This window comes from Bacillus rossius, chromosome 8 (genome assembly GCF_032445375.1).
Source record: "Bacillus rossius redtenbacheri isolate Brsri chromosome 8, Brsri_v3, whole genome shotgun sequence".
In the NCBI taxonomy this organism is placed as follows: domain Eukaryota; kingdom Metazoa; phylum Arthropoda; class Insecta; order Phasmatodea; family Bacillidae; genus Bacillus; species Bacillus rossius.
In genome coordinates, this window is record NC_086336.1 from 65,177,782 (window position 1) to 65,249,870 (window position 72,089).

At 37.6% G+C, this 72,089-nt stretch overlaps 2 protein-coding genes across 36 annotated transcripts in view; both read right to left on the reverse strand.

Annotated features, from left to right (window-relative positions):
• Positions 1-7,104: 7,104 nt before the first annotated feature.
• LOC134535401 (uncharacterized) lies at positions 7,105-53,068 on the reverse strand. Its single transcript, XM_063374475.1, has 11 exons — positions 52,972-53,068; positions 51,289-51,385; positions 45,239-45,361; positions 44,958-45,059; positions 21,747-21,797; positions 20,994-21,080; positions 19,879-19,953; positions 15,266-15,361; positions 14,966-15,101; positions 14,077-14,220; positions 7,105-13,807 (listed from the first exon to the last, which is right to left on the reverse strand). Exons 1-11 carry the CDS (start codon positions 53,066-53,068, stop codon positions 12,758-12,760), a joined length of 2,058 nt encoding a protein of 685 aa, XP_063230545.1. The 3' UTR covers positions 7,105-12,757.
• Positions 53,069-66,497: 13,429 nt separating this feature from the next.
• The window catches only part of LOC134535104 (uncharacterized), a 305,166-nt gene continuing 299,574 nt past the window's right edge, over positions 66,498-72,089 (reverse strand). For all 35 annotated transcript variants that reach the window (XM_063373992.1, XM_063374003.1, XM_063373999.1 and 32 more), the window contains one exon: positions 66,498-67,895. In XM_063373992.1, the coding sequence (XP_063230062.1) occupies positions 66,543-67,895 (1,353 nt within the window). In that variant the 3' untranslated portion in view covers positions 66,498-66,542. The remainder of the gene's footprint in view (positions 67,896-72,089) is intronic.

The following is a 72,089-nucleotide window of genomic DNA, read 5'->3' on the forward strand; positions in this document are numbered from 1 at the left end:
CAACATCAATGTTCATCAGGCAATTGAGACGATCACTAGTTTAGTACTTAGTAATGAGATTATACTGTACGACCTTTCTCATGGCTTCAGAAATGGCATTAATCAACTCGCATAAACAGCTTTGTTTATCCAAAATAATGTTGAGATGTTGAGAAATTTTAGGGAAAACTAAAAACAGTAGAATTTTGGTCATTTTCTGCAAATTTCACGCTTCACAATATGTTTGTGTCCCTAAATATGGCAACCTATACACTTTTATTTGTTTCATGAACTTGTTTTCCATCCGAGTACATTATAAGTATTTAATTTACTTAATATATATTTTAAAAAATATTTTGCAGAACGGTATTTGAATAAATACAAAGAAAAACATAAATGAGCCTAACTTTTGCCAAAGTTGAATTTTTTAATTTACTATTTTTACTCCAATATATTTTCTTAGAATCTTTTCCTCTAATCCCGAATATCTATCCAGAATCTTTCGAATACTGGAGATTCTGTGGGATTCAGGATTAGACCATTCCATCCCACATCCATGCGACAGATACGTAACTTCAAAAATATGTATGTATGTACCTTTAAAATATAGAATACATTGATGTAATTTTTACGTTTCTTGAATTTTAGAAAACAAATGTAATGTAAGCAGGAAATGTATAATGTGTGAAACATTAGACCCAGGATGTAAATACATAGTCCTTACGGGGAAACTACTGGGACTTCAAACATACCCTCTTTTATCGCATAATCGTTGCACTAGCGTAATAGTTACACCTATATTTTTGGCCGTCAAAATCGGGATAAAAAAACTTCTTGCTTAAACGTTGAATGATGTTTTTGGTCCCGCTATAGGATGCAGACCGCTTTGTGTAGGTATGTTTTCCGTATAAAACGATGTAATTTAAAGTAGAAATGTAATATTTATTCGGAAATTACCACTTACATATTTAATTAACGGAAATACGAAGTTGTCTGACGTGTAAATTTTCTTTTAAAGACATTTTTAAATGTTATTATCTTTATCTGATCGTCTGCGTCACCACGGTGTACCGCTTATGAACATGTAGCCAGCGCTAGTTGGCATCATTCGTGTTTGTTTATGTTGCTTCCCGTATAGAGCGCGCGCGTAGTCGAATATCGATATCTCGCCGCGCTCTCTGTCAACTGCCGAGTTAACTAAATTTGATAGCCCACATTCTTTCGTGGTAGATGTGTACTACGGCAATAGTTACGCGTTAGTTCACGTTGCAGATTCAAGTGGCTTGCGTTCACGTTACAGTTTGCTTTTTCTATTTAAAGTTGAAGAAAGTTTTTTGTTAAATGAATGATTAATATAAATTGTTTGGCGTGCTCTTGTATACTCCACCTTTTTTTTTAAACGTACTTTCCATGAAGGGGTTTTGTTTTTTTGAATAACTTTACCTAACAAAAAAATTTTTTTCCGCGTAATCGTTGCAGCCCTACTTTCCAAACTTGATTTTAGAATAAAATGTGTGACGATCATGCGAGAAAACACAGTTACGTGGTTCTGCTATAATGGGAACATTTGTCAAAACTATTTGACTTTGCAATGAAATGAACTTTTTGTCCTGATTTTTTTTTTTTTTTTAATTTTTTTTTTTTTTAAACCCAAGTGTCTGATGGTTTATTTTGTCTTTATGATAAATCTTTTTGCGTGATTTGTTAGTAAGTCTAAAATTAACTTTTTTTAATCATACATTAGGTGTCTCACTTCCAACAGTTGCTTCAGTAAATGTTCCGACTTCGAAACTAACATCATGTAATAATCGAAAAACAGATTTATGCGGCTGAGAATAAATAATTATTTTGTTGATTTAATAAGGATATTGGGCTGTCAAAGTTTGAATGGTTGCTGAAGCACATGTGAAAAAGGGTAATTTGTAATTGGTCATGTGGCAACAGTGATGGATCTATTGTGGTTCTTCCAGGCTGGTGCAGTGGCGACACTGAACTCTCGTTCCGGAGGACTGAGGTCCGGACATCCCCACGATTCACTGCAGGCAGGTAATGGCTAATGATGCTTTGCTGTGGGTACTGTATAGGGGTGAGCCGATCACCACCTTTGCCGATCATGCCGATGCCAGAAATGTGGTACCGATCATGCCGATTGTTTTGACCGATTAGTGCTTTTTTAAGTTTGTTGTAAAATATGCTCCAAATTACTTAAGTTAAATAATTTTACTTGAAACTACTCATTACTGAATACCCTAAACAAATAGATTACATATATTTATATGACAAACTTTTGATTTAGACACTGATTATTAGTTGTTCCCATAAACTAATCTGGAAATCTATTAATCCCTTTAACAAAATCTATAACACACTGTTGACCAACTAATCACCATCGTCACACAATTCGAAAATGAATGTTTGTTTACATTTTTCCGCTTTTTGGCGCGATTTAATGCTTTCTGCTTGATATTAAGACGCTGTTCCAACTATATGCCAGCACCCCCGGCTGACGTGGTATGGCCACTCACGCAAGGCTGTTCCAAACACCGCCACCGTTCGCCCAATCATCTGCTTGCTTTTGTATTTATCGGGTGTCGCTGTTCCAAGCTTAAGTCAGTGCCCCGAGCGGTGTGCGTAGGCTTTAAAACTTCGCCTGTTTGTCTTATCTATCCAAACATTATGCCGGAAAGGAAAATAAACACCGTAGTTTTACGTATTTTTACAGTATATTTTTGAGTTTATCATTATAACGTGAGCATGTGTAAGCTTTTGTTTGCTTTAGTGCATTTATGACTAATTTTCAGTGGCGGCCATGTTGCGGTGTTGGTTTACCAGTGACGAGACAAGTCTTTTACCCGGTATTTAAATTTCGCTTAAAAACACTGCGATTTCGCGTTTTAATACTAAATTTCTTGTAAAAACACTGTGTTATGGCGATTTCGCGTAAAAAACTGTATTTTACGGTGATTTCGCGTTTATCGTCGTTTAATCGCGAAAAGAACAGGCCCCTATGCATGACTTATTAAATGGTTTGGTGTGCTTTTGTTTACTCTTTTTTAACAAACATACTTTTCATGAATATGTTTATTTTTAAAGAATAACTTTACTTAATTTTTTTTCTGCAGAAAAGATTAAAACACGTAAGTAACGTAAACGTTACTTAAAAATGTCAAGCAACAGTTCTGAAGCAAAAAATATGTACGACAAAACTATTGCGTTTTGGGAACTGACATCGGTCCTGTATGTGTAGAAGCCGTGTCAAGTGTCTGCTGTTCATGTAACATCTGGCTCCTTAATCAGTTCACTGTGTTCATCTGTGCTGCGATATTTTCTTAATTATATCAAAGTACTTCTATACTGTCTAGGTATTTAAAATTGGATAATTTGGGATTATGTGTGAAGTACTACCCGTGATCAAATGGATAAAATAATGTTAGTTGATTCCAGCATCAGAAACTTCTATGATACTAAATACAGTCAAGTCTCATTAATACGAACTCGTTTAATAAGTAGTTCCCGTTTATATGAAGCAATTTTCTGGTCCGGCAAACAGAATAGGCTTTTAAATGGTACAAACTTTGTTTTATAAGAAATATGGTTAATATGTAATTCGAAGTTGGTTTTCGTCCCATACAGAAGTATTTGTACATACAGTAGAACCTCATTTTTACGTACTCGCGATATACGAATTCCCGCGATTAACGTATTTTTTTACATGCACTGTCAATTTCCCTATACTAATAATGCATTCTTTTCCCGCCTTGTGCAAAAGCATTTCCCACTGTTTACGTAGAATTAGTGCTGTATTTCGTGGCAAACCATCGGAAAATTTAGAGAATACAATAAATTCTCAAAATGAATAGCGTGAAGTTTAATTATTAAGCGTTACTGCATGAGTGTATGGTCACCACAGCTTCGTTTGCCATTGTAAACAACTTACTTTTTTTTTGTGCCATGTGCTATTACACACCATACGGCCATGAACCAAATGTATGAATTAATAAGTACTTTTCTTAGCGTTCCCCTTTAATCTTAAATGTATTATGCATGAAAATAAAGGTGAAAACTCACATTTTAAATACACAAAAGATCGGATTACTGTTCCATTATTAAAATACGTTTTAAGCAACGTACGAGTTTCCTATAAATATGGCGTCTTTGTGCATATTCGGCGATGTTCGTTTTACCACATTAGAAACATTCTGAAAAGTCAAATGGCTGCAATGAATATCAAAACAATGCAATGGCAATTTAACTTCTATTGCTCAATTATATTGATGGTGGTAGCTATCGTTTTATAGTATTATTTCTCAAAAAATCTGAAATTAATAAAACTTTAACACGTAATTAATTATAAAGTTCAAAAATCAATTGTGTTACAAAATTTCAGCACCAAGTGGCTATATCAAGATGCTTCAACATTCTCATCTCTTACACAAGAACTTTAAATTTCATGTTTAACTTTCGGAAATAATGAAGAACAGCGATATTGGATATATTTTAGTGGTGCACCGATATGACTTTACCGATTCGATTACCGATTATGAGAGCAATAATCGGCAGATACAGATTTAGTTACCGATTATAATGAACAAATTTTTTTAAGTGTAATAATGCACACAAAAATTTTTATTCCCATGTGAATTTAATAACAAGATTAGGTAAAATTGAGAATACAGTTATAATAACAGTATAAAAATATATAAAATACACTATTAAGTCATTGCAAAGTGTAAATTAAATTAACTTCTATTTATATTTGTTATTGTAAACAACTTGAACTACAGTCTATTAATTGTAATTTACAGTGGGTAAGTTTTTGTTGCGGAAAACTAGCATTATTATCGACCATCACATAAGGTTGCATCAAGGAATTACCGTTTAACAATGTAAACATGTTGCTATATTTTGTTCACTTGAGTTTATAGAAAAATGTTTCCACACTTCACTTTTTTCTCCCTAGTCGCCATATCACTATAATTATATAAAAATGACTCAAAACCAATTCTAGCACATGTGATTTTATTAATGTTGACTGAATGTATAAAATTATAAATACTTTTTCACTTTTCACGTCACATACAAATAACACAACAACGGATAATGTTACCAAAGATGCCCATAACGAGTTTGTAAAACGCAGTGATAAACTCTGAAAGGTATCGGGACCACGATTTTGAACCGCTACTACGACTCGAAAAGATCGATTCTCATAGAATTCACTGCAACTGCTTGTGGTATTTTGATTGCGTGCCATCTATTTTACGTCTCTGGCTATAGGTAATGTACAAGGCCAATAAACAAAAGACAGAACAAAAGACAAAACGTAAATAAACGTGTAGGAAAAATGTATTTTTTATTGTTCGAGGCAATGAGATTTATTAAACTTAACGAAATATCTGTAATCTTGATATGACGGAGTTAGATGAATTTTGTAATATATACAAATATTACCGTATTTCGTCCTAAAATGTGTAAAAAAATATTACACGGTAAAAACCTACTTAATTACGCCGGGACGTAGATAATCGGCAAAGTAATCGTTAAGATAATCGCCGATTACGATTAATCGGTAAGTACCCATAATCTCTGATTACGATTCATCGGTATCCGCATCGGTGCACCACTAATATATTTATAATTTTAATTACGTGAGATAGTGAAGTTCTAGTTAATATATAAAAACGTAACCGTCTCCGACATATTATTTAGTGTGGTATATATTTTCTTATTGTTTCCCATATAGTGAAATGATAAAAAAAATTTGAACATTTCCCTCATTTTGCGTTTTCCTGGTTTTAACATATTTTTTTCCTGGTCCCTTGAAATATGAAAAAATGACGTTCCACTGTATAATTATAATGGTTAATACAAATTTTAATTACTGTCTGAATGCCCAAAACAATTGCGGAACATAGCAAATTTATCGCCCTTTGCCATTGTAAGAAATGAAAATAAAAGTATAAAACACACCGAAAAATCAGAGTTGAACACAGCCTCAGCAGCAATCTCACGCTTGAGCTGAAGTAAAGAAATATTTACATCACGGGCGCGCCTCTAGCGTCGATTTGTGTAAACATGCAACAGATAATGTTTGGTTCTGTGCGTCAATACACTTCCGATATTTAAAATTTTCATGCCTCTGGTGGTGAAATGTGGAACTACGTAATGCAGTCTGCATCTACGTATATTGTTTTTCGTTGCGTGTTGTATGCTTTTTTTTTTATGGTATAACGGAAATACGTACGTCATTGACATTGTCGCTGCCATTGTTTATATTACGTTGCATAGTGATTTATCTGAAACTGCACGAATAACTAATTATTGTCCTTGGTGCGTGGCAGATTTGCATTTATTCACATCAATAAATACGAAATGCAAACAAAACGAGTTAACGTTAGCGGAAAAACTTAAAATCATAAATGAAGTGGACAGCGGCAAGAAAACAAAAACTGAAATCGCGAAAGAATTTGATCTTCCTCTTTCTTCATTGTCGACGATACAAAAAAAATATAAATCCTTTATCATAATATTTATGCGAGTTATTTTTTTTCCACTACGTTGGTTAGGTAATTTATCTCAGTACAAAGTGCAAAATTTTTGGTCCCTTCAGGTTGTATTAATGAGACTTGACTGTAAGTACACATTTGATGTAATCAAAATGTTAAACCTTTAAACACCTATGTCAAGCCATGTTTTTTATCATGTATGTGTAAATAAAGTTTGATTTGTACAGGAAACACATTATCTCTTTTTACTAACCTGATGTTACATTTATTTCGTTATTAACCTGGGAAAGAAATGTTTTTTCGTTGGACTTAGAGCAATTTTTAAGGTATTTTCTGCACAAAATTGAGGTACTTTTGCAATTTTTTTTCCAATTGTTTCATATAATTTCTTGTTTTTTCAAAAATTTTACATAGTTTTCACAAAAGTTTGGTGGTGTTTCTTTAAATATTTCTAAAATGCATGTAGTAAATGTTACATTGCATGTTTAGAACATATGTAATACTGACAAAACTACAAGAAGGAGAGATTTAAGTCTTTTTGAATATATATAGGTTAACATCTGAAAAAATTATATATTTTTTAGTATATGTTCAAGGAAAGAAAGATATAAAGAAATAATTTATTAATTTGAAACTATTTATTCACAATAAATTACACTTTACAAAATGACAGTTATATATTATTTATCAATATTCCAATGCATTATCCACAATAGTTTCCTTATGTTACCACATTTGTCAACAAATATCTAGTAGTGGCCATTAGTCATACAACCCCTCATAATTGTGAGCACTAATTACATGGCCTTTTACAGTTTGCAAATCACAGTAATAGTCTAATAACATAGATGACCCTTACAGTTTGAACACATACAAGATCACAAATAGAAAAGTGTTTTATTTATAAATTGTGACATGCACACCAACACTCTGAGAAGAGATTACAGGGGTGTGCACAGTACAAAAAAAAACAATACACAAGAGACACCACAAAGGTCACAAGACAAAAAAAAATTAATAAATTCAAAAATACATAAAATTAGTGAATTTAGAATACACAGTTAACTTAATTGGTTGCAAGTGCTACTAAAATAATTTACTAATTGGTTAAGCTTGTTACTATTAGGTCTAAACTTTTATAATTGCTTATTAATCTAAAAAATATTTTTTCTCTTGATTGTACAGAAAGTAGACATAAGTCGACATGAGTTGTAATTTAATTTTTATTTGGGTGCCACAACTTCAGGTCAAAGAATTGACATCTACTTAGTTATTTTAATAACATTAAATAAAATGTTTGTACATTTACACAGTGTTACATTTAAAATCTGAATTTATATAAATCATGCACATTGTCAAAAAATTAATTTCTCAGTTGTGTTTAATATTTCCAACCATGCAAACTTTTTTTAAAGTTTAAACAAAAAAAAAACAAGTGGTAACAAGAGAAACCCATTTTTACAGATCACTAGTTATATATCAGAATTCAACTGAAAATATTTTACTGTCTGTTATATGCTTCAATTTAACATCTCTCAAATGTAGTGTGTTGAAGTTGACTCTGCATTCTTATTCTCTGTACAGTCAAACCTCATTATTACAAACCTGAAGGGACCATAATTTTAGCACTTTGTAATAACGAGGGTTTGTATTAACCAAACTATTGGGATATCATGACAAAAAAAATTTAATTAAACTTTAAATTCCTATATTTACAACCATAAAGAAAATTTTATATACTTACACTTAAAGTATTTGGAATTTCTTATCTCCGCCGGGTTTAATGAGTAGAGGAAGTGAAAGAGCATATAATAAAAGTTTTTTCAGATTTTAATAGATACTCCTAAACAAGAAACTTGTCAGTGCCGCATGAATACACAGGTATTGTGATGAAAATTAAAACATTCTATATCTCATAAAGTATTTGGAATTTCTTATCTCCACCAGTTTTAATGAAAAAAGGAAGCGAAAGAGCATATAATAAAAGTATTTTCAGATTTTTAGCAATTTTTTTTTTTTTCGGAAATACCGCTACTCTAAATATTTACCATAATTTGCACGAACTCGCAAAAGCCGATTCAATCTTTTCACGATTTTTTAGTATTGTCGACAACGATGATTGCGGGATGTTAAATTCTCTCACAATTTCAGTTTTCATTCTCTATCCATTGTCTACTTCCTCAATAATTTTAACTTGCAATGTAAGGTCGTTGCATTTACGTTACGTAGTCATATTACAAAACAACTCACACTCAAAATTGAGGTTAATACACACGTGCGTGAACAATGGAAAATATCAGAACTTTTTTCCATAGATTGTTTAAACTTCTACGCATGTACACTTCCGATGACTAAGATTAATAAGGTATAGAGAACTTTCCTTTTCGTTTTCCGTTTACAACATGGCATCTTTTCTAGTTTAGTTACTAACATCGCCACTAGAGTTGAACTTTTCATCTTGTTTTTCGACCATTTTGCGCTGTAGGATACATATATATCTTTGGAGACACGTTTGTTTACATGACGGTTATGATGTGATTTACTTTAGACTTCGGCTGTGAAATTCGTATTAACCGTTTACTTATACACATTAACAGCTACTTGAGGGATCAAAACAACTTCGTAATTCATATTAACCGTATTTCGTATTAATTGTACTGAATAACATAGGAAAGCATACCTTCTTTTCTGGGACTGTGAAAGTACTTCGCATAAACGGGAATTTCGTACTAAGCGGATTCGTATTAATGAGGTTTGACTCTAAAGCCTAATTTGATCACTATGTGTCTTATTGAGAGGTTACATTTTTTAAGATTTTTAATAATTCTTACATCATTCATACGATTTATGTACATATACAGTGGCACCTTTGTTCTAGAGTTATGTCTAAGCTTCTCAAAATGTTCCATTTTTATGGTGAGATTTATCTACACAATTCATTTTTGGACTGTTCATATTTGTCTGTACAGCTGTGGTTAACATTTAGTAATTTCAAAATTTTCATCAGAAATAATCCTTTTGTATACACAGAATTTCTTTCATAAAATTTACAGAGGAACAAAGTAAAAAGCTGCTTCCAATACAATTTTTTGAAATTCAGTGCTGCCAACTGTCTTATTCCTAAATATTTGAGGTGGTCAAACAAAAACGCTGCTGAACATGCACGATGACACCATATTTGTAGGAATTTGGTATGTTAATTTAACACTTCTTTTAACAATGGCACAATGATCCATTGTTTATTTGTGTAAAAATCCCAGTATATAACCATTTTAAAGCAGAATTCATTAAAGTTTTACAGGGGAGAGATAGCAAAAAAATTTTCATGGCTGTATAGGTTCAATGTGGCAAGTGGCACAAAATAAAAGTTGTTTACAAAGTAACTAAGCTGCCGTGACGGCTAAGACATGCAGTAATGTATATAATAAATAAATACAGATTTTCTGATGATTTGCTATTTAAACGTAAATTATGGGAAATTCTTTCACATTAAGCAGGAAACCTATTCATTATAATATTATAGGGAAAATACATTTATCACTGGATTCGTAAATCCCGGCTATGTAAAAATGAGGTTCTACTGTATATCATCCAGGCCAGTGCACCTACGAAATAGCAGAACTGAAAGTAGGCTTCAGCAAATACTTATTTTTTACCCCATTTGAATCATTAAAATATTCAGTAACAAATATTTTACTCCTCTCAGGAGTCCAAAAAAAATTGATGCCAAATACAGAAACATAATAAATGTACTGGAAAAATCCTATTTTTATATAAAATGGAAGAAAATAAAATATCTTGCAAGCATTTTCTGAACCAATATAATTTTAAATTAGAGAACTTGTTAATTAATACAAGTGATTCGTGTAAAAAAAACACATATAAAAAAACCAAACTTCTGTACCGATCCTAAATTCAATTTCATGTTCTTTCCTTGTCTGCTGAGGTTACTGATTTGCAAATGCTGCTTCCATAAAATGAACAAGTTAATTGCTGTGGTTTGCAAAACTATAAAAATTTGCAGCAAAAGCAAACATCTGCAAGACCAGTTCAAAAATGCCCACCGTTATAGTCAAAATGGCTGCAATCCACAAAGTGAGACACCAGCAACAGTCTTATTGCGGTGGAATTGGAGCACCTTTAGCAACAGGCCCGGGTCACAGCTAGGAAATATGGCTGGCTGGTAAACGAAAGAGTTACCGTATTTACTCATGTATAGCGCGCCCTCGTGTATAGCGCGCACCACGATTTTTGCAACAAATTCCAAAGAAAAAAAATTGATTTTTTTTTTCCCATAAATAAATTTTACTAACATTTTGTGGTACCTGATTATTTAAATTGATTTGTGGTGATGCGTCAGGAAAATACTTAAACTCTGCTGTGTAGACGGAAGATAATGAAGCGCTGTATCGTCACAACTGGTACGTGGGTGAGAGGGAGTGAGGGAGGGAGGCATGCCGCGCTACGTTGCTAAGCTGGCACGGAGAACTAGATGACTCACCGGTCGCTCTGGGGCGAGGAATGGAGGAAGCGAAGAAAGCGATCCGGGGAGGGGGGGGGGAACTGGTGACAACATTCTCTCTCTCTCTCTCTCTCTCTCTCTCTCTCTCTCTCTCTCTCTCTCTCTCTCTCTCTCTCTCTCTCTCTCTCTCTCTCTCTCTCTCTCTCTCTCTCTCTTTTACTAGCTTCTGAGCTGGCTTTCTGTAAAGGGGGGAGGTCAAAAAATAAACAAGAGACCATGATGTGCGAGCTTGCCTGCGCACGTGTGTGTGTGTGTTGTGAGCGTGTGTGTGCGAGAGACCAGGTTGTGTGTGTGTGTGTGTGTGTGTGTGTGTGTGTGTGTGCGCGCGTGTGAAAGAGAGGCCTTGTTGCTTGTGCGTGTTTGGGGGCTGGCCAGAAAGGTCACCCGGCAGTTAACGACTTCCACTCCAACCCCGCTTCCCCCCCATTTTTTTTTTCCGTGTATAGCGTGCATCCTTATTTTTTTCCTTTACTTGAGGGGAAAAAAGGGCGCGCTATACACGAGTATATACGGTAACTTCAATTACTGACGTAGTTCCCATACACGATGCCTGGCTGCCAAGTGCACGCGATCACGGCTTACTTGTCAAAATGGAGCGACTCCGCAGTCTTCTCAGTTCCTCCTGCAGTGGGCAGCTTCAACTTGTACATCACAGAGAGTGGGGTCACGGGCATGACCTCCGCCACTCTCGTAGAAGTCCTCTGCGTGGTGCATGCCACAGCTACAGTTGAGGCTCTGTGCGACAGTGGCGCCGTGCAGCGGCATGGAAGCGAAACACACACCAAGATCTGTAGTTTCGGTACGCTGGTAACTGAGTGACAAATTTATCAGTAGACTCAAGATATGAAGAAAAAGGTTTCCCTGCAAACAAAATTAAGCCAAAAGAAATATATAAATATAGTGAAAAATAAACTAAACTAAGTAAACTTACAGATACGCACTGTATTGCTAAACAGTGGTGCACTAACACAGCTGTCTATGTAGATTCTGAATGGCAGTATTCGAGCCAAACAGCAAAGTTGACAGGCAATACTTCCAGGTGGCTCATATGTATTTTCCAGCCACTCATGGCATTAAGAGACTTAATTGTGCCATTATTAAACTAAATGGATGTCAACTGGTGATCCACATCTCACTTTGATGGTGTGGTTTAGACGGCCTTCACTGGACCAATGTGTAAGTGGGTATTAGCAAGCTGGTATCATATTTTGTTCAATAATGTTGCTGCATTTCTTTCCCACGAGATGTAATCAATCAAGGCTGTATTCATGATCGATAGTGGAATCAGTCATGAGCTACATAATTGTTCATTTTCTGATAGTGCACGTGTCGTCACCAAATCTTCTGTTTGTTCCAAGGGTTTACCTTTTTGTTTCACAAGGTTCAGATAATGTTTGGGTTACAAATGGGTCACTTGACTTGTTCAACTGTATTTTTTAGACAGTTTGCATTTTTGTGCTGATGTCTGCATTCTCAACATAACACTTGTCTGAGTTATTGTTAAATGGTTCACTTGTTTGTACCATCTGCATTTTCAAAAGGTTACTAGTTTCAGAAAGTATTTGGTGTTTACTTATTTCCACCATGGTCTTGATTTTAGTTGATTCAATAGATTGTGATTGATGTCTGCTATCCCAATGGACCACATGCTTGTGCTAATGCCTGTGTTCTCAAAGGATCACTTGCTTGTGCTAATGCCTGTGTTCTCAAAGGATCACTTGCTTGTGCTAATTTCTATGTTCTCAAAGGATCATTTACATGTATTCTTGTGCTTATGCCTGTGATCAATTGCCTGTGTTCTCGAAGGATCACTTGCTTGTGCTATTGCCTGAGTTCTTGAAGGATCACTTTCTTGTGCTAATATCTGTTTTTTAAATGGCTCCCTAATCTGCATTTCGGTTTGAGTTTTCAACAGAACACTAATTAGCTCTGTCTGTACCCTCTGTGGGTTTTTTTCTGGTGCTCCAATCTGTTTACTTGTTTGCAAGGAATTTTTCCCCCTTTCTCGCTGTGCTTGCGCTGCCTTCGTTGCGAGTTGCGTGGTGACTTGCGCAGTAGCTTGTACGGCCTGCGGTGTCTGCACGCAGGACAGCTCGGCCGGTACCGACTTCTGGGACTCCAGGGGCAGCCCATCCGCGGGTGCTAGGAGCGGGCATGGATCGGGTACGTAAACGTGGCAAAGACGCATGCTTCCATCCGCTAACTTCACTAGCTGTGGAATAACCCGCCCGCCCACTTCCGCAGACAGGTTGGGTGGGTTGCCCGTAGACAGCGACCGCAAACTGCCAAAATCTTTAACTTGCAGTCCCAGTCGGACAGTTCCGTGTTCCCCGGGCAGCTGGGCACTCGACGGTGGCTCACTTGGCTGCAGTCTCTCTCGTAACCTGGACGATCCACTCTCTTCCTGCGATGTCTGCATCACTGGCATCTCTGGCTGTGTCCCTGGGACTTCAGTCTTCTCTGGTGGCAGCTCCTCGGAGCTCAACAGACCATCTGTCTGCTCCTCACTGCCGCTAGTGGAGTCTACACATGGCTCTAACTGCTGCCGGTCACCCTCAAATTCTGACAAATCCTCTTCGTAATCTATCTCAGTCTTGATCTCGATACTACTACCGGATGGGGACGAGGGGGGTTCTATCTTCACATTGACACTTTCGAAAGGAGCTGTGTCCCCACCCGGCACATGGGCTCTGTCACGACTATTACTCTCTAAATATTTCAAAGACGACACAATACAGTTTAGCTTTCTTAAAGTCTTATCCAGCTGGTCCGTAAGTAGAGAGAACGCAGTCGACAATGCCTGCAACACATAAGGGTATAAAAAGATAAGACTTTACCCACCATTCATTTAACAGTGAAAGAAAAAACTATGTTAATCACGGAAATTCATAAATCCAGGCTACGTAAAAATGAGGTTCTATTGAATTTTTTACTTCACAATGGCGTGAAATAGTTGTGTTTTAGGCAAACAATTTTGAATTTTTGTAAAAAAAAATAAAAAAAGAAAAACCTTTTAAAAAAAACAATTTCATAGTTTCCCACTAATCCCGCCCTTGGGCCCCCCGGTACCTCGGGGGCGACGGCTCGCGCGGCGACCTTGGAGCGCAGGGTGACGTCTGCCACCTCGCACTGCAGCTTGAAGTGGAAGCTCTGCTGCAGCAAGTCCTCGCAGCGACGGCAGATCCTGGCCGGCAGTCCGTCCTTGCTGGACACCTGCGCCGTAGAGTATAAGTAACACCTCTCTTCCATGGACAGCGAGCGGGAAGTTTGTGGTTGTGTATCAGACATGATCACTAGTTTGGAAACCAATCATGTAGAATATGAATCAAGGCAAGAATCATCAGCATCAGAAACATAATTATTGAAATGTCTATTTTTTATCATTTTATAATCTCTAACCCCTTAAAACTGTTATTTGATTTTAACCTAAACAGTTCCTTCATTGAAATGACAAGATTTCAATGTTTCCTAGTATTTAAAATTATCTAATTGTTATTTGTAATTGTGTCAAAAAAAGTTCACATCTGCAACTCAGGTTCCAAAACAAGGAAGAAACACCACTAATAGAAATTACGACACTATGCCAACACACAACAATTTTGCAGCAACACCCCCCAGAGATTCTGCGATAACAATATGCGGTGGCAAAAGAATGTAGAAAAACTTTTTGGGATAATTTATTCTGATATAGAAGAAAACAATTTTATTATTGTTCAGTGAAGGAGACATCCAAAAATAGTGGTCGCATCACTTCAGGTTTATACGGAACAGTGTGCTGTTTCGATTAGTACTCTACTATCTTGTATTGAATTTAAATGTTACTTTGAGACAGGTGTAATTAAGTCTTACAAGAAGCAGAGTAAAACTTTATTTGGCTCTCTCTATTTTCCTTTCCTCCTCCTACAAATCGTTCACAAGGCGAACTGAACACTGTGCTGGACTAGTGATGAGGATGTACCTTCACCCTGGTGACCGTCATGGCCTGGATCGCGAGGACTCTCGGTGCTCCGCTGCGCTGGAACAAGGGCACAAGCCCCTCGTTCTTGACGCAGAGGCGACACAACTGGTTCTGCGGCGTCGATATGGCATCCACTCTGCAACGCAACACACGCCTCGCCGTCAGGCAACTCCCAGTGACACGGGGCGTCAGGACCGTAACTTCTTTATTTCACACGGTCATTTTTAAATAAAATAATTAAAAGAATCATAACTTAATACAAAATAAGTGATATATATATAAAAGTGCAGCAGCACTCACGAATTGTTGAGCGGCTCCTCATCAGCCAACTGGCCGGCGCTGGGCAGGTTGACCACCTCGAACTGACCGGCCACAGCCACATACTCCGGCTCCGCCCTGCAACCCACACCCCTCAGCACTGCGCTCTCTCTCGTACACACACTGGCCCCCAGGCGGGATCAGTCCTCCGTCCCGGCAACAGAGCGGCTCCCCTTCAGACTACTGGCCGGCATTGTGCATTTGCACCGATTACTTTTTCCACCAATTAATGCTGCCAGTCTTAAGGAAAAACTATACAGTAAAACATTTTTGTGCGACCCCGTTTATTGCGACCACCACTCTATTATAACCCAATTTCGAGGAACCGTGAAAAAATTGCCGAAAATCCGAAGAAAATCGGACAGAAAATAAGTTTCTTGTGGTGAGTAGCGTGTTACTGCGTTTTTTTGCAGAGTGCTGTACTGCCGTAGGCAGCGTATATCAAAAAATAGATACCACTTCCTGTCGACCGCTGTCAGCGCTTGACAACACCCATTCTACGTCCTTTGCCGGATAAAAGTTTTTGTGGCAACGTGTTTACGTTTAGCTTTTTGCAAGTGTCTAGTGTGGTACGCAGTTAAGGCAAAGCTACCTGCTGGATTTCTCTTGATTTTGATTACTACCGGTTGATAATTCACAGCGACCAACTGGATGCCCGCCCGCCAGGACTTGTCTTAACTGCCGCAGCGATGTTTATTTTGACAGCTCAAGCAATTATCTTTTCCCGTGGGTTGACAGAAAAGGTCGCTTCACCCAGCATAAAAAAAAAAGGCTACGCCACTTATTCCCCACGCAGGAAACACCCTGGCTGCCGTCTGTCTCGCCCACATTTATCTTTCTTCTAACATTCCACGTCTCACCTCTCGCGCGAGCAATAACGAAGCTACCATGCATTGTGCTGTTTTATGCTTTTTTTGGTGACAGCAGCTTGATTTTATTCAGTATGTTCCTTTTCATAGGACCCTTGCTATTAAAATACATTTATATTTAAGTTTGAAAGCTTGTAAATTCCTTGCCAGAGATGACTGAACTCGAACTTGGTGTGAAAAATGACATATTTTGACCCCTCCCTCACTGTTTTAGTACACCATTCATAAAAGCCCAATTTTACGGGAGAAGGGAGGGTGGAATGAGCATTTTCTCACTGAAGGTTTTTTAAAGGAAGCGAAGTTGGGGTGTTATAAGGGAGGACACTAGATGGTTTGTGTGTCTGGGAGGGATGAGCTAGCCTTGAAGAATGTTACCGAGGGGAGGGAGGGGTGAGCTTCTGCGTCGTGAAGCCGCTGCCGCCAGCCAGCCGGGCGAGCTTAGTGTGCGCCCACTCGCGTTGCAGAACCTACCGCTGCCATATTTTTAAATGAAATGTCCCATTAATTTTTTGTTATTCTTACATGAACATTATTGGAAGTATTAAAGCTGACTCAAAAATACGCTGTGTGTTAAAAGTAACAGATTTTAATGATCTTTCATTTCTTTTTTTTCTTTTTTTTTTTTTCTTCTGATTTCCACATTTTGGTCAAAATGCCCAATTTTTTGACTGTTCCCGAGAATGTATTCGTAAAATCACTGCTTCGTTAAATCTGGGGTTAGTGACATCGGGGTTCTAGTGTATTTAACTACGGCAAGCAGAAAACGTACATGTAAACTAACCAGTAAAAATAAACTGTCTTTTGACATATTTTCTTTAGAGGTGGCCTGTAGGGCGAGGGACTTGTCATGAAGGTTGAAGTGGGTTTAAAGCAAAGCCGTCTAGCATTGTGAGTGACAGCGTCCTGCCATTGTACGGCTGGTTTCTTAGCGAGTAGGGGGGGGGGCCGCGGGGGGGGGGGGGGGGGGGGGGGTTGAAATGAACTTAAATTTTCGGAAAACATCTATTACGACCCTCTATTACGGTTCCTGGGAACTGTGAGGGGTCGTTTCAGAGAGGTTTGACTGTATTTTATTTAACTTTTAAAATAATACATTATCGGTTGTACCCACGTGAAGGGACATCCAACAGTCAATGTACTTCCTAATCATTACATCAATGCTGAGTTACTACACTAATAGTTTCTCTTAGGTTTGTTTAATGATGAAAACAAACTGAATTTTAACTTCACAAAAATTTGTGGGGAAAATAAAAATACTTGTTTCAAAACCTTAAAGAAAGACGATAGTATAAAAAATTACTGATCTAGTTTTGTAATTAATCTTTCTACAATTTGCCGAGGTTTTCCTAGTTTGCAAATGCAAGATACATTTCCAAATCCCCGAGTTATCCAGGTTCTCCCTGTCTGCGGGAACACTGGCTTCACAATGCAGCGATACCAACCATCGCAAGCAATACACACCAGTGCTGCATCAGAAACAAGCATGGCCTGCAAGGAATTCAATAACTTAACAACAAATGGAAATAGCATCTGCTAAATACATCTTAAAATTAGTCCAGCCTAGACTTGATAATTAATTTATACTTAATCTGTGATATATTATGTCAACATGGTGGCCACTCACAGTCACCAAAAATATTCCCTGATTTTTCCCTGATTTCCCTGATTAAAAATTCAAAATTTCCCTGATATTTACAATTACAAAAAAAACATACTTTTAATGAAATAATATAATATTATAGAAAGATTACTCACATTTTAGCACCCTTCTGTATATTCTTCATTATATACATACGGAAGTTCGTTAAATAACGTAATACATTTTAAATATGTCACTTTACATTATAGCGTCCCTTTCAATGACCTGCAGTCTGCGTTTTGTTTTATGTCTAGAGACCGGAAAAATTCGCAAATTCATTTCGCGATAGGCTAAAATACAAATAGTTATACCTCAGTGCTGCCTCTGCTATTGGCTCACTACTCACCTGGATGACTCTGGGCCAATGAGAAACACCCGACCAAAGCTTTATCGAATCTCAGGCTGCTACGTTGGGACGTCTCACAAGACAGCAGCCAATGAGTGGGTGACATTTGGCCGAGAGTACGCAGACTGGAGTTCATCCTACAGGCCATTGTACCCGCGAATTTTTCCTGTCCCTAGTAATGGGGTATTTCAGTGGCGAGCGCTCAAACATTTTTTTACACAACTTTTGATAACTGTTCTTACATTCATTTTTGAAGTGTAACATTTCTAGTTGTGAAATATTCTTAGTCTTAGTACTCTCAACAAGGGATAACAGTACAGTGCAAAATTTACCTTGTGTTTGATTTAAAAATGAAACAATGGATAAATCTTCACTGCATTACAATGAGTACTTCCATCTGTAGCTAAAGCAAATGGTCCACTTACTAAAGATTCAACAGTTTCAATTTAGTTTCACCAGGAATATACTACACTAAGGCAGATGTTTTTGTTCTCGCACAGCTGTGCAATTTTTGAGACCGGAAACATAGGTCTATACAAATTAACCGAATGATCGGCTACTGCTATCGGTAAATTGTGTTCTAACAAAAAACTTGTAAACAATAACTATGCGTTTGTTCCTTTCGTTTCTTCAGATGTAGCGAAAAACGATATAGATGTATTGCTCGCCACGGCTTTAAAATGTTCTGCACGTTTCTTTGATTCAATATGCCGTCTATAGTAATCCCTTCCACCATGTGCAATAGAAAAGTCACACGTGCATACATTAAAAAACGTGTGGCGTTCCAAAACATTTGAAGATAACAAGCATGGCCATTCTTTTGAATAGTTTGATCGAAAGTTCTGAAGAATAAAGTTCTATTTTTTTGTCCCAGATACACATTGTTGTCACACGCTTCATTTCTACAACTGGCACTGAAGAACACAACACTATCGAACAACATAAAAAGGTTTCACGTCTGTAGACACGACAAAAACACTTTGATGAAAAAAATGGCTTTCAAGAAAGTACAGTACAAAAATTATCGTGATGTAAGTAGCTAACAAACGAAAAGTCCGAGAATATGTACTAGTTGTATCGTACAACGGACGTAATTCCGTACCATTTCTATTACAAAACACAAGAATTAATCTACTTATTTCGACAGTACATGCGCGCACATTTATTAGTTCCGTTATCTGCGCAACCATGTGATGTATTCGAACTGCGTTCACGAAACACGCACACCAGAAACGGAATTTTTTTCCGTTACCCAGCAAAACAAAGCCTCGTTTCCGTAATAAACCAGCGATGTTCCGTAATTCGGTGTTAAATCCGTAATAATTACGAAAAATCCGTAATGGTTGGCACAGCTCTGCGAAAATATGCATGACACAAAAAATTCCCGGTTATTAAAAACATTCCCTGACATTTCCCTGATAATTCCCGACCAACGTGATTTCCCTGATAAATCCCGGTTTTCCCGGTGAGTGGCCACCCTGGTCAATCTCTGTTCGTGTGTGACCACCCAAAAGTTTCAAATTTTTATCTAATTTCATTTTTCTTCTTCTTAATCTTTATTGAGATACATACTAATTGTGACTTAAAAATTTGAAGAAAAAATTTTTTTGACTGTCATTAATGAGAAAGCATGGATTTATTTTTTACCATTGTACATTCTTTTCAAGCAAACCCCTAGGCAAAAATCAACACGTCCCTTTGGCACTGCCAACACTAAATATAAAGACAGCGTAGCACTCACTTGACTTGGGCCGGCAGTGGATAGTCGGTCTGCTCCACACCCGGGCAGTCCACGCTCTCCTCAGACTCTGACTCCCTGCAACACAGCACACTGTACCTGCCGACACGCTGTCTGCATGTGTGGCTGAGTCACACTTCTTAACTTAGCAAGTCAGCTTCTTGAAGTTTATAGTACGTGTTGATAGATGTTTAGGCTCTTAAAATTACACTACTTTATTAACTTGTGTATTTCGTTGTGCATTCATCTGGAGGCCACGACTACATTTCACTCCCAGAAAACACTAGAAGGAGCCCATGAGATTCTCTCTCATAACTACCCATAAAGTGCTTCCCAGTATCTGAAATAAATCGATTTTATTTAGATGTAACTTTAATGATTCTAAGGAAATAATAAAACACAGGCTAATATTACTACTGTTAACTTCAGCCAATCTATTGAGACATCTAAAGGTAAAATTACTCCCTATTAAAATAAATTCACAAACTGAGGTTTAGGTCTCCTTAATTCCCAGCAAAAACAGCTGAGGCCTAGTAATCACTGCCAACTTGCCTGCTGTCGGTGAAGAAGCAACTCATTAGGCACTCCATTCTGGTTACAAATTTTTGAAGTACATAATAATGACAAAATAATCACGATAAGTGGCAACATTTGAGCTATGTGACGTGCCCGCCCAGTCAGGGGTGTATTTGTTACACGAGGAGGCGGAATGATATGATCGACCTCACTGGACTTTCTAGCGCGGTATCGCCTCTAAGTGCAAGACTCCAAACTCTTGCAATTCTTGTCATAAATAGGACAACTATAACATTAGATTGCGGAGACAAAAAGGTGTAATGCATGTCCCACGAAAACTTTAAAGAATCTGTACCCGACGTTACGTGCGTATATATCATTCTGAAAACGTGTGTTTTTAACTAAAAATATAATTTGCATCCTTGGGTAGGCAAGAGCCTTAAACGAGAAGGGGGAAGGGAGAGAATCTTCTGGAGATGCACTTCTAATATGGATCAGCTATGTCAGCTCTGTTCAGAGGATGCCAGTAAGATTCATTTTCAGGCTAGCATATCTCTGCAGGTAGGACAAACATGCACACATGTGTGACCACTCCCACTCACTTGTATTGCACTGCTGAAGGCCCTCTCCGCTGTCTATTGGTCGATTCCACATTTCCTGAAGTCTCGTCCGCCTCTGCCAACCTAGGACTGTCCAAACACACATCGCGTGAGATGGCCGAATCTAAACACCCTATAGAACAGGACAATCCCAACATTTGCTTGGAGAGTGTTCCAGAAACAGAGAAACCAAAATCAGGAAGCCGTAGCAGGAGCCAGACCCAAGTCCTCCTGTTCCTAGGCGCAGACCAGTCAAGGAATAAAACAATTAACAAAATCAAATACATATTCTTACTTCTGCTGAGCATATTAAACATGTGCAACTGGTCTGTTTATAGTAGACAGTTAGCCAGTTTACAAAGAAACAGTGAATTGTGTATTTGAACTCTGGTTCCTACTTAGTTTTTAGTTCAGGTAATAGTACATGTTTTTTGAACACAGTTACTTATATAACACAGTATGTGATATTTTAACAGTCAAAATAGTTAATGTAAAAATTATATCACAGAAAGGCAGACACAAAAATAATTAACATTAAAAAAAAACATGGCTGTGATTTAGCGAACTGTGTTGCACACAAAAAAAAAGTATAATTTTCAGTAAGAAATTTAAAATTTTGGTCCTAATGAAACAAGCATGCAGGAAGAGGCAGTTTAAAATGACGTATGCTATGAAGTATATGAATAAGATCGACCAGCAGCACAGTGTCTCAGTTAAGTCCAGCTGTGTCGTGCACAGAGCGCGAGAGCAACTCACACTTTGCACGGAGGAGCGTCGTCGGGGTCCGAGCTCGTAGCCTTCTTGGACCTGCAACAAGCCAGGGGCAACATTACCAACAACTCCAGGGGCCTGCATTTCCTCTGCGTGTGCGAGACTGCACAGAACACTGCGGTAACACTTTCTCTTTCTCTCCTCTTTTCCGGGGAGGGAAGTGTGTCTGCTACATAAGTAACACTATTAAATATTTCCTGTAAGACTTATAAACATAAGATGATACTAGCCTCACCAAAATTCAAGGAACTGAGAAGTAAAAAAAAAAAAATCATCAGCGATCAATGCAACAATACTTACTGAAATCCATCCACTAAGAAGTATATAGAAACATTCACGTCAATAAGTGTAACGAGTATACAAGAATAGTCCAGCTCAAGCTAAAGCAGTGTTCAAAACCAAATTCAGGTGTTAGTTTATTTTTAAAGAGTTTCAAATGACCAAACTTATCAATGCCAAATATGATGAAGGGGGAGACAACAGGCATCATAGACTAATGATAGTACTGACTGCTTCTAGTCTTCACTGTATCACCAATAACCAATAGATGTGTCAGTATGAGCGTATGCACACGACAACACGTTCATTTCTTTACAAATGGCACGTCATCAGACAGGAGTGTTTGGTAAATTACTAAATTTGAAGTTGGATGTAATGCAATTTCTCTTTTTAAATTCAACCATCTGTGTAGATTCCATTACCACAAATATTTGTTGTTAGTTAAAAGCCTTGCATCCTTTTAAATGTTTATTATGGAATTACCTTTTAAGTTACCATGAAAATCATACATTGGAGACCCTCAAGAGACACTGGTGCAATCTGTACAGTGTTTGCCTATCTAATTATGTTTTTAATTGGTAGTAGACACCTACAGGAAGGAGGCTCTTAGGTCTATCTACATCATTGCACATTTTTATGTAAAAACCAGGACAGAATTTATCTTATTTGCGTGTAATCGCTTAGGCTGTTGTCTCAAGCTCTCTGTACAAAGACACACCCGGGCGTTACATACTTCAGCCCAGTTAGCATTCTTAGTACTGGTGATAACCTCTTTAAATTTGCTTAAAAGGTATTATAAAATTTATTAATATTTGCAGTACATTTCTTTATCGTAAATACATGTATCTAAATATACCGGGTAATAAATATTTCATTTATGAATTAACACTTAATGGCGCCCGAGCCGCTCCACTGTTGGAGAATTACGCATCACTACGCTAGCGATACTGTTCAGGTAGCAAGGGTCAGTCTTATCTCCGTCTCTGTCCTACGTGGGACCTCTCTTTCTATTAGGCTCGGGCATTCCCGTGGAAGATAATCTCCGGAGTCCCGTAACAGGATGCCATGTCGCCAAATGTAAAGATATTATTTTACCCTCTACTCTTTAGTATAATTAAATGTAATTATTTGTGAAAGGTGCAACATTTAAAGAATGCAAATTAGGAGCAAATCGCCACGAGGGTAAAATAATATCCTGAAGAAGACAATATTCTGCATTTGTTTAGAAACTGTCGTTAAAATTTCAAAAAATAAATTTCCTAAAACCAGGTAGCCTCTGAGGTTGATTACAATACGCTGTAATGCACTTTCACATAAGCCAGAAGTAATCTATAACAACTTGATCTTTATGTGTGATATCCTATCCTTTAATTTATTTTTTAATGTGGTTCACCACCACTTGCGTGTTACGTGCCATTTAACCTCTAAGCTTCGGTTGGTGTCTAAAAATGTAATGTAATTTTGTATGCAAAAAGTCTCCCAGATAATTGTTTACTACTATGTATGGTTATTAAATGGTTATGTAAAGAACCGCCAGTTTTGTTATGAATAAACAGAGGGTCAGAAATGAAAAATGCCATGTTTTCGTAAGTGACTCTAGGGTGAAACATGGCACGGGAAATATACATTTTTTTAAATGTGTTTTTTTTTTACAATTTTTCCATATCATTGTATCTAAAAACAAATTCATATTAAATACTGTACACATATGATTGATTTGTTCAGTACGTCTCCTGCATTGAGAATACAAGTTTCGAACTAAATCTTCATGGATATATATTTTATACATTACGAAGCAGATGTTAAATTGTTTTTAATACATTATAATCATATATAAGTTTTGCAAATTGTTTAGCAGTCACAAGACCAGGCTATAGTTGTTTGACGCTTCAACAAGGATGTATGAAATGTTCATCTGAAATGATAGGAACACTTTCAAATTGTATGAAGCGTTAAGATTCTAAATATACATGGAAAATCGCATTAGCGACTTGACAACATAGTTCACAGCTAAATTAAATAGTTATATATTTTCATAAATGATTTAGTTATTCAATGCATCCCATAACAAGTATTAAAAGATATCAAATAATTTTATGGCATCATTTATAATGGTATTAAAATATAGCATAGGTTATCTTTCGCTTCTGAATTCATATGATATGGTTACAAGTAATAGAGTTAATTAGTAGACAATGCAGTGTTTTAGAGGCATATCCCATTCAAGGTTTACAGTTTGCCAGTTAAATTAAACAAAAAAAATCATGGTTACAATGCAAGAATTCACGGAAACAAATTATTGACATAGTATACTGAGACAAAAATACCTTTTAATAAAATAGTAAAAACACATTTTTTTTATGGATTGTATCAAATTATTAAAACACATGATTATAATAGAATTGTTGATAATACCAAATTTGTAAATGTAATTAAGTGCACCTGGTCTAAACATGTACATGTACACACCTTTTAGAAAAAAGGTTATGAACACAGGAACAATTCAAACAATACTATTCGATTGAAAAATAAACAAGACACACTGATTCACGGCCATAATAATTTCTAATATCTCAAAATAAAAACTATCACTAACTGTAATTTTCCATATAATAGCTGCTGTAAATTGATCAAACGTGCACAGAAAATTATTGATTTTTATAAATTTGGCATGCTGCAATTCACTTTGTATTGAATAGTACTTATTCTGTGTAGAAATATATTTAATTAAATTCAAATTATAATAAGTAATTTCGGCTGGAAATTATAAATGCCCGACACATATTCAACTGATTCACGACATTTACAAATAACCAATATTGTGTGCGACTCCTATGGAAAGCATACGTCTGTAATAAATTAGGAGACAAAAACATTTTTGCAAATTCATTCCAGCACAAGCTACATTTGAAATACGCCTACATTTTAGTTACGTTTGTTATTGTTTCGCTGTAATCTAGACACACCCTGAAAACCTCTAAGCTAATAAAAAAAATTGCACGGATTAACCGAGAATAACTATATGATTGTTTGAAAATGGAATACACTGAAGCAGTAAATGAAAAACTGGCAAAGGCTTCAGTATACATACATATTAGTATGGAGCAAAGACGACCGGTCATTTAAACAGCGAATTTTTCCGGTCACTAACAAAATCTGTCTATAAAACCTCGAATAGTACATTGCATTAATAATTAAATAAACATAAAATATTTGGAAAAAAGTTTGATGGTAAAGCTAAGCTCAGCAAAATCAAGATACGATATAGAGTATTCGTTGGTCAATGCAAAGGAAAGTGAGTGCCAATAGACGAATAGATGAAACGTTTATAAAAGGTGGTGGTCTATAATAAATTGGTCAGGAGGCGAGCGCTCTGGCCTTTACGCCAATTTCAGCCTCTAGAGGCATACTGAAAATGACAGCTTCCGTTTCATTAGTTTTCGGTAGGCTATCTGCTACGCAAGGTGGATCTCTGACTCGCATACCTCTGGGTATGCTGCAACATGCTATTTCTGGTAGCATGCAATGCATAAAGAAATGTTTCAGTTTAGGAAGCATCACATTCTTCTACAAAACCTCATCTTTTTCAATCCGATCGACAGAAATTTCACCACCTGCATATACAACAAAGTCACAATGGTTGCGCTTGCAAATGTTTAATTGCCCTTGTACCTGGTAGTAATAATGATGTGTTTTACATAGTCTTGGTACATTATCAACCGATTCCATAGGTACATAATTTACGACCCGGTTCCGAAAGTGCTTGCTCCAGTGGTACACTCTTTAATGAAAACAAACATTTCACCTCAATTAAAGTGTCATTGCATACAATACCATCTGGACTTGCACCAAGAAATGGATGTTGTATATCAACAAACAAACTGCACTTTCTAACCGAAACCCCAGTTTGATTTTCGTACATTTCAATAGCTTGCTTCGTGTACCCTGCCGTATTGTACTGAAGGGGTATTAATTTCCTTCTTGTACAAAATAACCTTAACTAAATTGTGGCATGGTGTGCATGGACGTCTGCAAATTACATTTCCAAAGACGGATGCGGTGAGGCGATTCATTCACATTTCGCACCATTTGCTGCTGTTGTACTGGCCAATAGTAGCGTGTTCAATGTGGCCTTGTTGACGAACAGTATTCACTTCTTCTTTCATCTTGGCCAACACTTCCTCCACTTTCTTATCAAATTCAGACTCTGGTAAATCTGGCTGCGCTGCGTTGGGACCATATTCAGCATCTTGTACAATAGAAGTTGCCATTTCCCGCGTTCGGGCAGTTATCTTCTTTTTCTTCTGGAAGCCGTTTAACAAGCGGCGACTTGCTATGCATTTTTGGCGAACGTTGCAAACACGAATACATAATACAAAATTCAGGTGGATAGTTGGGTACGGCTGATATTTTTAAGTTACGTATTTAGGACACATGTCAGGTCACTGAAAACTTACAAGACAGATCTGTCTTTTCTAATTGTGAAAAGATACAATTTTAAACAATTTTGAAAACTTTCAAAAATATGATATTTTTACAAATAAATTATATTTTAAACCAATTTAGCTGAAAAAAGCATTTATATAGAAAATTAGCTAAAATAGCCTTTATGTTGTAAATTAGCATCAAAAACAAAATAGCATCTAAAGCAAGATGCAAATTTTTCCAGCCCCTACTAATCGCTTATCGGTCCACGTGACCCTCGGACGATGGTCCGATTCTCCCTTGTCCGATCACATTCGTCAACTTGAACTTTTTGTCCAAATCTGTGTCATTTGCACGTCCTTTGGTAGCATAGAAGAACAACAAAACACTTTATATATTCGAATTTCCGGTTCCTGTTTGTAAAATGTGCTTTGTTTTAATTCAATATATAATATTTAACTCCCAAAACTTTCATGAGTTAGATAAATACATAAAACTTAGTTGCGTACTAATTATTGATGCATGAAAACAATAAACAAAACAAAAACCAATCAAAAACAATTATTATGGCGCAAATATTTACTGCGCTCTGGTGACTACTTTAGAAATCAGTAGATTCGGACATCGGACCATGCATCGGACATCACAATTGTAGACTGGGCAGTTTTCCGTGTGAGAATGTGACGTCATTCACATTAGGATAAGGACACGGTTAGGACTATTGTATATGGGCCTTTATGAGGAAAAATTAACACCAAGAAAAAAAACTTAAGGTCCACCCGAACGCAAGTTCAGCGTATTACCACGGCAGCGCACCAGCTTGTTCGGCAACCCTAATCAAGTTGGAGAAATGTTAATAGCTTTAAAAAAAATTATAGCCTGCTTGTATTACCGCAAACAATGGTGCATTGTTGTAATAACACGTGGCTTAATTACGATTGAACGATGGACATATTTTTTTTAAATATTTTTTTTAAAATTACTAACTATGTTCTCAACTGGTCACGCATTTACACTGAGTAATTACATTTTGTCCTATCTTACATATCCTTGATAATGGATAAACCAACAACATTATCAGATTTCCGTGAATATAACGTACGTCAAATATGTTCTTGTTCGATTGTGAATCAGATTAATGTTACGTCTAAAATTATTTGGAAGGCCAAGCTTTACTGTGCTTTTTGTGCACTTTTACGAATCAAATACACATAAGTTTTTAATCTGGCATTAAAAAAACAGTGTTGATTATAATCCCGACATTTTGGTAGAGTCTCAGTTCCGTGTAGCAAGACTGTGGTCTGGGACGCGGCAATTTCCCCATATAAATATTGGGTAAATATGTAGAGTAGCTGTATTTGCAAAAAAAATTTTAATACCGAAAATACTTAATTATAATGCTCTTTCACTTCCTCTTTTCATTAAACCAGGCGGCGATAAGAAATTCCAAATACTTCAGGAGATATCGCCGTTTTTATGTTGCAATACAAGACCTGTGCTATCATTCGACCGTCGAAAATTTTTTTATTTTGCCGTGTGTTCGTGAATGCCTAATTAATTAAAATGGTCGATTAGGTCAGGTCAGTTACATTATAAATACTTTCAAACTAAGCGGACATTTAAAATAATATGAATTAATTTTAATGGTTGTTTAGTTTTAAAGTATTTATAATGTAACTGACCTGACCTTTATGTTCTCAACTGGTCACGCATTTACACTGAGTAATTACATTTTGTCCTATCTTACATATCCTTGATAATGGATAAACCAACAACATTATCAGATTTCCGTGAATATAACGTACGTCAAATATGTTCTTGTTCGATTGTGAATCAGATTAATGTTACGTCTAAAATTATTTGGAAGGCCAAGCTTTACTGTGCTTTTTGTGCACTTTTACGAATCAAATACACATAAGTTTTTAATCTGGCATTAAAAAAACAGTGTTGATTATAATCCCGACATTTTGGTAGAGTCTCAGTTCCGTGTAGCAAGACTGTGGTCTGGGACGCGGCAATTTCCCCATATAAATATTGGGTAAATATGTAGAGTAGCTGTATTTGCAAAAAAAAAATTTTAATACCGAAAATACTTAATTATAATGCTCTTTCACTTCCTCTTTTCATTAAACCAGGCGGCGATAAGAAATTCCAAATACTTCAGGAGATATCGCCGTTTTTATGTTGCAATACAAGACCTGTGCTATCATTCGACCGTCGAAAATTTTTTTATTTTGCCGTGTGTTCGTGAATGCCTAATTAATTAAAATGGTCGATTAGGTCAGGTCAGTTACATTATAAATACTTTCAAACTAAGCGGACATTTAAAATAATATGAATTAATTTTAATGGTTGTTTAGTTTTAAAGTATTTATAATGTAACTGACCTGACCTTACAAACCGGGACAAAGGATGAACAGTAGGAATTCACGTAATTTTTTTTTTTTTTTTACATATTACTTGTGCAACAATATCCAAATAATGTTTTATTTGTTAACATTTCAAACGTTAAAAACTCACCTAAGTTAGAGGCGGGTAAACAATGGTGAACGCCGCAAGAAAAAATGTCATACTCTTAAACCAGAAACAATGCTAAAGGCCGCATGAATGCACAGGTATTGTGATGAAATTGAAAAAATTTGATATCCTCTAAAGTATTTGGAATTTCTTATCTCCGTCAGGTTTAATGAAAAGATGAAGTGAAAGAGCATATACCTAATAAAATTATTTTCGAATCTTTAACATTTTTTTTCGCACATACCGCTACTCTACATATTTACCGATATAATGTATGTACATTCTATACGTCTCGGGTTGTAGCTCCTATTGGCTGGTGGCTTCCTATGAAACGAATGCTGTAAAATGTCATCATAAGTTCTTTCAATTTAATTTTCCCAAAATTCCTAGCACATACAAATTCAGCCCCTACGGAACATTCTGCAAAGCGTGTATAAGAAACACAATATTTGGTAAATATGTAGAGTAGCAGTATTTGCGAGAAAAAAAAAATGCTAAAAATCCGAAAATACTTTTATGCTCTTTAACTTCCTCTTTTCATTAAACCTGGCAAAGATAAGAAATTCCAAATACTTTAGGAGATATTGAATTGTTTAATTTTCCTAGTTGGGCGATATTTGTTTAAAAAAAATTTAAATTCCGGAAATACTTTTATTGTATGCTCTTTAACTTCCTCTTTTCATTAAACCTGGCGGAGATAAGAAATTCCAATTACTTTAGGAGATATCAAATTTTTTAATTTTCATTACAACACCTGTGCATTCATGCTGGGTTATGTTGTTTCTTGTTTACGAGTATGAATTTTTTTTTTCGTGGCGTAGGTGAACAACTACATAATTTTCTACTAATGACAAAGGAATTGTACCCGCCTCTAACTTAGGTAAGTTTTTAACGTTTCAAATTTTAATGTTTTATTTGTTATTTGGATATTGTTGCGCAATTAATAAGTAAAAAAAAATTACGTGAGTTCCTACTGTTCATCCTTTGTCCCGGTTTGTTTGGTCAGGTCAGTTACATTATAAATACTTTAAAATTAAACAAACATTAAAATTATTTCACATTTTTAATGGTTGTTTACTTTGAAAGTGTTTATAATGTAACTGACCTGACCTAATCGACCATTTTACTTAATTAGGCATTCAAAACACAAGGGAAAAAAAAAGTTGCGACGGTCGAATGATTGCACAGGTCTTGTATTGCAACATAAAAACGGCGATATCTCCTGAAGTATTTGGAATTTCTTATCGCCGCCTGGTTTAATGAAAAGAGGAAGTGAAAGAGCATTATAATTAAGTATTTTCGGTATTAAAAATTTTTTTTTTGCAAATACAGCTACTCTACATATTTACCATTATATCAATTGTTTATATAAAATTTTGATTGGTAAAAAAACAAATAATGATTAAAATAATGAATACAAACAGTGTGTTATCCAGCAAATCGTATCACTTCATATCATAGATGCATTAAATAAACCACTTACTTTAATTCCTCGCAAACTTGCTGATCGCATCCAGATGCACTTGCTTCTTGGATTTCTTCAGAACCGCAGTCATTTTCTCGTAGTAATCGTTGTATAGCTCTGTATTTCTTCATTGCTTTGGAACGTTTAGTCCTCTTACTTTTGAGATAACGTCTGCCGTATCGTATTTTTTGCGGCGCCATCGCAACAGCAAAAATCACTACTGTATATAAGTTAAATTAGTTTCACTAAGCTAATGCATTCAACATATTAAACTACTGACCACTACTCCTGACAACTCGTTTAAACTGCTGTGGGGAAAGGAAGAAGGACCGCTGGTCTAGAAGCAGGTGGAGAGGATTGTCACAGACAGGACAGGTACTTGGCAACGACTGGCCAAGTCCCCGTGCTCTTTCCGGGAAGAGGGAAAGACGAGCCAGACAGTGCGGCACCACTAGAGTGGAGGGTTGCATTCAATATATATTAAATTCCAGGGGATACATTTCTCCCGTAGAGGCTCACAACTTTAATACACTGAAAGTCACCTTTTTTGTTATTTTAGATGAAAGTATATTCAGATATGTATTTCGTAATTGTATTTTTGGTAAATATGTAGTTGGGCGGTATTTGCGAAAAAAAATGTAAAAAATCCGAAAATACTTTTATTCTATGCTCTTTAACTTCCTCTTTTCATTAAAAGCGGCGGAGGTAAGAAATTCCAAATACTTTAGGAGATATCGAATTTTTAAATTTCATCATATGTAGTTGAGCTGTATTTGCGAAAAAAAATGTTAAAAATCCGAAAATACCTTTATTAGACGCTCTTCAACTTCCTCTTTTCATTAAAAGCGGTGGAGATCAGAAATTCCAAATACTTTAGGAGATATCAAATTTTTAAATTTAATCACAATTATACCAGTGCATTAATGTGGCATTCCGCATTGTTTCTTGTTTACGAGCATCTATTTTTTAATTGGATAATGATGTCACGTGATTGATCGTGATTGGCCAGAACTCAAATGAACCAATACGTGATTATTTAGTTCATTTATTGTTTTAAAACGGTGTTTAATTACCGCCTCCAACTTAGGCAAGTTTTTAACGTTTCTAATTTTAAAGTTTTATTTTTTATTGTTGCGCAAGTAATAAGTAACAAAAAATTTTTACGTGAGTTGTTACTGTTCATCCTTTGTCCTGGTTTGTTAGGTCAGGTCAGTTACATTATAAATACTTTAAAACTAAAGAACCATTGAAATAATTTAATATTATTTTTAATGTACGCTTAGTTTCAAAGTATTTATAATGTAACTGACCTGACCTAATCGACCATTTTCATTAATTAGGCATTCACAAACACACGGCAAAATAAAAAAAATGGCGACGGTCAAATGATAAACACATGTCTTGTATGCAAAATAAGAACGGCGATATCTCCTAAAGTATTTGGAATTTCTTATCTCCACCGCTTTTAATGAAAAGATGAAGTTGAAGAGCATTTAATAAAGGCATTTTCGGACTTTTAACATTTTTTTTCGCAAATACCGCTCAACTACATATGATGAAATTTAAAAATTCGATATCTCCTAAAGTATTTAGAATTTCTTACCTCAGCCGCTTTTAATGAAAAGAGGAAGTTGAAGAGCGTCTAATAAAGGTATTTTCGGATTTTTAACATTTAGTTTCGCAAATACTGCTCAACTACATATTTACCGTATTTTTTTATGTTTAAAACAAATGTTTTTGGATCTATAAAAAATTTAAATTTTCTCATATTCTGACTCAAGCACATGAATAACTTATTATTTTTTAAAAAATTGAAATACAGCACTCAATAGTATGCATAATGAACTCCTAAATTACCAAAAAATAATAAATTACGTTGATCGGCTACTGAAATAATGTCTACAAGAAATGTCATATATTTTAACTTTGAGTGCCAGCTATGAGAAAACAATAAGTTATAGCGAAAATTTGTTTTGCACAGAATCTTGTATGTATGCCAACATAAAGACAAAATAATATGCTATAAATAAATTTGGGCCTAACACCCTTAATAATAACATGTTTACCATGTTGGACCGAAAAAAAACTGTAAATATGTAGTGTACCGGTATTTGCGGGGGGAAAAATGTTAAAAATCCGAAAATACTTTTAATATATGCTCTTTAACTTCCTCCTTTCATTAAACCCGGCAGAGATAAGCAATTCCAAATACTTCAGGAGATATCACCGTTCTTAATACAAGACCTGTTATTATTATTACTTATTAACCTGCAATTGGGCTTTCACCCGGTGGCAAGAACTCCCACTCACTCCCCTCCCCCCCCCTCCATCAGCTTTCTCCTCAGCTCCCTCCCATCCCTGACCTCCACCATTTCCTCCCCCAGCCCATTCCACTCCCTCCCCGTCCTCACCAGGAAGGTGTTCCGCCCTCTCTCTGTCCGCCTCCACACCCTCTGGAGCTTACATCTGTGGTCTCTTCGTCCTCTGTACTCCCCTCTATGTACTTTGCTTCCCAATTGCCCCCATCCCCCTTCCCCCTTCAGCACCTTGAACAACCTGACCAACCTTTCCACTCTTCTTCTCCTCTGTAACGTTTCCCACCCCAACTCCTTAATCATTTCCGTTGGGCTATGCAGTTTCCCATCCTGCCCCTCCCTCCTTCTCCACATTCCCATCACCCACCTAGCCGCTCTGCGCTGCACCCCTTCCAGCTCCTTCACCTCAGTCACCAGGTAGGGGTCCCAGACCGCCGCCGCATACTCCAACATTGGCCTGACCAATGTGGAGTATGCCTTCTCCTTTGTCCTCCTCCCAGCTCCCTGCAGGGTCCTACCAAGCAACCCCAGCGCCTGCCTTCCCCTCCTGACCACCCCCTCTATGTGCTCCGCCCATCCTAGGTCATTTTTCAGTGTCACCCCCAGGTACTTATATCCTGCTGCCTCTCTTATCTCCTGCCCCTTCCAGTAATATACATTTCGTGTGACTTTCCTCCTCTTTGTAAATCTGACAACTTTTGTCTTACCAACATTCAAGGACATTCCATTTTTCTCCGTCCATTGCTCCAACCTTATCAAGTCCTCTGCTAAACATCCCCCTTCCCCCACAACCTCATACACTACACAGTCATCTGCAAATAGCCTCCATCTGGCTTTCATGCCCTCCCCCAGATCGTTTATCATAATTGTGAACAACAGAGGCCCCAGCACACTCCCCTGTGGCACCCCCGACGTCACTTCCCCCTCCTCGGAGCTTTCCTCACCCACTCTCACTCTTTGTCTCCTATTCCTCAGGAAATCACCCACCCAGTTTACCACCCTTCCATCCCTCACCAGCAACTCAACCTTTTCCATTAACCTCCTATGGGGGACCTTATCAAACGCCTTTTCAAAATCTATAAAGATTGCATCTATCTGCTTCCCCCCGTCCACCGCTTCCACCAGGTCTTCCAACAGCCCAGCCATCTGGGTCTCGCATGAGAACCCCATCCTGAATCCATGCTGCCTGTTATCCACCCACCCCAGATCTTCCATTTCCCCCTTTACGTACCTTCCTACCAACCTCTCCATCACTTTTCCTACACAGGACGTCAAACTGACCGGCCTGTAACTTCCTGGCTCCGCCTTATCATTTCCCCCCTTGTAGATGGGAACTACCACTGCCTCCTTCCATTCCATTGGTAGTTTCCCCTCCTCCAGAGACTGCTTGAAAACCTCCAACAGGTACTTCCCAATCTCTCTATCACCCAACTTCAAATGACTATTCCCTATACCATCTGGCCCAGCTGCCTTTCTCCCTTTCAACCTCCTGATCACCTTAATTACATCTGTCAGTCGCAGCTCAAAGGCCTTCCTGCCCATTAAACTGTCGTCCTCTTTACCCTTCCATGCCTCCCTCTTTGTAAATACTGCCAGATATTGCTCCTGCAGTAAGTCTGCCTTTTCCCTGTCCTCTGTATATTCCTGCCCCCCTCCTCCTCTGAGAACCCCTATTCCCTCCTCACCCTTCACTCTTCTTATGTATCTGTAGAGCTCCGTCCCATTTACCGTCCCCCCTTCCCCCATCAGCTGTTCCATGTAAGCATCCCTTGCTTCCCGCGATTTCCTCCCTAGTTCCTTCCCAAGCGCCTTCATTTCCGCCTCTATCTCCTCTCCCCCAAGCTTCCTTGCCCTCGCATGCAGCCTCCTACATTTCCTTTTCAACACTTTCAACTCCCTTCCATAGTAGGGAGGGTCACCTCCTTGGCCTACCCTCCTCTGAGGTACAAAACGTGTAGCCATCTGCAGCAGAATATTTCTTAAGGCAGCCCATTTACCTTCGAGGTCCTCTATATCTACCCATCTACTGTATTCCCCCTTCAGGAATGCCTCTGCCCCCACTCTATCCGCCTTACCCCAACAGTTTACCACGTTTCCCCTCCTTACCCCCTTCTCCCTCCAGCCCACGTCCAACTCCACTACTGGGATCCTGTGGTCACTGATGCCCTCCATTACCACACTTCCCCTGACCGCCTCCATTGGTCTCACAAGTACCACATCCAACAGGTTCCCGTCATCCTGCTCTCCTCTCCTGGCACCTTTTCTGGTGCTTTCAGTCACCACCTGCTCCAGTCCTCTGTTTGCCAGTTGAGATGCCCATCTCTGTTCCCTTGACCCCATCCCCTCCGGCCCCTTTTCCCATGCCACCCCTGGCATGTTCAGATCCCCCGCCACTATCACCCACTTGCCTTCCCCTAGCATGTCCAACCTGTCCTGCACCTCCCGTATGGCTTCATCCCCTTGCCCTGGTGGCCGGTACACCGCAATCAGCCGTACATTTTTCTCTCCTACCTGGAACTGCATCTCCAATAACTCCGCTCTCCCCCCAACCCATACAACCCTACCACAGAGTCCCTCTCGCATGCACACCATTACCCCTCCTCCATTCCTGTTTCTGTCCCTTCTAAATATTTCAAAGTGTGCTCTCTTCAGTTCCCCATCTCTAATTTCCTCGTCCAACCATGTCTCCACCGCTACAATGATATCCGCCCCATAGGCTTCCACCCTGCCCCAGAACTCATCCACCTTCTTATATATACTTCTACAGTTTATAACTGCGACTTTTACATATTGGCATTTTCCCCTTTGCGCCTCTGTCCCTTCCGCCCTGATACGAGTGCCCCTTCCCCTTAGAACCCCGATTTCCAGCACTCTTGCAGCCCTATCCAACTCCACCCCCCTCTTTCCTCCTTCCTTGCTCCCCGTCCAACCAATCTGAGTTTTGTTGTCTTTAGCTGTCACCTCCTCCCTAGCATTGCTATCAGCACTATATTCACAATCACCCCCCTTCTCTCCACCTTCCTCACTATCTAGTTGCTATCTTCTTCCCTGCTGCTCAAACCTTGCCCTTTCCAAATGGCCAGAAGTCTCCCTTCCTAGCAGGTCTCCTAGCATCCATTTTCCCCTCTCTGTTAGGTGAACCTGATCCCTGCCCACACAGTCCTGCCCCACCCATTTCCTGCTATCTACCAACATGGCTCCCAAGTCCCTACACACCCTCTCATACACCTCGCTGACCGCAGCAGCCTTGACATAGTTTATACCCCTCCTTACTAGTACCCCACTGACCACAACTCTGGCTACAGGGAACTTCTCCTTCACCTTGCCCACTAGCCCCCTCATATCCTCCTCTACTTCCCTCCCCACCACTCTACCAGCCACATCATTTCCCCCTACATGAACAACCACCACCTTAACTTTACTGCTTCCTTTCATGCAGCCTACCCTCTCCCCCAAGTTCCTAATCTTTGCACCCCCAAACGCAGCTTTATATATACTTCCTTTCCCCACCCCCTGCAATTCTACCCCCTTCACAATAGAGCTGCCCAGGAAAATCACTTCGGGCTCCTGTCTAACTATTGTACCCCTTTTCGTATCCCTGCCCTCTTCATGCCTGTTCACATCTACGTTGCTTGTACCCACAGCCTTACTGCCGGCCTCCTCCCGCACCCTCCTTGCTACCCCTTCATTCTGCAACCTGACACCTGTTTCCTGAACTTCCCCATTACATGCCTCTGCATATGTGGCCTTAACAGCTTGAGTCCTTACTTTCTCCCTCCCTTCCAGCTCCTCCACCCTCCTGCGCAGCCTATCTACCTCCACATCTGCCTCCTTTCTCATCTGCCTTTCCTTCTCAACTTCCTCCTTTGTCCTCTTCAGCTCGCACTCCAGCCTTTCGACCCTTACTAACACACTTCTCAACCCATCCTCCCTTTTTACTTCTTCCTCTACCCTCTCTAATCTATGTTTTATTTCCATCTCCTTCCTGTACAACACCTCACCTAATCCTTCTTCCAAATCGACTTCCCTCCTTGTCCCACTCAGACCCTCAACAATCTTTCCTCCCAGAATATCACCAATGAAATTGAGTGCCCAGTCCTTACCCACATCTACATTCCCTCCTTCCCTCTGAGTTCCTGACACCCCACCTACCATCTCCTGGCTACCACTGCTTCTTGCCATTGCCACTACACTTCCTGAACCCTTGTTATCCTTGTCACAATCCTTACACATCCACTCCTGCCCCAGACTACCCAGCTCCCCCTCCTCTAGTCCTGCACACTCCGTATGGACCCAGCCTTCGCATTTGTCACACCGTACACCACTCTCTCCATCTTTCCACACCTTTTTACAACCCACACATTTAAGCTTCGACTTACATTTCACCCTACCCATTTTGTCACAATTCACTATTCTACACTAACCTATTACCCAAATAACTTAAATAATATATAATCCTACTGTAATAACCAACAGATAATCCTACACCTTAGATCTTATTTCTACTCTAATTAAACGGCCACGTGGCGACCGCAAGTCAACACAACACTACTACCTCCTTATGCAAAAGATTAAACACTAAAACCCTTAATTCTTATCTACATTGATACAAAATACATAATGTTACGCTGCTATCTTAGTATACTCCCTTCTCAACTCCTTTGTACTCCTATAATTCCACCATTTCCGCAGAGCTCAATTCCACATCACATTACTTGCCCGCCATCTTCCAGTCTTGGTGCTGCAATATTGATAATGGAAAGTAAAAAGAAAAATTTCACAGAATTAGAGAAAAATATATTGAAAACAATTTTGGTTAAATATAAAGATACAGTAGAAAATAAAAAAACGGATGGTGCATCTGTTAAAGTTAAAAATGAAGCTTGGTGTTAAGTCGAGGCTGTGCAATCATTCACCCGACGCATTTTTTTTTTTAATTTTTCCGTGTGTTCATGAATGACTAATCAATTAAAATGGTCGATTATGTCAGGTCAGTTACATTATAAATACTTTCAAACTAAGCGGACATTAAAAATAATGTGAATTAATGGATGTAATGGCTTCCGACCGCAGCTGTTTCATTTACAGCAGTGAAGCGCCATAACAGCTAGAAAGATTATAAACAAAATATATTAAAAAATTGATAGGGAAGCACACGCAATAAGTTCTCACCTTTAAAATAATTTTTTATTGCACTAACACCATCACTCAAAACCAATTTTCCCCCCCCCTTCCAATCTCACATACAATTTTCAGCGACGTTTTTTATACCCAAAACACAAATTTTCATATCCTGAGCTTTTTAAAAATAATTTTAAGGTTTCCTTTCAGCAGACGTAGATGATTACTACCGCAAATCTTCGGCAATCATTGTAACGCCTTCTTACAGAATCCACATGCAAAAGTCTGTCGTTCCTTTAAAATAGCAAGTCAACCAACCTTGGAGCTTGAAGAAACCTGTCATTATGCAGCGTTGCCATGCGGCGTTGTCAAGTTTTGAGTAAGCCTCGTTCCATGATTGTTCAACACATTTTACGAAAAATTGTGCATCATTTACGGGTAAATACAATACAAGTCAGGTCAAAAACGGAAAACAAATATAAAGATGAATAAACTAAAATGTTCATCATTACATCCACCATATACAATTTTTTCCAGTTGCCAACAAACAATAAAACTTAACTATTCTCCGTTCACTCTTACCCGAGTTTTGGAATAAACAAAGTCTCTTGTAAACAAACATTTTCATTGGCTGCCGGCCGCCGCGCACATTATTCATGCGCAAGAAATAGTCCCTTAGTTACGTACCATTTGTAAGTATTTTTACACTGCCTTTTTTATAACAATTGTTGTTATATAGCATTATAGCGTTTCACCATTAATATCCAATACAGTTTAATGTGTCAGCAAGTATTTACTTACAATTATGTTAGCAGATGCCGTGTGTACAGTGTACAGTTTAGGGCCGGTTTTATGACCTCCGGCTAAAGTTCCGGCTAAAATTTAACCGCAGGCTAGCTCTTATTTCGGTTTTATGACTCCCTGTTAACGTCTACCTTCCGGCTAACCTAGCGGGTGGATGAACCGGCCGCTAGCTGCTTAACCGGAGGCTAAGCAACAGAAAATAAAATGGCGATGTATCAGGCGAGATTAGTTGTTGTTAGTGATGATGACTATTTGAGGAATTCTATTGAATATTTGCAGGATGCGATGGAATAATTTATTACTAAATGTAAAATGCTTCGCTTTCGTCAAAGTTTTATTAAAAATTACATGGCATGAAAGTGTAGTCACGCTTTTCTATTCTCGTCGAGTCGTGTATTATTATTTGACTTTAATTGATCACGAAGTACATAAACGTATGCTATGTATATAAACTTAAATGTTCCTGCTTAAGAATATGTGTAAATAAGTGAATTTGAAAATTGCAAAACGAGGGTTATATTACCGGTAGGTACCTATAAAATGCGTGTTTTCGTGGAAGTTGTATCTGTGAATTTTTATTCGTAATACAGTGGACGTATGCCGGGAATGAAATGCACTTCATACGACTTCAAACGTGGTTATAATTCAATGAATACAATTGAATGTGAAAATAAATGTTACCCAATTATCCCTTCCCTATTTTACAAACCATTAGGTACTTATTATCTACCTGCCACGCAAGTGAAAAACGAAAACAGCACTGGAATTATTCTGTTTACCGTATCCAAGTTTATCCCTTGATCCTATCGGCATGACCCTTTATATGTTGGTCTTGTTTTACATTATACTTGCTGTTTTAATTTAGAATGTTGAAAAATCCTGTACACAACACAAAATACCTAACATATCACGATGCAAACAAATTATGTCAGGTCTTGTAAAAATATATTTCTTTCGTATACATTTTACAATCATAATTATTTCCCCAGTGAATATATCTAGGATCTCTCGACCTACTAAATTAAAACAGCAAACATCCTATACCACAAACTAATTCCATCAGGATCGGATTCATTTGGATACGTGATACGAAACTATTAGTACAAAAATGAAACCTACACCAGTGAAATGAAAATCGACAAGTATTTTCCCGAAACGGGGTCTATATTATTTGATTATGAAATAAATTTATGAAAGAAATAAGTGTTCTCTAGCAAAAATGTCATCCCTATTTATTTGTTGGTATAGAATTACTTCGTTAGTTTTGGCTTAATATATAACCTAACAAAATCATGAGTTCCAATACAAGAGTAAAGTTGAAAACACACGGTTTTGAATCGTAAATTGTAATTTTATGGTTTAATACAAAGCAGGTTTGACGTCAAAGTAGTTTTTGGTTAATTTAATTATATCTGTTGCAAGATAAAGTTCGCGGCATATTTCTTTACTGCAGCTGTAAATATTCCGAATCACAATACAAACAAACAGCTGACTAACATTCTACCAGAAAAAATAACTGTCTTGCAACAAAAGTTACCAAATTCTGTTTTATTTCATTACCAACACACCCATTATTACACCACACGCTTCGTCAGGTTACGGTTAGCCAACCGCAGGCTAAGTATGGGTCATAATACACCTCTCGTTCGTTAACCGGAGGCTAGCCTTACCTGGAGGCTAGCTAACCTGAGGATTTAGCCGGAGGTCATAATATCGGCCCTTAGAGGTGTAAAAGTAACGAAAAAAAGCGTACCCGTATGTATTCGTTACTATAACAATCAGTACTCGTTACTATCGTATCGTTACTCGTTACTTCTGATACCGCATAACATGCAACGAATCGAGTCGTATTGCGTACGCGTACAGTATGACGTCGCGTAAATAATAATAAATAGAATATATACAATTAACAATATTTGATAATTAACAGTTATTGTTAACCAAGAAACAATTAAATCTCATTAGAGCGGCTTTATTATATTATCTCTTTTAAGATAATAAAAAAAAAACGTTAAAATTCGGGATAATAAAAAAACAAAAACGTACATATTTCTAATTTGTAAAAAATACTTTCTTTCGTTGTTTCTGTACCAATCTCAAATTTTGTCTAGATACACTATACCTTTAATAAACAGTAAAAAACTTGGACGACGAATTTCCAAATTATGCTTTACTTTATAAACAAACATCGTTCTTTGTAACGTAAATTCATCGAATATGCGCGCGCATGCGTGAAACATACGAAACATGCGAGTAACGAAATGCAGCCGTGTGTAACGTTTCGTTACTCGTATATAGACGGCGCACCCGTTACTCAGTAACGAATACATACGGTTTGCTGCAGCTCTAGTACAGTTGATGCCCGGCGCAACAGTTGTATTTCGAATTCGCGCGCGCACGGTTTGTTATGGCTGACGCCGGACCGAGTTTTGTAAAGCACAGAACGGGAAAGCTTTCGAAAAGTGCACAGAAAACTATTGAGTTGAATGTTTTTAAAAAATTCAGACAAATATTCGGATTGTCGTGTGAACGATATCGCGAGTTTAACTGCGGAATTTACGGGTGTTTCGAAGAGCAGTGTGCATCGTGCAAGGAAAGAATTACAGAACACTGGGACATTAACATCTCCCAGGAAGAAAAGGAAACTTGAGTATCCTGTTATCAAAACTTGTGATTTTGTGCAGACGGCTATTAGTCGTAAAGTGCATAGTTTTTTCTTCGCAAATGAACCTCCTACGCTGAACAAAGTGCTATGGTGCTTCCTGTTATATTAATTCGCCGTTATTTTATTATCACCGACTGTACTGAAGTGTGTGTTGCAACTAGTGCTTGGCGCGCAAGATGAATTCAGCCTATCACTTGCTGACGCGGCGCAGTGATACGACGGTGTTTTTTTATTTCAAAACTCAGCTACGAGTGAACGGAGAATAGCTCCTCATATTACATATTGCTGTACCTGCTGCGTCACGTGTTCGCAATCAGGTCAACGAATGAGGGAATTGGTGTACAGATGGAACAGCCTCACAAAGGATACGAATGCATGCAGATTATTGGTCGAAAAATATATCATAACAGTATGCTGCCTGCGGCAAAAGGTTTTGACGGTAATGTTTTTATTATTTTGAAAAAATTTTCTAAAGTTTAACTATAAATAAAGTTTAAGAGTGTAAAGATAAACTTTATTGCATTATTTTAATTCTGAAATGATGAACATTATGTGCAGGAAGCATCTATTAATGCAAACATTTTGAATGAAAAAAAATTAACATAGGGATACATGGAAGTGATCACGGGAATAATTATTTAAACATTATAAACGGGAAAACCTTTTAAGCGGGAATGTCTTCAGTGAGTTTTACTGTACAATAAACATTTGCTATTGTACAGTTTGTATGCTAAGTGTGTCTATGATGAAAATATTTCTGTTCCCAGACACAATACAGAATGAACAGAAAATAAAATAAAAGCAGCTACGAGTGGCCAGGCACACGGGCAGGGCAACTACGCATAGTGGGTGCTCTGCAGCAAAACACCTGCAGATATGCACCACAGGCATAGCATACAAGCAGTGTGGAGATGAAATCATTTACAGTTGAAGATGACACCAAGATTTTTTATACTAGACGATCTGCAATTTAAGTGTTATTAAGTATATAATCATGCCTAATTGGTTGAATTTAAATAATGATATAAAAAAAATTAGTTTTAACTTTGTTAAGAGAAACAAGATTAAGTTTACACAATTTGTCAGTTTCAGTAATGCCACTATGGAGCAGATTACAATTGTTTAAGGAATGAATTTCTCTATAGATTTTAAGGTCATCAGCAAACAACAAACCCGCATTATGATGTAGAACCTGAGTTCTATCATTAATTCAGATATTAAATAGTAGGAGAGATAGCATACCACCTTGAGTAACAGAAGAACTAGCAGAATATTAAGAATAATTATGGTTGTTTATTGATACAAAGAAACATGTCTTCAAGGTAGCTAGAAAAACCAATTTATGAAATTATCACTGAGGCCAAAGTTTGATGATTTAACAAGTAAAAAATATAGTCATTACAGTGTCAAAAGCTTTTGCCAGATCAAAATAACAGGATTCGACCTGCACCATGTTAATAACTTGATTGTCAATTGCATTGAGGAAAGCACAAAAATTTGTGGCAGTGGTCATACTATGTCTGAAGCAATGTTGATTGAAAGATAATCTATTTTTTATTGGAAATGATTTGTTTGAAAATAATTTATTCAGAGATTGCTTCATAAACATTAAGTAATTAGATAGGTAAACAAATTGGAACACTCAACTTACTTACCCCTTTTGTGGATTGGAATAACCTTTACTGTTTTCCATTCAAATGGAAAAAATCTTGTTTTTTTAAACTTGTATTGAAAGTATGTTGCAGTAGATGAATTAAGAGGTATGACCTCCTTTCAAGATTAATTTTGGTATGCCATTACTCCTGTTGACTTAGTAGATTGTAAAGATTTTATGCCCCAAAGGCCACAAAAGTTGCACCTCCCTAAAGAGTTAATTAGTTTTAAAAAAAATCCAAATGAACTTATTCAATATCCCCACTGTGTGATATCCAATAACAATGCTACACTTTTCAATACTCAATACTCTTATTGGATGACAAAAGTAGGCTATAATAATTTGGTGGCAGGATAATATAGCTGTTAAAAGCTGCAGTTGCGTGGTAAATGAAACAGAGTATAACTAATATGATAAAAAACAGACCTTCGAAATGTGGAAGAAGAAGATACTTGGTTTTTGACTCCGTAAATAATAAAGTAAAATTTAGGTAAAATTCGAAATTGTTTTCAGTTTCCATAAATCAACCCTTGTCCAATTGTCTTTTGCAGTGTGTGACTGTTTTGACTAGCAAAATTTAGTTCTATATCACAAGAAAACTAAACAAAACTGCACAATGTGTATTCATGGTTGCTACAGAAATAGAATCTTAGAATTCCCTGACTTTTCCCTGTTTTCCAGAAATTTAAGAGAAAAATTCCCTGACTTTCTTATGAAGTACATACCATAAATATTAATGTGCATATGATTAAATGTAATATAAAAATTTCAACATGAGGTAAAATAAGGTTTTTTTTTTATTGTGTTATTTTGACGGCAGAATTGCGAATGTTTTTTTTTTTTCCTTCGACATGGCTGGTGAGAGCTCTTCGGCCCATATTGCTGAGTTGAATACTTTTGTAGCACAAAGTGCAGTACGCAGGATTATGTTTTTAGCAGAGGGTTTGATATGCTGAAACTGTGACTCCTTGAGCCAATTCTCCTTAAAAGTAGTTTTCTTCGACATCTCTAAGCTAAAAAAAAGTACATAATATTTTCATGTTAGGTTAAAAAATTATTGTTTATGAATTCTTAAAAAAATATTACCACACAAATACAAAAACTATTACAAATTCACACCTAGCAATATAACCGGCCTACTTTGAGAATTACAATAGCAGCATTACAACATGCAATACTCTTACATTCTTACAATGTTAACTAACGCTTCTGGGGAAAAACATGTTCAGTTATGCATATTTTTTTATACACAATGTAAGTGTCACGCAACAGAACTCACGGATTATAATGGTTGGGAAAAAGTAATTAAAAAAATAGTTAGAAAAAATGCAAAAACATAACCGCATACAAAACCCACGTGTTTTCGTATCAGTTTGGTAGTTTTCAAAATGAGAATTGGTATTGCTTTATCAAAATGCACTTTATTTTCTTATGATCTCATCAAAAACTAACTTCACCTGAAACAACGCTTTTAAATTCACGTAATAAGCTTTTTACTCATCTTATTCCACGTGAAAATAGCCTTCAAAAGATAAACGACGCCATGCCTGTTCTGTAGTTCACTGCATGGAACGGAACAAAACACAAAGTCTCAAGGGCAAATTAAAAAGGATCAAAACACGAACAAATGAAGGCCGGGTTCGCTAGTGAACAAACGAGTGCCTGGATTGGCCAGAAGTTATGGTGGGTGGTTGTAACAGCCTATTGCAACGGACAATCGTAGACCAAGTAAAAAAAAAGTTGCAGTTGCCGTGTGCCTTAAGCAGCAGCCTTTTAGCGAAGTCGTTCGGTAGCGGTACGAGCGTATCAAAACAAAGCTTTGTTTGAATTATAAGCAACTTTAAAATTTCCTGAATTCGTAGAATTTTCCCTGACATTTCCCGGAATTCCCTGACCATTTTAATTTCCCGGTTTTCTAGTCCTGTAGCAACCATGGTATTTTGACACTTACTCATCTGCTGCATTGATACAAGTCCCTGGTTTCTCGAGTGGACTTGTTACTACTTCAGAGAAGTCCGACTCATCAGCACTGCTCGAGTTTCTTGAAGAACTCCTGCAAGATAATGAAAACAGTTCTTTTCATCAAGTCCATCCAGCGGAACCAATAACTAACAACTGGAGTGTTAATACAAACAAATACATATAATTAAAACGAAAATTGTTACACTGATTAGTTAGTGTATGAAGATTGTAAAAAAAAAAAAAAAAAAAAAAATGTTATGAGATACATACTCTAGCACTGAGGATATCGGATAAGTTCCTGGATGGATATCTACGGCTGTCTCCAAGTTCTCGGGAGAGCTGGTCCTGAATGATATTCCTGCAGCTACACTCCCCAAGTTACATGCGCCTCTTCTGGAACAGTATTCATGGTGACAATCAACAAACACGTAAAATTAAATTCATAAGCGTGTATATTTTTATGGAAAACATTGTAACTCACACGTAGTTACGAAGAGCCTCTGGTCTGCACCTTTTTTTTCCTGCGTTCGGAAAAAAAAAAACCTGTATTTACTAGACCCGCGGTGAGTCATTGTACGCTACTGGTGTGTCCGGAGTGTCGGAACCTGGGCACGTGGGACAGCCCGGAGCAGGGAGCTCAGCAGCCCCGTAGCGGGACTCTCTTCTCCTGTCCGGATTCCATCCTGCTTCCCGCTCCAACTATACACTTTTCTCAAAGATTTTCATAGCGATCTAAGCGAGTAATAGTGCATACAAGACAAAACTATTTTTCTATTAAAAACATTTGGTACATAATAGAAGCTTCTTAACACCAGACTAAAAACAGTCCTTTCGTAACAAATAAAAATGATTCACATATATATTACAAAATGTCATCAAAAGATTCATTGGTAGTTTTCTAGAAGTTGGCTTTAAAAATTTATGTTCGAATAACATTTTATATGAAGCAAACAAAGCTGAAATGTAGGAATGAAAAGAATATACTGAAGCGTATTATTAATATACAACACAAAATATGGCTACCTAATGACTGAATGCCACACAAAAACACAGAAAGTAATATTTTTATTCGAAATACAGATTGTTGAGCTGTATTTTAAAGTTCTCATTTCGTCGTAAACAACACGTAGAATCTCGCAAGTCAAATGCAGGGTGTCTACCAGATCTAGTAAATTAAATTCCCTGATTTTTCCAGGTTTTCCAGGTCAAAAACTGAATTTTTCCAGGTTTTATTTAACACAATTACGACATTCCAAGAAACTGAAAAAAATTGCATAATATTACATTGACGGGTTTCAAAGTATTTCAACTTAATTAAATTAGTAAAAAAATTACCTTCTTCCAAACGTGGCCAAAGTGACTCAATTGATGGCAAATAAAACATGCTGCTACAAATATTTCACACACTTCCTTTTGCAAAAAAAAAATTAGTAAAAGGAAGCTCCCATCAATTTCGCAGTGACTCAACTTTTGCGTCTATTGCACTTACTTCAGAACGAGCCAAATCCAACATTCGAGCCTTCTTCAACTGCAATGCCTTGATCTCCTCTTCAACTCTTCTTTTTTCTGCCTTCTTCTTGTCTGTAGCTCCCTTTTCTTTTATTTTGTTTGCAGGGCTTCCTTACGCCTACAACTAGCCTTTCTTACATACTGCTCTACACCTCCAGAATGTTGAACAAAGTCATACATCTGTCTTTGTGCGATCAGTATTTCTTCCTGCAAGTTTTCAGTCAGCTGATTAGAATTCACTGAAACTCCTCTTTCCAATGATGCATTTCCATGGGAAAGTACAAACACCATCCTCACAAACTTTAGAAGGCCTGTTTTGGAAGCTACTGTATATGCCTTAAGAATGAGCATCCACAAGTGATCAAGGCGCCCGTCTTCTCGAGAAAAAGACGAGAACAGTGCTGCAGAATCTTGCAAGGAACATACCAACTGATATGATCACTCAATGTTATCAGCTTCTTGTCCTCATAGCCACCTGTTTTGAAGACAACATTCTAAACTGTACTTCACACGCTGTTTCCTCACACCCGAATTTAAAGCCACAGACGGACATAAGCAGGAAATTCCCTTGGTAAGATTGTACTTCAGGGGACTTTGTCTTGAAGTTTTTTTACCATAACCTTTAGACAGGTCCTATCATTTTTCTGTAACAGGACAGACTTTTCTGGTACTTTCTCTTTCTTGATGGCATGGCGTACTGCATAACCCAACTTGATATTGTTAGCAGTCAATAGATTTTCCTGGTTATCTACATCCAATCGAGATACATTGCGTTTCTCCCTAAAGCTCTTAAGTACTTCTGGTTTCAAAATTTTCCTGCCAAAGCTAATAAAACCAGTAAATCATAGAGAAAAGGTGCCACGGGTGCTTCACTTTGGAACATTGTGAAAAACAATTCCAGCTCTGATGCCAAAAAATGGAAGAATGTCAATTTTACTTTTAGAAGATTATCTTCAAGAGCACATTTCACTACACTGAAAGAGAGAGATGAAATAGAAACTTCACTAACAAATTTCTTTAGGTGGGGTAACGTTTTCATGGCACGCTCAGCAACTGCAGTATTCCATCTGATTGCACAAAATTTCTTGGGAAAAAGCTCTGATCCAGTTATTCTAATGTAATCTGCCCTCCTTGCAGATATGTGCTTAAACAAATATGTAGTAACTGTGCCTCAAAAAACTAAAAACGTCCCATTGTGTAACAGAAATTCCAGTTTTGAAAGCACCATGGACCGTATGAAGCCCACAGCTACCAATTTCTAGCAACGATGGTGAATCTTCACCAAAAGTGTCTGTGATATGTATTTTCAACACTAACAAAAATGTCCAGTTTACGTTGAGGGCATCCATAAATACTTAAAATTAAATGCACCTATCGGTATAATCTGAACGTGGGAAGCACATGCTGCAGCACGTCATGTCAGCAGGATAACAGACCATCTTGAACCAGTTTTTATCACATGATTTGATGCCACTTCCGAATCCGATGGTAAATAAAAGAATTTTGACGTGGGAACTGTTCGTTATTTGCCATTCAAAAATAAAAATGGGAGGGGATTCACATGATGCCACGTCAATGCAAGCTGATCAATAAACAAAAAACGTATTGCCAACTACAACCTACCAAACAAAAATTCCCTGATTTTTGAAAAAATTCCCTGATTTTTCCCTGATTATTCCCTGATTACAAAATTCCCTGATATTTCCAGGTTTTCCAGGTTTTCCAGGGTCAGTAGACACCCTGCAAATGTCATTGCTGTGGGCAGGTGACATGTTATCTATGACATTGCTTTGAGGGAAACTTCCTGAAATACATACTTTGTTTTAAAACTAACACTCAAGTACACATGTTTATTAATAAATAATACAGCAAAAAATGCATTTATGATCATTTTTATGTGGTAATTAGCGGAGTCACATTTATACATTATTTGCATGCACCACATAGACATGTCCAAGGCCAGGTTTATAAACTACACAAGGACACCACAACATAAGTAAATCGCAGTCATTTATAAAGCACGAAAGTCACAATACATCACCAACTATACAACTTGAAATTGTAAAACTATCTAAAACAAAATTTTTCCTGCCGTCTTCATTTGATAATTCATATTTATCATGAAATCAAACATTGTCGAAAATTTGATTCAAGTCATTTTCTTTCACTAAAACTGTATATTCTCATAACTATGTAAATAAATAAAGATTATTTAGTACATGGAAATTTGTGCTACAACATGACTTATGCTCTATAATATGAGTCTAAATTTGAACAACATTCTTTGGCAGCAGGTTTATGAGGTGAAAACGTAAGGTTGGTATGCACCTATGAAGTTGAAGCTGAACTATTTTATTGCAAATAATAAAATATTTAAGATGGCACACTTTTCATGTTATATAACTTTTTATAGAAAAAATTCTACAACCATCGCGGGACTTGGCACTGTCGTAAAATTATTTCATTGGAATATTAGTGGCGAGACCTATTTTTCCCATATATTTTTATGACTTATCTACGTGTCACATAACTATATTAATAATTCATCACTGACTGGGGAATTACCTAAAAATCTCACTTTTTCTCTGTCAAAGCAACATGCGAGTAGAAAAATGAAGAAAAAAAGTTTTTTTTTATGCCAAGGATAATTATTAGTATCTCCAATATATTTTTCTGTTGTCTGCTGTAATATTGCAAAAGGGATTGCAAGTCATACCCAACATCGGGCTAGAGAATGTTTTAAAACAGTAAAAATTGAATGCACTTATAGAAGCTGCCTTGACAGAATTGGTTATGTGAAAGATGTCAATAAAGATGCCCTACACAGAAATGTATGTACAACAGCCTGCACTTGTATTCTTGCACGTGCTTTAGATTTTGTTCTGCATGGCCGAGCACACTCGAAAAAGCGTATAATGTTGTGTAGGGTGATAAAGCCTGAGACCAGCGATGGGGAATAGGTCTAATTTATGTGATTAATAAATTATTATTTGTATTTCTAACGTCTCACAGACATGGATGGGGAAAACAGGAATTCCAAATAAAACCAAGAAAACTCACCAGCCAACAGTACACTATGCACCTTTCAATTGCAATAAAAATGAGTTTAATTATGCTGGGAGGATCCTAGTTGATTCGGACACTTTTCAGGAGCCTGCTTTTAGAGCTCGAGCTCAAGCTCAAGAGAAAACGTCATATATATCGCAAGTTCCAGCCGTCCACGCCAACAAGACAACCACGCTTCCAGAAACACGGTGGATCAGCATTCGCCGGTTATCACCCAAAAATGAACAGCCAACAAACGTTCGGGCACACATTCATCAAAAGAAATACTACACTATTTCCCTATTTTCAATATTGTTGCTCTAATTCAGCCTCCAATATCCAATTTAACCAATTTCCTGGTAAATTCATCTGACATACAAGTTATATATAACAGAGTAAGTTTAAAGTAATACTTTAATATTTAGGGACACCACAGTTATTTTCTCAAAAGCTTTTAGCTGATATTGTGTTATGTCCATCAATTAACTAACCGAATACAGTTTTCAATTTGACAGTACCAGCCAAATTTGGAAAAAGGATAGACTTTATTTATTAAGAAATATCAAGCAACTTGAAGATCTATTATTTTTTTCCTAAAAAACCATTAAAAATAAAATATGAAATCTATTATGACATTACATTGTAGCAAAATTCTATAAGTTTTCTATACCTAATTAGATGTGTACTGTGTCTTAATATCAACAATTTAATTAAACATAAGAAAATATTGTCAATGGTTCTGTGTGGAACTAAAATAAATAATATTTAATAAATAATGTGTGAAAGGTATCAGAATAAATATAACCTTGATTATATTAACGTAAATTACTACGTCTTCTAACGCATACATGTACAAACAAATCAAGAATTCAACAACAAATTACTATATATAATATAAATTATTATCAGTCTGCAAATTGCTCATACTATGTGGATATCAACAAAATTCTAACCGCAATGTCTCTATTGTCTTCCTAGAGATATTAACTTGTGAGTTATAGTAGGATAATTTAAGTCTCTTATCTTTTAACACAACTACACATTAAACTTAGCTAGAAATGTATTAAAAAGTTTTTTTTTTTCCAGCTCCAATTCTGCAAAGAACACAATCCCAACTTTCAAACTGAAGTGAAGAACCCACACTAATTTCCGAATCGACACGTCCCATTGGGAAAATGTACCAAATTACAATACTCAAATTTTTTTTAACGTTAATTACTTTCGCTTCCTGAAAAACACCTTCTGCACCCTATCAGTATATTCGCAATGTAGAAAGAGCAATACATTCATTCACTGTATGAATCAGTTCTGGAACCCACACTCAAAATATAAAATCCTTCCCAACAACCACCGTAAAAAGGTATTTCAAAATACTTGTCGTAATCCAAAATATTTGTCGCATCCCAGACCACCTCAGCTACCTCAAATTTTTAACCTGGAGAGTACATTCATAAACTTTTTCATAAATGAATTGGATGATGATAACCAATGTGAATGGCAAACTATTGGAAACTTGAATGAATAACATCTCTCGTACACAAACTGATATTATTTAACTGTTTTTTATTAATCTTTTCTAATTATTCACAAGTCGTTGCAGTTGCCATTTTCTGACCACGAGAACAAATACTTTTTGAAATTATGAGCAAATCACACATAACCTCTTCACTGACTCCAAAAACAGTAAGTTGACTGTTCGCAGGTACCAAAGGACAAATATTTAAATATATTTTGCAAATATATCCCGTGGTTGCATAGGAACTCACGGTAGGTACACGCCGAAAGACTCAATCCTCAGAACAAAGATGAAGTTCACTTGATCCTTGTTGTGGGTTAAATACCTAGAAATGTGGTCAAAAAATTCTAGTTACAGTTGGAAACGATAATAAAGGTTGACTACATATCAGCGCCTGACACACGACCTACCGGCTGCATCTACGCACCACCCAAAGTGTCAGGTGCTCGAACTCTCCAACCAATCACAGCACAGCCATCACAAGAACATAGTACACAGGCTTACTGCCCCTTGCACCGAGGATTTTCCAGCAAAACTTACAAGAAAAAAAACCCACAGATACTGGTGACATTAATATTAACCAATCACAAAATTACCTAGAAAAAATATCAGCCAATACTGGCACATGGCAACAACACAGAGTCCTTTCGCACGGCTATCAAACACCCTGCACTGGGCACACCTTGGCACCTGCTCGTTTAAACATGGACAAAAACAAAGCACTAAGGACAATTAATTTTTACACCCTCATTTACGAACAAGGCAAAAACAACAAGCACTACTCTCGTGTGAAGGCGCAAAAACTATACAAATTAACAAACGAGTAAAAATAACGCCTATAGACTTATTCAATATAAAACAAACTATCAGAATAACTTAAAAAGCATGAAATAATGTAAATTATGATTATACAATCTATGGCAAAAACACCAATACTTCTCAAAAGGAATATAATCAGTTATGTTCAGCATATTGATTAGGTTTTCTGATATAATTTAAATGAGGTGCAATAATAATTCGTTAATTAAACTGTGTAGCAAGTGGGGATAGTAGTTAACATGGGTCTACAGTCTAAAATGGTAAAAAAAAAAATACTAGTTAAATTTTAAACTCCTGCCATAGACAAACCGATTACACATAAATATTATATTTTCTCAATACACAACCAATATTACAAAGTACAATAATGTTGCCCGCAAATATCTTACGTCGGGGCTTTCTATAGTTAAAATAAAATTACGAAAATACTATTTTCCAGCACTGGAGACGTTCCTGTATTTACCCTGAAAACAGCGTTAATAAATACATGACAGTTCATGAGAACTAAACACTTGCCTAAACAAGAATATTAAGACACTAATTTCTATTTTATCACTGACAAAATAAATTAAATTTAATCTTTATTACCAGTACTTGTACAATATGAGACAATCAGAAAACTAACTGCATTATAATGATTCACGGAGTAAAGCATTTTTTTTGTTGTAAGTCTATAAAACATTGACATCATTACACTTGAAATAAAGTTAAATATAGACCATTTCCAAGCAATAAATACTATATAAAATAGTTGTGAACTGAATTTTGTAAGCAAGTCTGGATCTCAGTTGAAAAATCTCTCATTGGGTGCTTATTCTGCAGTGAGCAGCGAAATTACGGCAACATATTGCTCCATCTCTCTGTTTAAGCGGCTAGCAAGCCGTAGTAAACAAAACAAAAAAAGGAGATAGTATTCGCCAGTGATGTGCAACCTCTAACCTAGGTAACGCTGATGAAGTTGCTGGACCCATAGCAAATGCCAACGACGGTGGTCTGAATGTTGCATGATAAACAATATTTGGTATTACTTTGGATGTACTGGCCGTTGGTATCGATGAAAGCATCGAGTTCGCTCTACGTGCTCTGAAATCCCGTGTACGCTGGGTAGAGCTACGTGCAACCTTTTTAGGCTTTATTTCTCCAGCTAGCAACTTTTCCTCGCGCTTACGCTGCCTGTACTCTCGCATGTACCGAGCTCTTGATTCGCACATCCCTGGAAATTAAAAAAATTTACAAAATCTTACCGATTAAGTAATTATTTCATTTATAATTGATTCGTTAATTTATGACGTACCAATTTTATAAGGATTAACATGGTATTAAAGGAATGAACCTCAACTTTTAAAACATTATATCAATTACAGAATTAACACTCACTTATATAAATAACTTCCAGAAAAGAATTATCACACTATTAATTAACACAACACGTATTTTAATACACCACTTTAAACATCAATAACAACACTAAAAATCAAAATAAATATACGCCAAGGAAGAGAGAGAGAGTATACAGAATAGAAGCGTCCATGTTTAAAATGAAAAATCTTTGATTCGATTTAACCGTTCTGGAATAATTTGTATGGACTTGAGTCACACAGACAAATAATAACAAATAAAAAATTAATTTGCACCATTAATAATCAAATATTTTCCCATTAATTTAGAGGGTGTTTAAGTTAGCATTGTGACATGCATGGCCAATAAAATTTCTTTTAAGTTAAAATTCCATTTATCACTACATTTTTTTACATCTTCTTTATAAGACTTCTGCTGGAAATTTGGTGTTTCCACGTTTTTCTTTTATTGTTTGTATAATTTTAAATTATTTTTGGAAATTTTTATTTTTCTTTATAATTTAGTTACTTTGGGTGATTTACTCTTTGTTAGGCTGGTGTACTCCCCTTAGTTAAACTTCGTGCCAGTAGACTGAAGCACCTTTCCCAGAGACCTATCGGATCTTTTGCAAATCTAAGACTTCGTTGGCAGCCCGTTTGACATTTCCCTCGCTTGCAGGCACATCCCAGGTCTGTAATAATACTTCACTACATGACTAAAACTGCATACAACAGCTCTGGACGAGTTGTTACCATTTCTCAGAGACGAGCTGGCCGTAGACTTTACCGTCATACATACGTCTTAGGTTCACTTCCCGAAATTCACGTCATGGATGCTCACTCCCAGCATCGTTGCGCTTTTTGTCCACCCCCCTCCCCACACGGTTCTAGCAATTTGTCTAAGATTGACGTTGTCCGGCCGACGACCCCCCCCAGAGCCCGACCTGCACCCGCCAGTATACGCTCCCGCTAACGGAACACACCCCTGGTCATGACCCACCCGAGTCAGGCGAGCCGAACAGCGATTAAAGGCAAACCCGCGAAAACCTGAGTAGACAAGAGAAGAACCGTACCCATTCCTCCTGGAACATTAAATTAGGATTTTAGCGACAATAAAGTCTCTTCCAGACACACCCATTTAGAGTCTAGCGTAATGAGGTCAAACCTGGCGCAAGAGAGGCCGAGCCTCCCTCGGACGCCATGCCAGTTCGGCAGTTCAGCACAGCTCACGGACCAGGGCGGACCTACGTCCCACGGAGGGGCAACAGCCTTTGTCTTCATCGAAAGTAACGTCCGGTAAATATAGTCACTAATTAACAGAACCCCTTTTTTTACTTAACCTCTCCGTGAGTACCCCGTCCCCCTTTTCGGTCCAGGACCTAGTCCGACCGCATCAGTTTAAAGACACCCCGCACCACACTTGGTCAGCGGGGTTGATCTTCAGTATACGGCACGGGCCGCCTCCCGCAACTCACAGAACTTTACTTAAGGTCACGCGCACGGTGCTGACCACAAACCCGCAAGGGAGCTTGGACAAACTTAATTGCGGTGCGTGTTTCACCACAGTGGGCACAACACCCGCGCAGACACATTCGTATACGGGATTGGCCGTCTCCAACCGTCCACCCCTTAATTCAGTGTATTTTGTTTCCCGGATTTTGTATTACTAACTTACGTTACCCGAGTAACGAGTGCCACGTAACTTGTGCGCCCCCCCTTTTGTGTCCCGCCTTTGTGTTACGAAATTACGTTACCCGCGTACCCTGTGAGACGTATGAGACGTAACAGCGTCCGAGGCCCACGTAACGCGGAACACAAACAATACGGCGCCACGGAATAACGAGTAAACCCCCCCCCCCCCGGGGACCTCTGTAGAGTGTTGTATTGTGTATGACTCGCTCCTATGAATAAAAGGTACGACACCGCCACCTCAACTCCACGTCTCTTATTTAAACATCATCTCACGCAACACCGCCGCCGGCCCTAGTGGGCCACGCAGGGGCACATACATCCACGACCCCAAATTCACGACTAGAGCCGAGCTAGTCTGGCGCCCACCCGGACAATACGTATCAAGAGCCGCCTTTCCCCACTAGGAGCCACACCGGGACTCGAGCCCGAGACCCCGGACGACGGCAAGATCATTGACCGGTCGTAAACCCCGCCAGGTAGTGACAGTCTCCAGGACGACTGGCATAAAAAATGTGTGTGCAAAGATGGACAACACACGACTTCTAGCAGCAAAAACTGTAACGTCTTCTCTTGGCGCCAGCTCGTGGAGCTGACACCCGCGACACCTGTGGGCGAGCTTGGTAACTCCCCTCTTTGGACCCCTGTAGGCCGCCAGAGTGCTGCACCAGACTGCGCCCTTTATCCCCTTGATATAGCAGATGCCTTGGGCGAGTCGACGCTTTTTTATTTCAGACATCCCTTAACAGGTAGTGCTAGTCGACCAGTGCTACCAACGTCGAGACATCAAAGTCAGAGTTTTTTATGATGCTCACTCGGGGAACTTCGGAACCTTTCGGTCCGGACGTCCCAGTCTCCTCCCCCTCACTTTTGATTGAACATTTACATTTAATTACGAGACGCGGTTCTTCGCGAGACACTTCGCGTCGCAACTGCAGTCGGACCGTTTGCGATTATCGGCGAGTCGACGAGACACTGCAAGACTTCCATCCGGCCGCAACCAACGATGTAGTCCACTAAATAAGGGATGCGATCCCTGTAATCTGCTTTAAGTAGTTTAGCCCGCCTGCATACAACAAAGTGTAATAGTTAAGTTTTCTTTTAAATTATTTCTTTTGAAATGGTGGAAACGTCCGCGCTCGGCCGCGTATCGCGGGATCCAGTTCCTGGCTGGCGACGCATCGGAAAAGAGAAGCCAACTTCCCTGTCTGGTGAGTGGCATTCCGCGACTTTCCCCAACCTCCCCTTAACTTTTGCGGGCATTCTCTGCCCAGTTTATACTGTCTGTGTTCTAGTTCTGATCAGTTTTGATTCGGACTGTTCGCAGACAGGGTCCGAGAGCCGGACGCCGAATTGGCATTTTCACCACCCTTCCTCAACAACTCACAGGCGCCCTGGCATCATGTTCCCGATGGATCTCCGGGAAACGAAGCCCCAACCTCCGGTGCTACTGTATCTATTAACCTTTTTCTGAACTTTCTTAAACTACGCCGTCAGATAAACATCATTTCTGGACTTTAATTATAATTATATTCTGACGGAATCACACTTTTTTTTTTTAATTCATTTCTCAAAACTTTGTGAAACCTTAAATATCCCCAGCTCAGACTCAAATTTTAACACCTTAGGTAAAGTAAATCACACTATTACTTTGTCGTACTAGGGACTTAAGGGAACGTAACAAATGAAATGTCGGAATGGGCGCCACCACGTGACATGGGCACATGGACCCGCCGGAGACTCCCTTCAGGGCGTGACATGGCCCGTGTAGGACTAGGCCCGGTTCCCTTAGGAAACGATATCGATATCGTGCCAGTGGACTCTTAAGGTGTCCCACACGCCTCGTGGTTCAGGAACAGGAACACGTGGTCACTCGACTAAATACTCACGGGCTCGACACACTCCTTTTATTCCATTAACGTTACAAACAAGTCTCCAGTTGCGCTACATCTACATTACCACGTTAAAACTGTTAATAACGCCAACTGCGGGAAAGAATCTATTTACAGGCTGACCAGGTCACCTTGTGGCTTGGCCTCGTGAGTATAAGATGCGGTTTGTGTTTAAAAGTTCGAAATGAACTTAAATATTTATTGAAACGAGCCGGCCACGCGGAGTAGGCCTCGCAGATACGAAAAGTTTTAGAAATTATAAAAAGTCCGGCACATGCTAAGAGATCAGTTGAATGTAAAAATGTGAAGATGCGAGGTGCTCACCAAGCATCCTACCCCGGGTGACGAACGGAAGCGACTGAAGAGGCCAGGGCAGCATGGCGGCCGGAAAGCGCTGGATTTACCGTTAGTCTCTCCTGTTATTCATTACTACATATTTAACTTATTTAAAGAAAAGACATGTAGTAATTACGTAAACCTTGAGATTAATTAAGAAAACAAAAGGGGTCGTGGCACAGACTCTACTCTCACCTCTTGTCGGCAGCCTCACACGCACACACACACACATCTGCACACAGGGCAGGAGGTTTGAAATAGAGGGTGGTGGTGGGAGGAGAGGGGTGGCGATGGCGTGAGGCACATCGGGCTTAGGGAGGGCATAGCCCCGGTCGACATCAACTTATTCGTCTGTGTGTCATAATAACAACTTTAAATACACAGCTCAGTCCTTTGGATTGTTTATTTTACCTTGTCATCTGTAATTTTTTGATCAACCCCATTTGAAAAGCAGGTTTCCTACATTTATTCATTGACAGTGACGTCGACCCAAGTGTCTCCTCGGCTCCTTCAGGCCGTTATGCCTTGTCAACGTCCTCTCTTGCATTGCTAGTGCAACCTAAGAGCAGTGCTACGAGCAGGGACGCACCCGCGTGCGTCCTGGGACGTCCAAAACCGATCTTGTGTGTTGTAAATAATTTCTAATGTCCTTTCCTTTTAATACACTTCATTTCGGGATTTCTGAATATATTTTTAAGTGTTTATGCTGTGTCATATCATGTAGATCGGCAAGCCTGGCCCGCCACGCGAGTCGCGTCTTCCCGCCGACCCGTTTTCCCTTCCGCCCCTCCGCAGCTCACATGGGCGAGCGGCAGAGCGTAGAGTGTCAGTCAGTTGCCAACTGGGAGTCGCACGGAGCGGACCTGCTTCACTCCGCTCCGCGAGAGGTAGCACGGGGTCCGGGTCGCAGCGTGGATGAAACGTTCGTCTACCGACGTGGTTGTCCAGGCTGTGACCAGGATTCCTCGCGATAAGCCTCGTTAACTAGATCGAGTCTTCGTAACTCCGCAACTCATTCCACTCGAGACGCACGCAGTGCACGTCTGGACCTTCCTACTTTCTTAACCTGTATATATCGTTATAGAGTCGTCTACGCATATGTCACGAGTCGCGTACGTGCTACGAAGCACTGCTGAACTTTTCGTAACTGGTACGATTCGCTACGGGACCGCATTCGCTGTTACGCCGGTTCTCATTTTGTCTCCAGTGTTTGTTTCCGGGAGTCCGGGTCGCGGCAGAGGAGGACGCTCGTTTCGCGACGTGCCGGCGAGGCTGCAACAGGATTCTTCACGGAATAAAAGGAGCTTGTGAAAACGGACATCATCGCATTATCCTTGTTACCATCTACCATTCCTTCCACATATGCAAAGTTCCCTCCTGGTCCCTTATTTCCGGTCCCGGCCACGTTGGCCTGAACTCACTATCCCTCACCGACGAGAGCTACACGGGCAAATGACAGTTCACCACAGGGAATTAGGGACCATAGGCCAAGGTATGTCAACAGTTTTCCCCCCATTCATAACAATATTTTCTATGTTCTAGTTTTTGAGTTAATTATTTTCTTACAGAATTTAAGTAATACAAGCAAAAAAATAACTAAAATTGCAGGATGAATGTTCAGAAAGTGAATTATGGTAAAGGAAGGCTTATCAAAAGAAACTTAAGTGGGACAAAAAATATGTAGTGTTATACTAACCTTTGATACTAACATTTTCTGTCGTACCATATGCAAAATCATTGTTATAGGGACTATTCAGACTAGTTAAACATCTTCCCATCCAAGTAGATGTTTTAAAACAACTAAATCAATTTTTACACACAACCTTTGTCTGCCACCAGTTTACATGAGATGAGTTTTCTCATTGGAATGTGCTACTTTTGGTCCACATTTTGATCTATCATAAAGAATATTTAAACATTCTGTAGAGTGCGCAACAGAGGACCCTACATTAAAATTAAATGACAATTTTTCCCATGCAGCATCTTTTTCTTTTCTTGAAACAGCGACCATACTCTTATTTGTACCTAAGCTCAGGACCTTCATTTTGTCATCTGAAATTATCTTTTTTTTTTTTTTTTTTTTTTTGACGTTCTGGTATTTACTATGCCAATTTTTTGACTATTGAATTTCAGGATTGCCAAAGCTTAAGCATTCCCTTGCTGAGGGTATGTTTTGGAGAATTATGGTATACAAAAGCAAAATTTTAAATTTTTTTCTTTTTACAGTCTTTTTACAAGCAAACCAAAATATATATTTTTTTAAATTAATTTTTAAGTTATTTTTTGTATTGCTCGACATTGCATTAGTGGGTGGGTCACGCATTAAGTGGTGATAGTAGAATTTTGATCTTTCTTATTTTCCCCTTAATAGTAATAGTCGCCCAGCGAGACTCGGGGACTCGGAACACCGGACCTCACAGTGGGCACACCGACGCAGGGTGAAACAACATCCACCACTTTGCAAAGGACCCCCCAACACCACCCACAGTCACGAGAGAAAGGGACTCCTATCCAGCATGTGTGTAAGGAGGCTTCAACAGCCATATTAGCATCGTGAAGAGGGGTGAGTGAGTGAGTGAGTGAGTGAGTGTGAGAGTGTGTGTGTGTGTGTGTGTGTGTGTGTGTGTGTGAGGGGGGGGGGGGGGGGGGGTTGATCCCTCTTCTCGCACAGACCATCATGACTGGCCGTAGCCTCACCGGGGTGTGTGCAACAAACACGCACATCACCGCAGAGTGCAACGTAGTGCTGCGAGGCGAACAGACACTGATGGATCAATTGCAGCCTGCACGACAATCACGTCTTTTTGTTTTAAACACGTTTCATTAATTCTGTACACAATTTATTAGTAGGCCGGTTTTTTTTTTTATAGATTAAATCAAATACGAAACCGAATACCAAATTATTCACCAATACAAATACCAAATTCAAATAGTAAGAATGATTGATAGAATCCTACAAATTTTTTTTTCAATCGTGTAACAACTTCTACAAAATTAGACTAACAATACTTAAGTGAAAGGTTAGTTAGGTTAAGTCAGCTAAAATAATTTATTATATGGAAAATGTTTGTTGAAATTTTAAGTTACGAAATATGTTTTTAATTATGCAGCTAACACATTTTAACCTAACTTAACCTACCAACCAAACTTTAATTTATTTCTGTTCCCATTCCTTTTATTTTTCAAAATCTGCTACTATACATGTTGATCCAGAAAATTTTAACAAACTGTAAAATACAGTGAAATCCAATGCAATTCACTTCACAAAAAAGTAAACAAAAATTTTTAAATGCTGTCCTCACAAATAAAATAAGCTCTTTTTGACATATTTAAACCCTTGTTATTCACGAGTTTTCGTTGTTAATGCGGTTGAGGAAAATGTTCCTTTTTTGGTTCAGCAATATTATAAATAAAATTTCTGCTAGTTTCATCTGGAATCTTATCATACCATCATGTACTTTATACATGAGTCACAATGTCTAATATGTCATAGATACATACAGCACGAAATCTGTCACATTGTGTTAGATCAATTGTAACTATAGATTTATGCACTGTTGAAATTATGTTTACTTATTTTAATGGCCACAGCAATGAAGTGCCGGTTTTTTGTGGTCTTGTAGTCCATTATGCAAGAGACTACAATATTTGGTGTGACAAAGAAATACAAATTATATTCAGTTTTCAAGTTTAAAATGACAAATATGACTTTTTTAATTGTTCACTTGAGTTTTCAGTTACTGTTTAGCAAGACAGTACTAAAAAAAACTTTGAATACTTGTTGTATGTTTAAAACATCATTTAATGTTCATAGTTTTTATTATTAATAAGTTCCATTAAAACACCAAACAGTGAACAATGAACATTGGTATGTGAAAAACTCACAAGGAATATGTCAAATATTCGTATGAACAAATAAATCATTATTTCGAAGAGTTAGTATGTTAGGTCCAATTGAATTTGAATAGTTTATTATTCGTGTTTGTACTCAAAAATTGGAATATTCACACAGGTCTATTTATTAGACAATATTTTCTCATTGACAAATTACAATTAACAAGGGATTTGTTTATGGTGCGATTTAGCTCCAAGTCATGGCCTTGCCAACTGTAATTTTTTTTTGCTTTTTTTTTTGTCAAAAAATGTTAGTCTTGTTTCCTTAAATATTTGAAATCGAATGCTTATCTAGTTTTACATTGAGTGTTTAGAACACATTTCATACAGGCATAGCCACAATTAATTGATGGATACATAGATAGATTCTTGGAAATTTAAGTCCAACAGCTAAAAAATTGTTTCTTTTAGTTTTATGGAAAGTCAAAAATAAAATAATGATGACAATTTTCTTGTGAAACTATTTATATTTATTCACACTAAGTAACAATAAATTATTTACTTCAATCAGACTTTTCGGACCAATGACAGCTATTTAATTTCCTTATCACTATTCTTATTCATTGATCACAATAGATCTCTCATAAGTTAGTGTCATCACAATTGGCAACACATATTATCTAGAACATATCTAATAGTAATAGCTGTTAAAGCCAAACAACCCTAATAATTATAATTATTCGTTAGGGTCAATTTCACCACAAGCATTTAACAATGGTTAACCAAGGGTCGTTTAAAGTTAAGTCTCCTTTTCAAACAAATGTTGAGCTTTTTCACTTCACTAGCATTTCTTTTGTTTCATTAACCTCAAGCAGTACTGAAGTGCGTCAGAAACACAATTAAAAGGCACGCGGCCATTCTTTTTAGTTTGATTTGGGGGCATATCAAGTTAAGGTTGTACACGAAGTACAGAAAGAAAGAACTATTTTAATTTCTTTAACTTTTGTTATATTAGTTGCAATTATTTATGTTCATTGAAACTTAAGTTTTACTCATTTATTTTTACTAACTAGTGAAATGAGGAGCTTTAAGAAGTAAGTACATTCGGGTACCTACATTGATATGTTGTTCATTAATTTTACTAATAAATGATTTAAGTTCTATTTTTTTTCAACAATTGCACTTAATTTTAATTCTTTGACAAATCTTTATTTTTACAAACAATTTTTTTTATGCACATAAAATATTTTTTAGTCAGGTTATTTGTGTTAAATGAAATCTTAGACCTAGCTGTAATACAATGACAATGTTTCTACGATATGTTTGAATGTGCGTGTAGAATTTAGATGGAATTTATATATGAATAAATGTATAATTGTATCAGGTTTTCAGTTAAATATGTAGGTATGTAGCTCCTAATTTGTAGTAATTAAATATGTTAGAGATTAACCATATGTACAATCTCATGAAAATGCCCAACCATTTTGTATTAATCTTTGTGGAATAAAGGGTCTTTGCAATAGACTAGCCGCATAATAAATTTACTTATGAAATATATTGTCATGCAGAAAGAGTTAAGTCAATAATTTGCAAGAAGAAAAAATTGTTGGTCAATTAAGTGTTCTGGTTTATTTAAAACTAGTGATGGGTCAATTCCATATTTTCTCGATTCCGATTCCAAAAATTGCTTCGATTCCGATTCCACCAAAAAAATTGCCATGTACCTAATCATTAAAGAACTTAAAGGAAAAATACAATAAATGTACCATGATTCCAAACAAACTTCTATTTCAAACCAAAGTTTTTAATGCAATTCTAATGAGAACTCAGCTGCTAGTATTATGCTAATTAATTCATAAGCAATACAAGGTTATAATTTCATCAATTTCTAGAAATGAGAATTCAGGTGTATTTACAAAACAAACTGAAATATTAAAACAGTATATAAATCAAAAATAGAATCTTATGGTACATTATGAATTTCACTGGAGTCCCCCAAAGCAAGATAGGTCCTACTTATGTTGAGTCCCAAAATGTTTTAATAGGTTGGTTGTGGTCTTTGTTGGCCCATGAGATTATTTTCGTGTTACAATAATTGCATATTGCAAATTTGTCATCGAACGGGTAGATTGTAAAATGTTTCCACACTTCAGACTTGATTTTTTATTTCTAACACACTGTTTCACGTGTGTTTCTGCAAAAACGAGTTACATACATAACAGAAATACGTGTACTATACTATAGTAGAAATAAACTGACCTGATCTTTTGAAAAATAGTAATTGAAACCACGCGTGTTAATAGAAACAAAAGTGAGGTTACATGTCATAAAGTATTAGATAATATGGAGGCTTTCGTGTTTCATCTCATGCAGAAAGTGCTCAGCTGCGTCAAAATGTACCATATATGTGTGAAGCAAAAGAAAAAAAGTTAATCAGACATACTAGTTAAATATATTATATTAAATAAAAATACCGTGATATATTACGTGTTTTAACCCAATTTTAACCATTTTAAAACTTCAAACAAAAGAAATTACGATAGATAATATTGCTTTTGTTGGGTTGCACACTCTGTTAGCTGTTTACAACGTTAAAGTATGGCAGACTCTGCTAGATGAGATGATGTATTCGTAATTTGTTTCTTTCCCTTTCTTTACGTATTGTGTAATTCAACACAAAATAAGTTAAAACACAGTTATGATTCTAGAGTTTAGAAAACAAATATTTCATTTGATCCTCATGACTTTTATAATGTAATTGTATAAGCTGAAACTGCAACCAATATAAACGTGATATAAGATAACTATTACGTAATTTACTGAATTTTGAAATCAAAGTGCAAGGTGAGTTACGTAAATATTGTGACAATATTCTGGCCGAAAAAAAACAGTAATTTTAGCAGGAATCGCTGGTTTCATTCTGGAAAAAACTTTTTTTTCTAGATTATTAAGAGTGCTTAGTACCATACTAAATATGATACGATTCCTTGAAACTTGGCGGAAGAATCGACGGTTCCGATTCCTGGCAGAATCGGTGGGATCGAAGCACCAAAGAATCGACACGACCCATCCCTATTTAAAACAAATGAAAAGGAATAAAGGTAGCTACAAGTAGTGTTAATAATAATAATACTATATATAATCACAACTGAAAACTACTAAAATATGATGTAAAATTTATTTGATAACAGCAGCATAAAAGTACCTATATGTGAAACTATTGTGTCAAATTTACCATATGCAACATTTTTTATGGAAAAAGAAACAGAAGTTCACTTTCCTTTAGCACATTATTTAGAAAGAAAAAAAAATGCATTTAAATATATATTACAATCATATGCAACTAATTTTTCTTGCTTAAAAATTTGAGGTTATGTTTTCATCATCAAATATAAGCAGACATATCTGTGCTGCCATTTTGAAGTGAATGCAATTTGTTATTCAAAAATGCCGCTCTGTTTGAAATCTTGAACAGAGGTGGTGAAATCAGCCCTAAGACCTTTCACAGTTTGAAAATAACACAGTAATAATCTGATGATAACACAGGTGCTCCAACAAGTACACAGCTATCGGAATAAAATATTAAGTGTGCATTTCACAAAGTAATTATTTTTATTTAGGTGCCATAATTCCCGGTCAGAGAATTATATAGGTTTTGACACCAACTTAAAAAAAAAAAGTTATTTTGATAGCATGTAAAACAGTTTTTTTTAATATGCAATTTAGGGCATGAATGTGCAAGTACATAATGTATATTTCAAATAAAATTTATATTTCATATAAATAACGCAAATTTTTGTCAAAAAATTTAAGAACACTGTTGACATGTTTCATACATTTAAAACCATGTAAAACTTTAAACAACTAAAACAGCCAAATAAAAAAAAAATACCATATCTAAAAACAAAGTGGTAAGAACAAAACCATTTTTATAGACCTCTAATTATAAATGAAATTTTTTAAATATGTATTTTAGAACTGAAATTAAAATATTTTTTAATCCTGTTGAAATCTGCATAAATTTAGGTAAGATCCCTCAAATGTAGTGTGTTCAAATGTGATTCTTTGCATTTTTTTTATTCTCAGTAAAGCCTAATTTAATGACTTTGTACATCATAAGAATTTATTGTTTTAAGATGCTTATCAACTTTATGTCATTCGTACAACTTACACACACACATGTCTAGGCCAGTGCACCTATGAATGGCAAGTCAGATACTCCGTTTAGACCTAAATGTATATGTTCTCTGTTAAATTCTCTCTTGAATTATCTCAAGGTCTATTCACATGTATAAAACAAGGATTATTTTACCTTGATTCTTGCAAAACATCAGATACTTTAATGGAAAGGAAAAAATGCAGGCATATCTGCACCCCTCTTTTCCCAAATCTGAAACAGCAGCAAACAATAATCTTACTATTACTGACACAACAAATACTACATGGAATTTAACTAAAGAAGTATTATATTGTTTGTGGCTTAAGAGTCAAAGAGGTCATACTGGATATCAATATCCAATGAAAAATGCTTCTCTCTAATATTTGAATAGGAACTTTAGAACTTTGATCTTATGAAAAAATAAAAAATAAAAAAAAGTCACCGAGTACAAAATGTACTGTTTGTTTCTTGAATAGTCAATAACACATAGCCATTAGTTCCACACAAAAAAGGTTAAAATGTTTTGAAACAAGTAACGCATAGCTATTGGTGTAATGTCCGTATCTCCTTCAACACTAACTTTCTGCACTCACACCTCCAAGTTACAGCCACCACTTCCCACTTTCAAATGTTCACTATTAGTTTCCAGTTAGCCACAAAGCACAGCAGTTCACAGTAATAGTGAGCTGGACTGCATGGAACCACCACTGCAGACCGTAAGGTTCCTGTGAATGAAAAGTTAGTGCACGATTGGAAAGAGAAAAAAATCTGATATTAGGAACACTAGATGAAACAAAAAATTTTGCTCGCCTAATTTCCAAAGATTTATGCCAAAGTGCTTGAATGTAGTCGGTTAAAGGCAACTTTGGGCTGGACTGAATGTTCACGAGACATTTTTAACACCTTTTATCTATCAGAGAAAGCTGGTCAAGTATTTCTATACATGCTAAAGGACATTAAAAATTACAATACAATGCCATGCTAGCTGATGGAGAGCTACCACCACATATTTTCAAAAAAACAATGCCTAAAGAACGTTTTTTTATATAGAGAACACGTGTGAAGTGATTATGACTAACAGGATGCACTACTAACACAGCTGCCTATGAATATTCTGAACAGCTTTCGTGGCTGTGTTGTTGAGCTAAAGAGAGAAATTTATGAAAGAAAGCAAAACCAAACGAGCAGTAATTTCAACTGTACGTGCGAACAAGCCATTAAGAAACTTTTTTTTTGCAATTATTTGACAAAAAACAGTTTTCAATAGTTATCACGCTCTCACGCTGAAAGGATGGTTTGAGTGGCCTTCACCGGAACAAATGTGCGAGTGGGTATTAGCTAGCTGTTCAATAATGTTGCTGCCTTTCTCTCGCACGACATAAAATCAATTAAGTTCACACAGTAACAATCGCATTATATTTCTGTGGACGAGATGTGTTCAGGACATGATTTTATCAGTCGTGTGTTCACAAAATTTCACTGTAACTGTTTCCACGAGATCTTGTGTGCTGCACTGTTCATTTTCTGTCAGCGCATCTCTCTTCACCAATTCGTCTGTTTGTTCCAAGGGTTTTTCTTTGTGTGTTTCACTAGGTTCAAATAATTTTTTGGTTACAAATGGTTCGCTTGATTTGCTCAACCCATGTGTATCAGGCAGTTTGCACGGTTGTGCCGATGCCTGCATTCTCAACCTATCAATTTCATGTGTTAATTCTTGTGTTCTCAAAGGGTCACTTGCTTCTGCTAATGCCTGTGCTATCAAAGGACTACTTTCATGTGTTAATTCTTGTGTTCTCAAAGGGTCACTTGCTTCTGCTGATGCCTGTGCTATCAAAGGACTACTACTTTCATGTACTAATGTCTGTGTTCTCAATGACTCACTAATCTGCAGCGGATCGCTGATTAGCTCCGTCAGTACCCTCCACGGTTTTCTTTTCTGTGCTCTGATCTGTGTGCTTGTCGGCACAGTGTTCTTCCCCCTGCCTCGTGGTGCTTGCACTACGATCGTCGGCGTGTGCTGCGCCGCGGCTTGCACGGCGGCTTGTGCTGCCTGCAGTGTCTGCACGCGGGACAGCTGCTTGGACCGCCCGCGAGCCGCTCCCTTCGGCACAAGTGGCCCGGGCTGCCCGTCCCCGGGGGCGGGGAGCGGGGGCGGGTCGGGTACGTACACGTGGTACAGGCGCACGCTTCCGTCGCCCAGCTTCACCAGCTGCGGGATGATCCGCCCGCCCACTTCCGCAGACGACAGGTTCGGTGGGTTGCCCACGAGCGCGGACCGCAAACTGCTGACGTCCTTAACTTGCAGTCCCGGTCGGACAGTTCCGTGTTCCCCGGGCAGCTGGGCACTCGACGGTGGCTCACTTGGCTGCAGTCTCTCTCGTAACCTGGACGATCCACTCTCTTCCTGCGATGTCTGCATCACTGGCATCTCTGGCTGTGTCCCTGGGACTTCAGTCTTCTCTGGTGGCAGCTCCTCGGAGCTCAACAGACCATCTGTCTGCTCCTCACTGCCGCTAGTGGAGTCTATACATGGCTCTGACTGCGACAAGTGCTCTTCAAACTCCATCTCAGTCTTGATCTCGACACCACTACCGGAAGGGGACGAGGGGGCATCCACCTTCACATCAACACCTCCAACAGGAGCTGTGTCTCTATCAGGCGCAGGGGCGCTGTAACGGTCCTTACTCTCCAATTTCTTCAGAGACGACACAATACAATTCAGCTTGGTCAAGGTCTTGTCCAGCTGGTCCGTAAGCAGACAGAACGCATCGGCCTTGGCAGTCGACAACACCTGCAACACACAAGGGTGTAAAAAGATTAAACTTTCCCCACCAGTCATTTCCAGATTAAAAAGTCTATTATCTAACATCATTTACATTTAAATAACATTTTTAATGTTGCTTTTTTCATTCCTCAATTAAAAATATATTTCTGCTAACCTATGTTGCAGCAGAAAGCGTAGGAAAGTAGGAAATCTCATGCAAAAACACACAGTTGCTTCACACAAACCTGCAGAGCTAGACGTGGTAAAATGAGAGGGGTGGGAGGGAGAGGGGAGGGAGATCCATAACCATTGCTGCATGACCACACACACTGCCCCCCCCCCCCCCCCCATAGATATGGATAGTATCAGGAAGACTGTGCACTTCGCTAGTAGCATCTATGGCCAGCACCAAGCGAGACTAGTGGCGCAAACTAGCAATGATTATGAAAATGGTGCACGCGCTTTACCAAGGCACGGATCTCATATTTTGTGCATTCATTAATCTTTGAACTGAATATACCCGTTTGTTATTGTTTTCTTAAGATCGGATTGTTTTGTAATTTACGTTACTCAAGTTAAAATTTTATTGAAAATTGTTCTGTTGCATAAAGTTGTTTGTAAAATAAAACAAAAGAGCAAAAATTTCAGATTTTTTTTTACAATAGCCAAATTTTTTTAATTTCTAATTTAGGCTTGGTGACTTTTCCCCCACTCCAAGAAAGGACTTCATAACATTTTGTAAGGCCACTGTTTCTCATTTTGTATTTTTGTAATAAAGAGGGAATTTATATAGTTTAAAACTAATTTATGTTATTTGTAATAATTGTTACTTAATGGGAAAATATATTTCCCTGGAGTATCAAAAGTATCGAACTGAAAAAACAGTATAGAATCGAGTATCGAAATTGTGGTATCGTTCCACCTCTAATGCAGAGCATGTAGTTTTTCAACTAAGCTCGTCCAGATCTCTGCAGACACTTCAAAGACCGTAAAGAAAAACTGGCGTAAGCTACGCAGAGCGTGTAGTTTTTCTACTGGGCTGCTCCAGATCACCATGGCCCGTGACTATAATTTTACTTGAACCTACTCATTACTGAATACCCTAAACAAATAGGTTACATTTATTTATATGACAATACTTTTTGATTTAGACACTGATTATTAGTTCATTCCCATAAACTAATCTGGAAAACTATTAATCCCTTTAACAAAATCGAGGACGCAACACAACGCCGAAATGCCAAATTGATCACAACGACGACAGCTAGAAAACTGCTGTGTACCACAACGCCGAAAAATGTCATTACAGGGCTGCCACAAAGGTTGAGTTAGGTTAGGTTAGGTTAGGTAAGTAAGGTAAGGTTAGGTTTATTTGTGGTATTTCGGCGTTAAGGTACATTTAAGAAACACACACAAAATCATTCAGTTGTTATTTCGGCTTTGTGGTTAATTTTGACATTCGGCGTTATGGTATTTCCGCGTTGTTGTAACGACCCAACAAAATCTATAAAAACTGTTGGCCAACTAATCATCATCGCCACACCATTCGAAAATTAATGTTTGTTTACATTTTTCCGCTTTTTGGCGCGATTTAATCTGCTTGATACTACGACGCTGTTTCAACTATATGCCAGCGCCCCCGGCTGACGTGGTATGGCCACTCACGTAAGACTGTTCCAAACACAGTTCGCCCAATCATCTGCTTGCTTTTGTATTTATCCGGTGTCGCTGTTCCAAGCTGACGTCAGTGCCCCGAGCGGTGTGCGTACTCTTTAAAACCTCGCCTGTTTGTCTTATCTATCCAAACATTATGCCGGAAAGGAAAATAAACGCCGTAGTTTTGCATATTTTTACAGTATATTTTTGGGTTTAACATTATAACGTGAGCGTGTGTAAGCTTTTGTTTACTTTAGTGCATTTATGATTAATGTTCGGCGGCCATGTTGCGGTGTTTTTTTACCTTTGACGAGACACGTCTTTTAACCAGTATTTAAATTTCGCGTAAAAACACTGCGATTTCGCGTTTTAATACAAAATTTCGTGTAAAAATGCTGTGTTATGGCGATTTCGCGTAAAAACTGTATTTAACGGTGATTTCGCGTTTATCGTCGTTTAATCGCGATCGCGAAAAGAACAGGCCCCTAATTATAAGTTATACACAAATAAAAATTTAGCACTTGCCAGTATATTTAATTTTTTTACCAATGAGCCCATCACTCTATATAAATAAATTTCATCTTAAAAACCAATGATCTGTCAAATTCTCTCACAATTCACAGAGACAGTGTTTAGGTTGGCAATGCCTTTGTCCAATTGCTCGGTGCCACTTGAACGTGTGTTTTTGTATGGATTCCTAACTATGAAATATAAATGAATCAAATTAAAATACATAAGTACTAGGATAAAAACCTTTATGACATTCATAAATACTAGTAATTTGGCTGTATTGAGAAAACCATAGAGCTTGAGAGATGAAAATACTTTTGTTATTTCCTACGTTACAAATGTACGACATGCCACGTGATGCTTCCAGAATGGTGTCGATCAACTCATGGGAAACAGTGGTATTTTAGGAAAAACATTGTGTTGCTTACTGTTCAAAATTAAATTGTAAGTCCATTCTTGATAATACTGGCATTAGAATTTCCACATTTAAGAGCCATTTAACATCTACCTTATGTACATACCATAAAAAGAATTACAGAAATATCTCGTTATAGCGAGCACGGATATAGCGAGAACACGGCTATAACGAGGTATTTTTGAGGAATTTACGGCGTGATCGCTTGAAGCGCGCTTTTGTTATTTGTCTGCTTTATCTCCACCCCTCTCGCTCGCTACTAGACATCTTGTCGTTGACGCCTGTCACATTCTTCAGCCTTGCAGTCGCCACCTAAGTGCGTGGCTTTAAAAATAGAATCCCATCCTTTCTTTCTTTTATCAAACTTCCGTTAGTTATCTGTGCAGTCTGCCGTGTGTAGACAAAGTTTGAGATTGGAACAGAAACAACGTAAGAAAGTATTTTTTACAAATTAGAAATATGTTTTTGTTTTTATAATCGCGTATTTTCACGGTTTTTTTGGTTGTTATCTTAAAAGAGATAATATTAAAAACTGCTCTAATGAGATTTAATTGTTTCTTGGTTAACAAAAACTATTAATTATCAAATATTGTTAATTGTTTATATTCTATTTGATATTATTTACGCGACGGCATACTGTACGCGTACGCAATACGACTGGATTCGTTGCTGCAACATAACATACCATGATATGCGGTATCAGAAGTAACGAGTAACGTAACGATAGTAACGAGTACTAATTGTTATAGTAACGAATAAATACGGGTACACATTTTTTCGTTACTTTTACACCTCTAGTAGGCACTACCGTATTTATTTCCGAATCGCTAGGGCAGTTTTCTTGTAACTTTTGTTTCGGTCAGTTTTTGGGGTATCTGTCCGGGAAAGGGGTGGTGATGGTTTGAGTTTAATCCCAAATTTATTTTCTAAAAAAGTTGACAGGTTTCTTTAAATGAAAAAAGTATAGTTTTCCAGCGACTATTTCGTTTGAGGCGTACGTGCGTTGCCGCAGCCGCACTCCTGCTTTTTTGTAAGGAATTAAATTGTCGCGCTACACTAGCTCCACCTGTTAGCTACATCCCGAACCAACATGGCCGCCAGTAGACAGCCCGCGTCGGCAATAGATAGCAGGACAATGCTGCGTCGGCCGCGGGCTGAGATGCTATACTTACGTGGCGTGGTAGGGTATTCTGGTTATTTTGACGCAATTGGTGATCGCATCCGTACTTATGGGGTATCGTTTTAAAGAGAATTCACACATCTGCTCACAGAAATTAAGATTTCGTTAATATAACCTGTTATTTTCCAATTATACAGGTTTAAACACAATTTTATGCTATTTTCGGTTAATTTTAAATTTTTGGGGGCCAAAATTTGTTCAATTCGGTTATAGCGAGGACACGGTTATAGTGAGGATCAAACCCGGAACCGTGACACCTCGCTATAACGGGACTCTAGTGTATATAATTTTTCGACTAATTTCTAATTTCAATAAAATTGATCATTTTAATCTGTGAAAGTGTAGCTAGGTATATAATGAATTTTTTTTAAAATTAATTTTTACATAAGCCTGCATTTAGTAATTTCATTATACTGTAATGTCTATGTTTTGTATTTCTTTTTATGCATTTTATATTCTG

Excerpts from the sequence above, each read along its gene's own strand:
- LOC134535401 (XM_063374475.1), bottom strand. The coding sequence starts at position 53,068 with ATGTGCGAATCAAGAGCTCGGTACATGCGAGAGTACAGGCAGCGTAAG. Across the intron at positions 15,102-15,265 it reads GAGGAGCCGCTCAACAATTC|AGTGGATGCCATATCGACGC; the intron begins GTGAGTGCTGCT and ends GTTGCGTTGCAG. Across the intron at positions 14,221-14,965 it reads TGACGGTCACCAGGGTGAAG|GTGTCCAGCAAGGACGGACT; the intron begins GTACATCCTCAT and ends TCTACGGCGCAG.